The following is a 71,233-nucleotide window of genomic DNA, read 5'->3' as shown; positions in this document are numbered from 1 at the left end:
ACTTCATTATACTTATAATGGAAGGTTTCTGTCCTATCCTACCCGTTCAGCTAACGACCCTCCACTAGTCAAGAGTGCCATGGGTAAGAGTGGATATCCATTCAATCACCATTTTATAGGCAACTTCCTTAAACACCCCTTATAGACCAGCTTCGTGAATGAGGCCTACTAACGGTAAGACTGACTTTTACTTATACATATATATAATGTTAGACTTTTAATGTTATATATAGTATAGGGTGTATTTTACACTTTTAAAATACTAGGTGGTCTAATTTAATAATTATACTTTTAATTTAATTAAATTGTACACCAAAACTTTATGGATTTATTAAATCTCTTTTAATTATACACTTTAACTAATTAATAAAACCATAAGGGTGTGATTTGAACTTTTCAAAACAATACTAGGGTTTTAGAATTTAACATTCCTAAATTAAACTTTTAATCAACTTTTAAATTCCAAAACTTTAGGGCAAGTCTTGAAACATTTCAAAACATTAGGGTTTCAACTATTTAAATTTCAAAACAAAACTTTTGAGTTCTAATTTAAACTATAAAACCTAAAGGGATTAATTTGAAACTTTTCCAAACTTTGTCAAGAATATTATAGATCACATAATTCAAATAAGGTAATTAACTATAATTGGTGGTTATCTAATTAGATCTAGTTCAAATTCTTGCAAGATAATGATCAAATAATTTCCATAACTTAACATTTATCAAATAAAGTAACAATTATCTAATTAGATGACCAAAATCTTTTATTTTGACAAGGATAATCATAAGGAATCAATAAAATTCGAATTTTATTAATTTTAAACAATTATGGCAATTATCCTAAGTCAAAATAGGAAAAAATCCCGAAACAGCCTCCTTCTGACGCTCGAACTCGCCGAGTTCCTCTATGGACTCGCCGAGTTGGAGCTACTCGCCGAGTTCATCAGACAGGGGGGCAAAAAATTGATTTTACAGCTTGAACAAACAACAAGGCATAAATACAATAGAAACCAATAAAGGCTCTGATACCACTGATGGGTTTTAGCCATAAGAACATCCTGTGTGCTCATACAAACCCTAATGCTTGGATCTAGGTTTCTCTATTGTACATGCAATTCATCCAAGACTATAAACCCTAGATCTAGTATATGATAATCAATATAACATATAAATTAGGGTTTAGATCATACCTTGATTGTTATGTAGCAATAACAATCCCAAATCCTTCTTGTGATGACTTTAGAAAGCTTAGAGTCACAAATGTCACTCCTCTAATGGTTCACAAACACCAAGAGCAAGAGGATGAAGAGGAGAAGAGAAGGAGGCTGCCCAAAACGTGTGGAAACCCTAGAGAACAAGTTCACCACGTTTTTGGGGCTTAAGGGTTCCTTAAATAGTGAGGCTATTAGGGTTATCTAACAAGGAAACCCTAATTTGGATGCTTAGGCCCTAAGCAACCCATGAACCCCTTTCTTAAAGGCCTTTGGACGATTTCTAATGGGTTTCCCCATAGAATTCGTCCACCCCCTTAATAAGGAGTCCATTAGCTCAATATTTAACTATCACACAATTGACAGTTCTAGTCCCTTAAGTTTAATTAATGTCTTTTAGTCACAAACTTAATTCTTATTAATTCTTGACTAATATTAATTAAACAATATGATTTCTCCTTTAATATATTATTCTCATAATATATTAATAAATCATAATTAATCCTTTCTCTCCATAATTCATCCTATCAAGTTGCTTTGGTGAAGGCAACCCAAAAGGACCATGCACCATCGGGTCAAGTACATACCAAAGTAGTTATGGACTTAGACACTAATCCAACACTCCTCACAAATGATCTCCCTAACCCAGTCCTCTATCAAACCTGCCCCATCCTGGCCACCAGCTCCGGTGTGATATCCCCAATTTCACGTCCAGAAAAGACCAAGTGGTTTATGCTTTGTTTTTAAAATCAGAGTAATCTTTTACAGAAAAAAGTTGCGGAATTTGTTCCCAAAACAAAACATGGTAAGAATTTATCAAAGCATTTCTATAAAGAAATATTATATAACAAAATCTCGGGATGTCATGTTCAATACAAACCAAAAGCATAAATAGAACAATATAGACCTTACAACAGTCATTTATAACTACTAATCTATTAATCCAAAATCTCTCGTCAAGTCCACCGACTTATACTCTTGTGCCATTACCTGTAATGCAAAGAAAACTGAGTGGGTCAAGCTTGGGAGCCTGGTGAGCATATAGGGTTTTCGACCCACAATAATATAATTATTATATTGAACCATCAAGCAATCAACTCAATTACCCATCCCCATTATCTTCCTTTATTTCTTAGGATTTTACCCTAAGAATTCAACTACCTGTCATTCATTCATTCCTAAGGATTGACCTAAGAAATTGGCACGAAATCTATTGCTACATAAGGCGCATCTACCAACATCATCCTTTAAGCGCCTCTGCCAAGATTACGTCATACATTATGAGGTGCGACTGCCAGGTTTATGACATTCTCTTTTAGGCGCATCTGCCGACATTATCCTATAAGCACATCAGCCAGGATTATCCTATAAGCGCATCTGCTAGTATTATGACATTCTCTAATTGGTGCATCTACCAATATTATTCTTAAGCGCATCTGCTAGTATTATGACATCGCTATTTGGCGCATCTGCCGACATTATCCTATAAGCGCATCTGCCAGGATTACGACATTCACTACTTGGTGCATCTACCAATATTATTCTTAAGCATCTTTCATACCTCCTCATTTTATCACATACCAACTATCTCATCTACCCATGTTCTACCCAACATATTCGTAGATATAAAATACATATACAGTTTAATTCATTTAAAAACTATATAAAATGTCTATTCCACACTCATCTCAAATAAGCAAACAATGTATAAACACATAACACGTATTTCATAGCAAATACTTCATATTTATGTGTTAGAAGAAAGTAACCACACACTCACACATATAAACAACGATATACTTAATACATTCAAACAATACTTGTATTATAATCGTGTTTATGAAAGGGACTATACACTCACTTGATCAGAAGATGATCGGACAGAACTACGGCTTGTAGAAGTAGTATTCTTCAGTAGATCTGGAAGATCTTCACACACCGAGCTTCTCACAGGCATAGCTTCGGCACAGAAACTCTTTTCTTCTCAGGATCTTCGGGCTTCGGGACTCGCTTCGGGTCTCGGGATGATATCAGGGCTTCGGGGGTACTTCTTTGCACGTAAATCGAGGTAATATGGGTGAGAGATGAGAGAATGAGCAACCAAACTCGGCTGGCCCTTTAAATCTATTTATAGGGAAAAATCTGCCCTTGCCACGTCGTGGCACCTTTTTCCACGTCGTGGGCTTGGTCGTCACTGCATGCGTCATCGCAAGTTGCATCTGGGGGACTCCCGGAGGTGTCAAAAGACTTGCCACGTTGTGGCACTGCTTGCCACGTCGTGGTATCTGACAGTTTTGGGGTTTCGCGCCCCGAACTTCAGAAATTCATAACTTTCGCATACGAACTCCGTTTTCGACGTTCTTTATATCGACGCGTAGGTGAGATTATGCTCTACAACTCTCATTTAGACTCCATTGGCTAATTTTGACTTTATTTTTAATATATTATAAATATATTACTTATATATTATTTTTAGTAGGTCGGGACAAGAAAACTTCGTTCGAAATTCATAACTCTTTCATCTGAACTCCGTTTTCGTCTGTCATTTTGTAGTTGGACTACTATTGAAGACATATTCGACTCTCGTTTATATCACTAAGGATAGATATCTATCTACCTTAAATTCACTATTTACGTCGTGTTGGGTCGCGCTGGGTCGTGTCGGTTCTATCGCGAAACTTCGACAGGCCATAACTTCTTCGTTATAACTAGGATTCTGGCGTTCTTTATATGCACGGAAACCTTGTGACATATACTACAACTTAGTTAAGATTACTCATCCAAAATAATCTTCCATCAAAAAGTCATTTTTGATGCTTATCGTCTCTAAATTGACTAGCCCGGATCTACGGGCGTTACATCCGGCTCCTGATCCTGAACCTCCATAGGCCGCCATATTAAAATATACCAAGAAAAGATCAGACATCACAACACAGTGCTTAACACACCAGACCTTACTCCTATTAGTCACTTAGCAGCCTTGAAATTCCTCCTGAATCTCATATGGATCATGTGCTTCGAGTAGTATAGGCCCATACTACCTTCCACACTTATCCGTAATCGACTCAAAATTCATCCCAATGTCCCAAGTCACTGCACTAGACCACTCCTACATGTGATAACATCGCTTCTGCTACGAGCTACAACTAACTTCCTAGGCACTCTTCCTAGGATTATCCTCGCTATCGCATCACCAGTTGCTTTTATGCACAATACGAGATTGGATAGACTGTCGAATAATCAACTCTGCCCTAAGTCCACAACCAAAAAAGGAACAAGAAGTAAGTCCAAATCAATCATTCTAAGGCTATAAAATCCGACCATATACAACTAATCAACATACACACAGCAATCTTACAATCAAGTAATATAAATCAAGAAAGCAGCTTCCTATATCTTAAGGTATCATAGAATTAGGCATTTATATCTAACATTTTCTAAAGAATCTTGCTCACTAGCATTCTTTTTCTAACAATTCATATATCAACAAAATCAAAACTCAATAAAAAAAACAAGTATAGGTATTCGAGGAACCACTCTCACGTTTGGGCTCTGGCTGACTGTACATACCACATCTTCCTGAAAAAGTAAGAGTTTAGTCGAGGCCCACGTTCCCGATCCCAAGCCAATAATAAAACAAGAGCATGACAAGAGACTGAGCCCATGTCCCTAACCCAACCCTTTTTATTATAAATTCTTTTTTAAAAACATTCTGCAAAAACTCTCGGATCCTAGTTTGAGACTGAATTCACACAAGTTTTCCTCCAATTCACTCAAACCGGGCTCTGATACCAACTTGTAACATCCCAATTTCACAACCGAAATTTTTTCGTTTTTATTAAGGTAAAACTTCCCAGATTATAAATCCATTATTAAGAAAACAATTTATTTCAAATTACAATTATTGAAAATCAGAGTATCATAAAAAAACACGGAATCCTTAATGAGTGTGTACAATCCTGCCTTTGCCTTCCCGCAATCACCGATGATACCTGAAACCATAAACAACTGGGTAAGCATAAAGCTTAGTGTGGTTCCTCCAAAATACCACATATGATAAACATACAAGCATGCATAACGACCGCTCTTCGGGCCTTCGGTCTGAATCGACCGCCTCGCAGGCCTTCAGTCTATCTGAGCAGGAATATCAGGGTTTGTTGTCCTACCGCCTCAACCCAACCGCTCTTCCCGAGCCTCCGTGCCTTCGGCTTACAGCCGTCTCACACCGGGTTTCTTGGCCTACAACACAAAGCAGGACTGCCTCAACCCACTACTACCATACATCGACATATAAACAATCAAGATCAAGTAGGCACATAATACAGGCAAACAACAATCATACAACTCACTACCGTCTATTACTCCTCTCACAGCATACAGTCCTGCTACCAGCTAACCTCCATAGAATGTGTAACCATAAGTAAGAAGAAGTGAGATAGTTACCTGAACAGATGATCCTACTCTAGAGCCACAACCAAACAAGGAACTGGAAAGAAATCCTAGATCAAGAGTTCCCAGACTATCCTATATGACCACATACAATCCCTAGGGTACTCCATTAGATGATAACCAGCAAGTATAGATAACATACGGTTTTATAGATCACTATTGCATAGCAATATCCTATATACCAGGATACCGATCTAACAGATCACTACAGCATAGCAACATCATATATACCAAGATACAAATCTAACAGATCACTACAGCATAGAAACATCCTATATACCAAGATACAAATCTAACAGATCACTACAGCCAAGGTTCTAAAAGGCGTGAGGCGTGGCGTTGCGGAAAGGCCAAGCCTCAAGCTTAACGAGTTATGGCGAGCCATGGCGTTTTTCAAGGCGTGATGTAAGGCGATGATTTTGTATTAATTTATAATTATATTACCGCATAAATATAAATTTATATCAAATATACCTAGTTTTTAGAAGTGTTATATCAACAACTAATAACAGAAAGTTAATAAAAAACACAATACTTGTATGTCCGATTAGAAAAGGTATAAAAAGAGCAAAAAAACGTGTCTCATACGAAAAAACACGCGCCATAACACGCCATAACACGCCATAACGTGCCATGGCACGCCATATCAGGCCTTGCCACGCGCCACGCCTAACAGCAACGTTATGAAGCTTTTTGTAACGGCGACGCCGTGCCTCACGCCATGGCGCACCTTTTAGAACACTGACTACATCATAGCAACATCGTATATACCAAGATACCAATCTAACAGATCACTACAGCATAACAATATACTAGATATCAACAATCCAGGGAATGCATAACCGTGTCCCAGATAGGTGATCCTACTCTAGAACCACAACCAAACAAGGAACATGTTATAGATCCTAGATCAAGAATCCTCAGTCTATCCTATATGGCTATATACAGTCCCTAAGGTATCCCTTTCCTAATAGATAACCAAAACTAGTGGGTCGGCATTGGTGCCTTCGACCCACGGTATAATGAGGCGAAATGCACCTCGATATGCGTTTAAGTAGCCATCGTAGCATCGAAGAACTCTACCAGCTTCAACTCACTTCCAATCACCTCTACTGATGATAACTGAAACAACACTCAATCCACGGCAAACACTACTCCTCACGCTAAACCAAAACCAGAAGCAAACCCAATCAATAATTAGGATTTAACCCAAACCCATGGTCTAGTCTATTCCTCATCATGATGAGGGCAAAAGACCATTTTTCCCTTTATATACAAGCCCAACTATAGTAAGCCCAAAACCCCTAATGGCCCAAGGCCCAAAATCAATACATTGGGCTTCTGCTGAGACCACCTGGCGTTCCACCTTACGATGCCTGGCGTCCGGACGTCGGGCGTTCCCATGCAAATGCCTGGCTTTTGCTCGTTGATTACCAACTTCCAAACCAATGTCTTAATGGCTTAAGATTTGATGTCCAAACTTCAGATCTAGTCATAATGGAATGTCTAAATCCATAAAGTTACAAATTTTATGGCCATGCATGGTTACAATGAGCCTCAAAGCTAAAACTCCAACTCCTTAACTCATTAAGACACCTTAAAACTTGCATGGAGAGAAAGGAAGGTCCAAGATCACACTTTTATCACTTAATCTACCCTAAAACATTCAAAAGGACAACTCCTACCCAAAAAGACCAAGAAAATGGGGCTGATAAGCATAAACTTCTAACATAAGCAAGATCTAAAGTTATGATGATCAAGTTCATAACTTTATACCACAAAATGATGCGCTAAGATTCCAAGAGTCCAGATCCGCAAGCTTGAGAGCAACACCAACACTCCAATGATCTTCCTTCTCTATCAAGAACACTAAAATGATACCAAAAAGATGCACAAGGCTTCAACCTCTCATACACACTTAGGGTTTTCAAAATGAGGATGGAGGCTAGAGTGGTGAAGGGTTTTGAGGTCATAATGTTCTTTAAATAAGGTGCAAACCCTAAAAGTTAAGGTTTTGTCTCTACGTGTAAACCTCTGGCGTCCATCATAGAACGTCTGGCGTTTGAACGTCGAGCGTTCTATGCCAAACGCCTGGCATTTGGACCAAAAACTCATCATCGGGATGTTACACTAACCGCTAAAATCTTTAGTTGTTCGGTTTGGTTATGATTCATGTTTTCTGTCATAGACGGTTAACCGAAAATCCGAATTTTTATTGCCTTAATAATTTTTCCAAATAAGATTTGCAATTTGCAATAGAATAACATATTATTGTTCATTATAGCGGTGCGAATTGCAACAAAATTTAAATTCAAAATAAAAAAATGACATTATCAATCTATTAGACCAATAACATATCAAGTTTTATTAGTAACTAATGTTACGTGTCAATTTAAACAACCATGTTTATCTGATATTGTAATATCCATCTAAAATTATGGTAATTACCATAACAAATAAATAAACTAGATGGTTTTTTTATTAAATCTTAAACTTATATTCATCAATTTAATTTTTTCTTAAAGATTGTAGTCAGTGACGGACCTATGTGGAGAATTGGGGGTCCCAGACCACTATTCAATTTCTGGCTTGTAGTGTAAAAAAAAAATTAATTTTTTCTATTAGGTGCACCCGTTTGAAGTAAGAGAAACACCCCTACTAAAATAGTCTACGTCCGTCACTGATTGTAGTGAATTATCATCCTTGTTTTGAATATTAACAGTTAGGTTTTTTAGTTTCGAAAAACTTTTATTAATTCAAAAACGGTTGATAGGTTAATCAAAAAACAAGTTAACAAAGTTTTTCAATTTAGGTTTAGATTTAAGAAATTAATAAACCGATCGTTTCAGTTAACCATGCTAAATATAATTTTGATTTGGTTAACCGTCCTCCCTTGCAATACTAATTTTAAAACCTACTCTTAGTATATAAATTATTAAAAGAAAAATACCCGCCCCATCTGAGTCCGACCCATTGCTTTTAACCCGACCCAGCCCATTTATTCACAAACAATAACGTATATATTTTATGTAGCCGTTGCAGAAAAATATCAACCACCATATCCAAGTTCTCTGAAACGCGTTTTTTCTTGCTGCCAATCTGCTCGATTCCGTCATCTACTCATCTCTCTCTCTTCCAACTTCTTGCAATCGCTGCTCGAACTCTTCCTCACATACTTCAATTTTGTTTATCGTTATTTGTTTCTGCGTATACTTTTGTTTTCTCTATATAATTTTGTTGTTAGTTGATCTTGAAATTGGTTATGGATGCAGGAAATCTGTACGTCGAATCATCTTCTCTTTCCCATGGCAAGCATCGAAGGAGGAGTTCTCGTGATGAAAATGTAAGCGCGTGTGTATTTGTCTTCTTCTTGTACAGGTTTCGGTTTCGTTGTTTTATTCTGGTTTTGATTGCTAGGTTTTGTGGGAAAAAAATAGGGTTTATCTCGATTTTATGAGACTCCTTGTGTTGTATGAGGTTTTGTATACCGATTGTGGAATCTTGTTATAATTTATCTTCTTCTTGACGTGTGATTTATAATCACACTGTCGATCAGAATTTTCTGATGGGGTGTTAGACATTTGTTTTTGAATTGAAATCTTCATTTTCGTACGACAGTTGGACCGGTTCATACCAAATCGTGCTGCAATGGATTTTGACTATGCAAACTACATGCTTTCGGGAAGGAAGGTTGAAAACAAAAGTACATCTCCATGTTCACCTGCTAAAGAATCTTACAGGAAGCAGCTTGCAGAAATCTTCAACATGAACAGGACACGGATCCTTTCATTCAAAAACAAACCACCCTCTACACTCAATAGTCTCAAAGAGACTTCCCCAGTTTCCCCTAAGTTGAGATCCCCAAAGCGTTGTGCCAGACATATTTCACAAGTAAGTCTTCTTCTTTCTTCAACCATCATCTTTTCATTTGTGGTCAGTTGATAAGATTCTTCATTCTTATGTGTTGTTCAACAGTCTAGTGAAAGAACTTTGGATGCACCTGACATTGTAGATGACTACTATTTGAATCTACTTGATTGGGGTGTCACAAATACGCTTGCTATTGCTCTTGGAAATACTGTTTATCTATGGGATGCTTCACATGGGTCAACCTCTGAACTTTTATCAACCGATGATGATAGTGGCCCTGTTACAAGTGTCAAGTGGGCCCCAGATGGAAGACACATTGCAGTCGGCTTCAACAATTCCAAGGTTCAGCTCTGGGATGCCTCCATTTCCACAAATCAACCGGTAACAAACATGTTATGAATTCATTTTTTTTCAATACTCTTTAAGATCTTCAAACTTATATTATTATTTAATCAGCTGAGAATATTACAAGAAGGACATGGAGGAAGGGTGGGGTCACTCGATTGGAACAATCACATACTGACAACAGGAAGCATGGACAGTTTAATCATCAACAATGATGTGAGAATAAGATCACCTATCATTGAAACATACAGAGGCCATCATCAAGAAGTTTGTGGACTAAAATGGTCAACATCCGGTCAACAGCTAGCGAGTGGTGGCAATGACAACCTTATCAATATATGGAGCCTCCAGTCAAATCGAAGGGTCCACTGCTTTTCTGACCATACTTCTGCTGTAAAAGCCTTATCTTGGTGTCCATTTCAGAGCAATTTACTGGCTTCTGGTGGTGGAGTAGGAGACCAGTGTATAAAGTTTTGGAATTCAAACACGGGTTTGTGCTTGAATTCTGTCAACACGGGATCACAGGTGTCATCTTTGTTGTGGAGTAGACATGAAAGGGAGCTTTTGAGTTCTCATGGGTTTAATGACAATCAACTTATTCTTTGGAAGTACCCTTCTATGGTTAAGTTGACTGAACTCCATGGCCATACTTCAAGGGTGCTAAACATGACACAGGTATGTCTAAATCTTCTACTCATAATCGCAACATTCTTATATTAATCTACCCATATAATAACAACGGATGTTGTTATTTCTTGTAATTTGTGGTAATTGTGTTTTGTTGTGTGTGTTTCAGAGTCCTGATGGGTATAAAGTTGCATCTGTGGGTGCTGATGAGACGCTAAGATTGTGGAATGTTTTTGGTACACCAGAAATGAGTAAGAGTAAGCAAGATGCAGCAAAGGCAGAAGAACCATTTGCTTCTTTTGCACGTATTAGATGAACAAGGTCGCTTGATAAACTAGTTTTTTGTATAAATTGTGAATTTCGTATGGAACAGATTCTTGCTTTTATATAACTAGTTAGGTCTTGAAATGTGGTTCTTTGAATATACGATTGACATCCTCATTTTCATTATTGGCAAAATTGACCCCTTTGTACATTGACAAGCTTGGTATTTTGTTGGTTTTTGTAACATTAAGAAATGTGACCCCTTTGTACATTGACAAGCTTGGTATTTTGTTGGTTTTTGTAACATTAAGAAATGTGAAAAAAATAATAATAATGAAAAGGTACAAACGAAAATCAGTTTGGAGCACAACTGCAGAAAATGTATGTTTGACAGTTTGAGTGATAACGAATATTAAGTGTGATAATTCCCAAATGAATTAACTGAATGGAAAGGTTAAAATTGGAAAAGTATGTGTGCAGAAGTGATTGATTAAGTATATTAATAATGTGGAAATAATATAATAGCCTAAAATTAGGAGGTTTTGTGGATTGATTTTAAAGTATATTAAAAACTGGTTTGATTTGTGAAAGGCTTGTGTTTTACCTTACGTTTAAGAAATTTTTTAATGGATTGAAAATCCGGAAAAGTGCGCTCAGCTCCACAAGTGGTAGGGCGAGTGTGTTTGGTTTGGTTCGAACCACAATAAATCATAGTACCGATATTTCTAACGCTAACTCGGTATTTTATTTGATGTTAAAATAATATATCCAAGTTGATTTAAGAGAATATTGTTGATAATGATATTGCAACTACATGTTTGCGTTGTACACTTGCAATGTCTCATTTTGATGTTAGTCCAACAACAATTCAATATGAGTTGTTTAGATGATAATTTATGTTTTGCTTACATTCCAAGATATACTGTGTTTTGATCAAAATGTAAGTAAGACATAATTATGGTATTGTTATATCTTACATATTTGTAAAATCTACATAACTCTTGTACACAAATAAGCTGTGTATTATGTACATTAAATATTCAAACAAGCTTACTTCAAATAGGTTACTAAATCAGGAAAAATTAAAAGATATGTTATATTGTTAACCACTGTGCTGGCACTTATATGTATGATAAAGTGAATATATACATGATTATAAAGAGTTAAGCCAATCCTATATCTGGACTAGTTTGAGGAATTACCGAATTATGTGTTTGACATGAAATTAATTATCACCAACTGAATAAGACTAATAAAATATTATCTAGATAAATAAATGATATTTAAGACCATATTTGTACAACTAAGAAAGAGGTTCCAAACATCCCCAAAGAAAGAGAGATAAAAACACAAATGAAGCTTAAAAATAAAATATCAGTTTTTTACTCTATTCATTCTCACCTGGAAATATCTTTTTAAGCGTCAAAAAAATAAATAAACATGACCAAAGAAAAGAAAGAGGTTCCAAACATCATCATCAGTCATCTCAAAAATCATCACCTCCGGCTAAAAAAAACATGTGCTCAAAGTAAAGTAAAGCAATCATGGAGGAAGCCGGAAATTACAAACTATAAAACAAGTATATTAGCATTTGCATATGCTATATGATCTAAAACTCTCTTTTCAAACAAAACAAACATCAAACATCAAACATCAAACACGTTCAACAACTGAAGGAAGATGAGCTCAAGCCTCTCTCTGGTTATACAAGTGCTATGCTATGTATGTGACAGAGCTAGGAGTCATGTAGGGTAGGGTTTGCCCTGCAATGACAAGAGAAGAAATTTATTCATCCAGATAGTAATAAGATCCAGCAAATTTCTGCTCCCTGTCCTTTGTTGAATTAAGCTTGTTGATTCTTGGCCTGTAATTAGTTGGGTCCCGCCTAAACGTGATGTTCAGATGCTGCACCACAACAACAAATATATGATGAATTCCCATTCTATTAAATACTATTATATTTATTATTAACAACACAGAAAACTTACAGATAAGAAGAGATTCATTCCGGTTAATAATGACTGAGGTGAATTTGCAACACAATCAATAGATGGCTTCCCTTCATAAACAATCACCCTATCTGCTAAGTAGGTTGCCATTATGAAATCATGTTCAACCACAAATGCAGTCTTTTTAGCATGTAGGATGAATCTCTTTATCACTTTAGAGGCCACAATACGCTGCTCAGAATCCAGGTATGCACTCGGCTCATCTATCAGGTATATATCAGCAGGCTGAAACATAAACAAAGCCCACAAAACACAAATCAAAACAGTATAAGATGAAATGAAAGTAGAATGATGCAAAAAAATTGAAGAGAAAATTCTTACCTTGCCAAGGCACAGGCACAAAGCAACACGTTGCAATTCACCACCAGAAAGATTAACAACCTCTTGATCCATTAACTGCTCAATCTGAAGAGGCTTCATGACATCAGAAACAAACTGAGGATGCATGTAAGAGTCCCGAATTTTTTGATGCAACAAATGCCTGACTGAATGAGGGAATTTGGGACTGATCTTTTGAGGCTTGTAAGAAACATTAAATTCAGGTATCTCCACATCAGAATCTTCCACAGTGTCAGGCTTCAGCAAACCAGCCTACACATTTATAATTTATTTCATCATCATCTATATAATATAAAGCCACCTACCTACCCAGCCAGTAATCAAAATCTAGTAAACACATAGTAATAACACGCACCAGCATACGGATAAACGTTGTCTTCCCTGTTCCATTTTCACCAAGCATTACTATGATCTGAGAGTCTGTGAATTCACCCTCAACCACCTTAAGTGTGAAACCACCCTGAGTTTTAGCCATTGATGGGTACTTATATCGTGCATATGTTTCAATCTCTTCAGCGGTCTCTTGTGGAGTCTCAGCCACCTATTATTCCATAAAAATAAAAAGCGGATTCAGAAGAAAATGGTGAAACTGTAACAACACGCTATGAAAAGTTTACCTTAAAAGTAAGGGATTCGTCACGAAAACGAAGATTTTCAGTAGGCACATATCCTTCTAGAAATATATTAATTCCTTCTCGGACAGAGAAGGGTAGTGTGACAACACCATAAGCACCAGGTTTCCCATAAAGGCAGCAAATGAAGTCTGATAGGTAATCCAGCACACTTAAATCATGCTCAACCACAATCACATAGCTGAAATTGAAACTCTCTCAGTATTTAATATCTTAAAATAGTAAAACCAAATGTCAGTATTTTTTTACTTTAAAGCTTTTTTGTATGAAAGCAGTGACAATTGTTTTGATATAATTGGGTACATTTTCTAAACAACAATGCTGCAATAGGAAGAAATAAGTAGAGAATAACCTGTTGGGTCTAAGCAAGGATCTGATAACTTGTGCAGCTTTAAGCCTTTGTTTGACATCAAGATAACTGGAAGGCTCATCAAACATATAAATCTCTGCATTTTGTATGGCAACAACAGCAATTGCAAATCTTTGAAGCTCTCCACCAGATAAATCTCCAACATTACGATCTATAACTTGATTAAGCTCAAGATCAGCACAAAGTTCTGCCTTCACATCTCTCTCATCTTTCTGATCAAGCACTTGCCCAACATTCCCTTGAACTGCTTTTGGGATATGGTCAACATACTGAGGTTTTATGATAGCCTATTTCAATACAACAAATACAATTAGAAAATGGTAAAACATAATCATATCAACATAAATCGAATGAAGTAGAAAGCACCTTTAGATTATCTTCAAGAATACGTGTAAAGTAGTTTTGCAACTCTGATCCCCGGAAGTAGGTCAAAATTTCTTGCCAATCTGGAGGGTTCTGGAAGAATAAATGAAGCCTTAATTAATATTAAAAGAATGTAAACAGATATACCATAAAGGATCAAGAGGTTTACATTGAAACGACCCAAATTAGGTTTCAATTTTCCTGCTAGAACTTTGAGAGCTGTAGACTTCCCAATTCCATTTGTGCCAACCAAACCAAGAACTTGTCCAGGCCTTGGGACAGGCAACCTGCCATTAGAGGTTTATCAAGTCAGTGGCCAATGTAAACAGCAACACAAGTGTAAAGAAGCAGAGTGGCTTGTTGACCTGTGTAATTTAAAGGTGTTGACCCCATAACGATGAGTTGTATCTTTATCCAGATCTTTTGGTAGATTGATGATCTCAATTGCATCAAATGGACATTTCTACATTAACAAAGCAAAGGATATCATGTTCTAGCTGTATGGAAACAAAAAGCCAAGCAAAGGGTATCAAAATGTACACATACCTTAACACATATACCACACCCTATGCAAAGCTCCTCAGAGATATATGCCACCTTGGATGCAGAAGTGACTTCAATACACAACTTACCTGCCAAAAGGAAATGCATATAAGTGTTTCAAACATCTCAAGTTCAGAAATGTTACAACACCATCACCATTTACCCTCAAAACTGTTAGTTGACCTAAAATACATCCCATTTCTCGTTTTCTCAAACTCACCATTTACTTCCAAACAAAGCTTTAGCTACCATCAATTAGAAAAGAAACCATACAACCAAAAGAAGTTATACCCCCCCCCCCCCCAAACCCAATTCCACTATACTATTTAATAAATCGATCGGCATCCACAAAGTTGTGCAGCGGTATCTACCCAGAGGTAAATCATACAAATGAATCTCAATTACAACAAAGACTAAACCCTACACAGATCAGTACATCAAAGACTAAATCATCAGAGCAAAAAGACAACATCAGAAAACACAAAATAGGTTTCTAATCCAAATTCGATAACGAAAGAATTAGGCGATTGTACCAGTTTTGACGACAGGACAGCTCTTTTTACATTCTTGACGACACTTCTTTGGCTTGCAACGGTCCTCTTTGAGGATGGCAATACGCGTTAGTCGATCAGCCATTGCTAGGGATCGAACAGTTGCAGTTGTGAGAAGAAAGAATTCGGCGTGTGTTTGGAACACACGATGATGAGTGAAGGTAGAACCCCAGCAGACACGCACGCACAATTTGCTTAGGCTAGGGTTCTGGAGGTGGAGGGGATTGCTTTAGTTTTACTTGGGAAAGATTGCATCAACAGTCCCTGAATCATACTATACGTAACAATATATACCCGCTAACTGGTAATTGTCCATGAATAATCCTCTTCATCACGGCACGTTAGGCTGTTGTTAATGGTCGGGTCATATTTGTATTCTGATTCATTTATACGATCCAATGATAGACCTCTCAACCGAACGGGTTTTGACCCTGATCCGTTTCAAACCCGTGTAAAGTTAATGATTTTGGATCATGATTCATTTACCCATTAACCATTTTATTAAAAAGGTACGGTATGGATCATTATCGATCCGATCCGATTATGATCCGTCATATCTAAAACTTTAAAATATAAATTCTTATTTATAAATTATATATTTATCACTTGTACATGTTTTGTAGAGGACTCAAGGAGTAAGATCATTCCACTTCCACTTTAGTTTCTAATGATCGAATTACAGTTAACTCTTTATATAAATAAATATGTGAAACTGTAGAAACATTGGTGACTACACAAGATTGACTAACCTCAAAGAAACAAAAGAAAGTATTTCTTTAACTTTAGAAATCACTTAAAGTTTTCCATTAATTAGTTTAATATATACTTATATGTGATTATTTTTTTTTTCAGGTGATCTATGAATGAGTGGGTCGGTGGGATGCTGAGTTTTTTGAAGATCCATTTTGATGTCTATATTTTTCTAATGCATGTTTGTAATATTAGACATTTTTTTGTTTTGTAAACGTTATTAAACTATAATTGAAGTTTGTTTCGGAACGAATGTTGTCTTGTTTTAGTCATTCATGTTATATGCGTTGTAATGCATAATTATAGTCTAATCTTAATATTGTAAATGGATCAGATAAAATGGTTGAAATGCATTTGATCCAGTGGATAAGGGCATGAGTTTAATTATTCAAAACCTTGAGGGTTACAGGTCGGATTTGGATCAACATTTGAAAATTGTTTAATGGGTTTGAATCAAGGGTGATCCGATCCAAACTCGCTCCATTGTCAGGTGTATCAATGATAGTCGATCTAGTGGATCGAGTCGTCTAATCGGATCAATATGTGGGTCAATTCATCTAAATGCTAACTAAATTTATTTTTTGTTTAACAAATTTCAAAATGTAAGAAATGTTAAATATGACTCGAGCATTTGGACCATGCTCAGCATGGACCATTTAGATCATGTTCATGGAGCATTTTGAGCACTTGGAACTTAATGGTGCATTTGGAGTTCATGGAGCATGTGACAAAGGAACGGATCATCTGAGAAATGAATAGATCAAGTGTCAAAGGAACGGATCATACAGAATGGGGTTTGGAGCATCTGGAAAAGGTTTGGAGCACTTTGGAGTGATATGGAGCAACAAGGGAACCTTGTTGCACCGTATGTTGAATGGATGAGCCAAGAAAAATATTGTTGCGCCAAGGGCATTACACATCGGAGGTGTTAAAAGTGAGATATAACACAAACATATCGATTTATGAGTTGAAATTACAACCTATACTCCTCAATGTAAAATGTTGGATATTACAAATAATAATGAAATCTTGACCAAAATGTAAAGGGTTATGTACAAATTTGTACAATCACGTTTCACTTCTTTTATCAACGTATGCTTTAGAAAAAATAATAATAAATAAATAAATAAATAAATAAACTTTTTACACACTTGTACCATAATGTTTTTATTTTATTTTTCTAATTTATGTAACAAAGTTGCTCCTTTACCAATATCCATATAAACCATTCTATTCTAGTTTGGAAATAATAATAAGTTTAACTACCAGAGGAAAAAAAAATAACCACTAAGACTTCGATTTTTTTCCAAAAAATAAATAATAAATAAATAAAAAACATTACACAAATTTTGAATTCTATGAAAATCGTTATATTTTAATATTTGTTCAGTATAATTACACAAATAATAATAATAAGTTTAACAATTAAATAGGCTGAGAGAATTTGATCCAAACCCTACCCAATTAATTATGACATGTAAACAGATTTATTTAATCTCAAGCTTGTATGGAGTTAACAAGTTAGGGTTTAGACATTATAGATGCATTGTGTCATGTTTAGACATTATAGATGCATTGTGTCATGTTGAGTTGAAACACTAAAAATGTTGAAAGAGTTGGATTCAGGAAGGCAAATATATCAGTTAGGTTTAGAGGACATAGTGGAAATAATAGGAGTTAATAAATCAAGACGCGAGGTCATGAGGAAGGAGTGGTTAAGTTGGTGCATGGAGTATGTGAGAAAAAAAAATTAAAAACAAAAAAATAAAGTATTGCCGTTGTGGTTTTGGGTCTCTCCAATTTATCTAAAGATTAAAATGAAAATAAAATAAAATCACCCTGTATAATAATAAACGGGTCATTTTTTAGTTGAGTTTCTCAACCTAAACTTACCCGTTTAAGTTTCGTTTTGTGAAATGTCAATCCGTTTAATTAAACGGGTTGAAATCTCTCACTCAAACCCGTTTATTTTGTGATGGATGTGGGATTCAGTATAAACTGTGAAATCCAACATGGCAAGCTCACAGTGACAGGCAATTCCTTTATTGTTTTTACTAAGTTATAAGCTACTAACTAATTTAAAATAGCGTATAGAAAATATTAATCATTTAACAACACTTAAATATCAAATTCCAGAAAATATAGTAATATCAAAATCGACTTTAGCAGAACCTCAAGCAAGCTTCCAGCTCTTTTTCATCTTCACAGTTATAACCCAATTGGTATGCCCGCGCTACAACATATATAAACAAACATATATTCATAAGTCATGAAACTTATAAGAGTAAACTGCATTTTTGGTCCTTAAGTATAGTAACCTTTTTGCAATTTTGGCCCTCAAAAAATTTTCTCTTGCAGGTTTGGTCCTTATCTGAGGTTTTCGTAACATTTTGGGTCCATGTTCCAAGCAAATGACCAAAAACCTCAAAGGAAGACCAAAATTGCAAGGGAAAGTTTTTGGAATCAAAATTGCAAAAAATCAGTTATACTACTAAGGGACTGAAACCGTAATTTACTCAATTTATAATCCAGTTGATGTAAAATTAAATTAGTACCAAAACGGCCCGATCCCATGAATGGTTCTGCTTCATCAGTGACACCAACTTGTTGCTGTTCTTCCTAATAATTTTCAACAAAAATAAAATCATGTCTCTTTTTTTTAAGGAAAGTATTTTAAGGTCAACTTACCATATCTCCAGTTTCAGATGGAGAAAGCAATCGGTCAAAACAATGGCCAGAAATTGTACAAACCAAGAGCTCATTTTCTGGATCAAGGACAACATCCTTGCAAGTATCATCACACACTGCATAACCAAAGTAATAATCATTAAAATGTTTGCAACAACATATGAAGATGAGAAACAGAGCGTACCATGAACATATCCAGTAGTCTCGCAAACAAAAACATCTCCAATTTGATAGTAAGAACAGGTTTCTCCTGAACAATTGTGATCAGAGAACACCTTGTCTGTTAGTCCTTTGCTCTTCTTCCATATGGAGACTTGATCAGCAACAGATTTGTCTAGAATCATCCAGTCATCTTTCAACTACACATGTGTAAGTGTAATCAATAATAGTTGGTTGTACTGTGTTTGGTATGCATTACAATGGGACCAGGATTGTTGACATCAATCACAGTCTAAGTCCAATGCACGACAAACACAGTACAACCTGTTCTAGTCTGTTCTGTCATGTCATGTCATTGTCTGTCTTGTAATTTCCTGCTTAAATGGAATAACAATGAGCTTTATTCACCTGACAAGGGAGAGGTGCTTGACTTCTCTTTGCTACTTGCATTTGGATGTAGTACTCTTTGAACTCATTCGGGCAGTTTCTAACAAACTCAACCATGTCTTCTTCATCACGCTACACAAGGGAAAGTTTGTTTCTTTTAAAAGGTAAGCAACTTAGGGATGGAGGAATAGTAAATTGTAGTATAATTTAAATATCAAAATGATGAATTTTGTGTTTTAGTTAGTAAAGCTACCTGAATATAAAGCTTCTTCCAAGCACGATCACGCAAGGTTTTTGTTGGTGGCAAGATTCCCCACCGCATACAGTACCTACATACAATAATCAAGATAATTTGTAAACAACAGGCTTATAATTGTAGTTGGAGTTATGAGACAGAAATTACTCACAGGCGACGCCATAAAGATTCATCTGAAGATGCGAAGTTTAGGAATCTACAGACCAATGAGCATGAAGCAAGATCCTGCAATTTCTCAAGATCATCATCAAACCCATCAGAGGAATGAACACAAAACAAAGCTGTTACATAATAATCTGTTGATATCGCTTTCCTGTTTTCAATTTCTGTTACTTCCGAATTAGTTTATTGCAGTTGAAAGTTTGTAGCAAAAATCAAATAGATCTATTTCAACATGTATTTAGAAAAGAGTAATCAAAGGGAGCAGTTAGTAGTAGCACCACCTCAGAGGAGAGAAACTTGAGGATATGAGGGAAGAGCTCTGGAGGAATCCTGCTGAAGAAACCATCATCTATCCTCCTTGGATTTATTACTCTGTTATTCACGCCACCATTTTGCTCCATCCGAAGCCGCTTCGGCTGTCGCACTTCCTCTTTCTCTGATCTTGCATCTTCCTGAATATCACACCAAAATCCAATTTTAAGCTCGGAATATTAGATCAACGAACTAAATTAACCATATAATATAATTTTTCACACACAGACACATAAAAAGCTAGAATCTAGATAACAAGATCGAAAACCCAAGTTGATCATTTTCAAACAAGGAATTACGTGTTACCTGATCGGAGATCTCTGAAAGAACTTCGGATTCTAAAAAATGAGCTAGATGTTCGTCTTCATCTTCTGAAACGGTCATGATTACACCACAAATTCTCAGATCTAGATAAATAATCTGTTGTAGCAAAAATAATTTTAGACGGCCGGAACAGGCCGCCGGAAAAGCACGCCGGCAGATCTGGTTTTCCGCTGATGAGTTCTAAATGGAAAAATCCCCTACGAGAAAATTGGGGGCTCCTTTGCGTCGCACATATTCGGGTCGGGTCGCGTCGACCGAGTAACTACACATCCACCACCATTATCCTTTTCTTTTTCTTTGGAACCGTCAATTTCATTTTACAAAAAATAAATTACATGTCAAATTAATGATAGTAATTTGAATAAATGACTATATGTATTTTTAAGAGAAAATGACAAAAATAGCCATTTACACTAATTGTATTATAATAATAGCCAAGAAAAATCGAAATTACAAAATTGGCCATCCATTTCGCAGATGAGAAGCTCCCATCTGCGAAATGGGCTTCTCATCTGCGAAAGTATAAGTACCTAAAGCACAGTTGTGCTTTAGGTACTTGTACTTTCGCAGATGAGAAGCCCCATCTGCGAAATTGCTTCCTCATCTGCGAAATGCCCTCGTTTTGACTATAAAAACGTTTTTTTTTTTTCATTTTTCACCATTCTCTACACAAAAACTCTCTCTAACTTTGGGCTTCTCTCGGAATTTTTGCTAGTTTTTGAAGAAAATAGAGGATTATGTCAACAATCTCGCAAATATGGTTAGATTTTAACTCTTTTAATGTCAACAATCTCTTTATTTTATCATTTGTTGTATTATTTGTTGTGTTATTTTTGTTGTTTTTTTAGTTGTTGTATAACCTGAAATATTGTATATTCTTATCGTATAATTGTTTATATAAAGTGCAAAATAGTCGTTTGTATATATATATTTGTCGTATAAGTATAACATTTGTATTAGTTGAAAATTTGTCGTATATATATTGTTAGAAATTATTTGTGTTTGTCGTATAAGTATAACATTTATATAAGTTGAAAATTTGTCGTATATATATTGTTAGAAATTGTTTGTATTTTTCGTGTAAGTTGAAAATTTGTATAAAGTTGTCGTATAACTTGCAAAATTGTTAGTTTGGTTGTCGTTGTATTTTTAAATTTTTTTGTTTATATGGTTATAAAATGTTAGTTTTAATTAGAAAGATAAAAATTGTTTATATATTTGTCGTTTAAGTTGAAAATTTGTCGTTGATATATTTGTCGTTTAAGTTGAAAATATGTTTAATAAAATATTTATATAATTATGTATGATATTGTTTTCTATCGTAAATATATTTGTTGTATAACTTGGAAAATTGTTTATATATTTGTCGTTTAAGTTGAAAATTTGTCGTTGATATATTTGTCGTTTAAGTTGAAAATATGTTTAATAAAATATTTATATAATTATGTATGATATTGTTTTCTATCGTAAATATATTTGTTGTATAACTTGGAAAATTGTTTATATATGTGTATGTTATTGTTTTTTATCGGAAATATATATATTAGTAATTAAGAAATTATATTTGCAGTTCGTAATCATATATTTAAAAAAAAATATTTTTTAGTTATCTAATTTGTTTTTGTGTTTTTTTTGCAGCATCATTTTAGTTTAATGAATACGAAAGCCTTTGCGAACCTAAAAGGCTTTGGCGGTAACATATGGGAAGTATTTAAAGTTTTAGATGATGTCTGACGTGCTATTTTCAGAGATACCGTCTTTGGCTATTTTATTGATGTCCCTCGTTTACAAGAGGACGCTTTATTGTTTCATAAAATATTCCTTCATCAGATCCGGCCGGACCCTGTTTTATCTCCAGATGGAATAAAACGTTTATATTTTCGAGTAGGCAATACCAAAATGGTTTATGGGCCGGAAGAGTTTTGTTTGATTACCGGCTTCAATTTTGGGGAGTATCCAAAAAACATTGGGAGAAAATGGTCGGAAAAATTAATAAGCAGTAAAAAAAGATGTTTACTGCGTGAACGGCTATTTCCGGACCATACTAATAGTTCGGTGAAAATCGGCGACCTGAAAAGTTTAATTTTAAATCAAACATTCCTAGCACTTGACGACTTTGATGCAGTTAGAGTATGTTTGATATACATTTTGTGTGAATGTTTTTTGGGCAAAGAAGTTAACGATCGGGTGCCACAAGATTGGTTTTATTTGGCTGAGAATTTGGATCTCTGGAATAGGTATATTTTCTTTACGTTAAAATTTCTATTTTATTAAAGTTATAATTTATATAATAATCAATTTTGTTTTTTTGTTTTGTTAGCTTCGCTTGGGGTAGCTATCTCTGGGATTTTACTTGTGTTGACCTTGAGGATACATGGAATAAGATACATAATTATTTATCACTTCCTGAGCGTGGTCAAACTTTAAAGTATTCCGTCTCAGGATTTACGGCTCCAATAAGGGTATAAAAATTTTCTTATATTTAAATTGTTTTATTGATATGTTTTTTATTTTAATTTTAACTGGTTTGACTATGAATTCAAAATGTTCAACTATGAATTTAAAAGGTTAAACTATGAATTTTGATCAGTAGAGATACAATATTTTCTATTTATAATTGCATTTGTGTGATCATTGTAGAGCACAATCATCGGTATTGAAAATGAGTAGTTACAGCGAAAGAACCTTTTCTCAACTACCAATTTTCTTGCATAACCTTCAAAGAACAAATCCTAATACCTTCACAGCCATTAAGAAAACTGATACCAACCGCTTTCAATTCTGTTTTGTGGCTTTAGGTTGCGTGGTATAACATACTTCTTTTATTGAGTTATACAATATTTCATGGTAATGTATCTCGATTAGTTGTTACTTATCACTAATATGTGTTCGTTTTTATGTAGATTCGTACCTTCCTTAGGTGCATGATACCGCTGATATATGTGGGTTATTTACCCCTTCTTGGGAGCTTTCTGACAACAATGTACTTCGCAGTGGCTTTAGATGGAAATCATGAACCACTACTCTTAGCAATTGGTTTGGGAACCTTACAGTGTGAAGAATCATGGAGATGGTTCATGATGAGGTTAAGAGATTGTTTAGGTGAGGACATAGAGGTTGGTTTCATAAGCAACCTGTGTGGTAACATAGACTTTGGTGTTGAGAGTGCCTACCCGGATTCCTATCATGGATATTGTCCTAAAGATATAGCTCGAAAGATACGTGAGTCTGTCGGACATAACAATACGGAAGTCGAATCGTTGTTTTGGAAATCATGCAATGCATATAGCGTTGATGATTTTTACTTGTGTTTGGAAAGGTTGCAAAGTACATGTAGGCAACCACATTTCTGCACCTTGCTTATGAGTCCAATTTACTGGCCTGACGATATACCAATTTCAAAATGGACAAGAGCATTTTTCCCAAAAATACGTTACAATGTTAAATCGATTGACGTCCCTGAAATTTTGCAAATTATATCCTCACGTGAGTTTCCTATAACAACGATAATTGAGTTAACCACCACGTCGATAAAATCAAAGTATGCTAAACGGGCCGAACTGGCTGGTAAGGGAGATTGTTATATTTTGTTTTTTTTATTATGCTGCTATTTTTATTAAAATATCAAATTTTACAGGGAGGTTGTCTGGTGGGTTGACCCCTTACGTTGAGAGTAAGGTTCAAAAAAGTCTCAACAAGTCTTATAATTGTAATGCAAGACGTTTGTATGGGGATACATTTGAAGTCGATGACACTTTTGCCACCAGCAACGTACTACTTGAACGAAGGGTATGTAGTTGTGGTAAATGGCAAAAAAGCGGTATACCATGTGGCCACGCTATAGCATGTCTAAGAACCCGTACATCTGAGTCCATTCAGAGAATGGTTGATTACAAGTTTACTAATTATGTGTATCGAGTTGCATATGGATCTGAGTTGGTGAATGGTATACCATCATATGAGCATTGGGAAATACCAAATGAAACGGTGGTCCTGTTACCTCCCTCAATGCAGTAGTTATTCATGTAGCACCTTTATGTTTTATGTAGTATTATGTATTAGTTTTTTATGTACCCCGTTTTTATTTTAATGTTGTGTTACGTATTAGTTATCCATGTACCCAGTTTATTTTTTATGTCGTATTATGTGTTAGTTATTTATGTACCCCATTTATATTTTATTGTGTTCTAAATATTGGCTATTGAGGAAACAACATACATTAAAAGAAATGGACGTTTATTAAATAGTAACGACTAGACACATACAACAACAAGCAACTTAAATAACGAAAAACAATTAACTTAACCAACATGCATATTAAAAATAAGGGACATTCTTTAAAAGATTCCATGCATCTAAGTGGGTAAACTCGCTACCATCATATTGAAAACGGTATAGTTCCAAAGCCACCTGCCGTAGAATGTCTTCATCCGTATTTGCATGTTCGTTATCCAACTCGTTATAAATACGTTGAAATTGTTTCACCTTCATTTTCATATCCAGAAACTTCGCTTTGACATCTCTTCTTCTTCAATATTGAGTGCGGTTCATTAAATGGTGAAACAAATGACAGACACGAGACCAAAATGATCCAGCACGAACTTGTGGGGGACCCGGTGGAAAATCCACCTCTACATTTGTAATCCAAGCTTGAACCAAAGCGACCTCCTCTGCGTTCCTCCATATACGTGGTGAGTCCATAATTGCAAGGAGGGAAGTAATAGAATACAATTACAACGGATATTGAAATCTATTTATAACGACTCGTTACTTTCCTGGTGCAATGACTTGTCAACTCAAACAACAATGTATTGTGTTGTCATTCAACCGGGGATGAATTGTCAACTCGAACAGTGATCTGTTGTGTTATAAGTATAGTACACTGCATTCGTCAGTTAATTTTGACTATGAATTGCAGACATATTAGAAGATTGGACTGCGATTTTGTGTAGAAACTATTATAAATTGACCTTAAATTACATGCAATACTTTATTAAATTAACCAATATAGTTGTTCAAATATTGTTTTTTAGATTCTACTCTCTTTGTTTCAATCCAAATGACTTCTATATCATGGAGCAATGAAGAGTTCTTGGTTCTTACACATGCTTATATTCATGTGTACGAGACAAGCAAGTTGAACGATCCAATGTTTTGGAGCCGTTTAACAAATATTTTCAATGCTGAAAACCGAATGACTACAAGAAACGATCGTGACGAACTAGACATCTTAGCAAGATGGTATGAAATGAAAACCGAAGTTCTATTATTCAACGATCTTTATACCAAAATTGACGTCACACGTTTAAATGCTACTGAGGATATCATCTTGGAAGCTGCTAAGGAGGAATACAAGTCATTAAGTAACGGGTTGGAATTCCAGTTTGAAGCCCCTTGGAATATCTTGAAATATATCCCGTTTGTTTAAAATCTATTTTAGTTTATTATTTGAGTACTAGGTTATTTTCATGTTTTTCTGATGTATTTCGTATGTATTTCGTTTGTTTAAAATCTATTTTAGTTTATTATATGAGCAACTCGTATCATTAACTTGAGTTAATAAATGACCATTGCATTAGTTATCACAATATATTAGAATACATTAGTAACAAGGATTCCATGAACCATTAAAAACATCACAACAATTACATGAAAAACAACGACATAATACGAACAAAGCATTAACGTAAAACACAAGTCCATGGGTTATTCTTAACACAAATTAGAGCGGTCTACTTGAAATATTGTTTATCTCTAACAACCTTCCAAACTTCCTCGTATTCGAAGTCTCTGTCGTCATACTCACAGATGTAAAACTCTGTAACAACTTCCAAGAACTCTTCTTCGTCACGATAACGAACATTGTTACGTTTCGCATAACTACATGCTCGATTGAACCATGTCACTTCTTCCTTTACATCCGTCCACTTAGTAACAACATCTGATTTTTCTCTTTTTTGTCCTTCTCCCATCTCATGGTTAAACAAAGATGTGAGGCGACTCCATTCATCACCAATTAGGCAATGCGGGGGAGCAAGTAACGATTCACCATCCTTAACACTTAGCCAGCATCGTGTTAGAAGTAACACCTCGTTTGTCGTCCATGGCCTTTCAGAATTGGAACCAGGTACTTCATTCGAAGAACTTGCTGCATTTGACGACATTTCTAATAATGGGAATTTGTTTCGTTTAGGTGATTTGGGTGTTTGGTTTATAGATCTTAAACATCTATTTATATAAATAAATAGACTATGAATTAATACTTTGACTACGAAATGGTAATATTTGGACTACCATTTTCAGCTTTATGCAGTGTTTTGTCATGTCAAACTGTCATTTATCTCTTGTCACTTAAGGGTCCCACTGGGATGTGCAGGTTACTACAGTGACTTGTCATTACCGTCTAGTCATTTCAAAGTTGGACATCTCATTACTGTCTAGTATGTATAAATACCACTTATTACTCCAGTTTAATACAATGTCGACTTTATTATGAGTTCCTCACACAAATTCGAAATTTGCTCATGCAACGAAGTAGATTGTTACTACTGTGATTCGGTAGACCCTTTTTTTACACCCTCTTCAGCCGGGCCATATATGTCACATGAAAATTTTGAAGAATTGAAGAAGGCTGAAGCACAACAAGAAGAGGACAAAGAGTCATCCCGACTTCTCACTCAACTTGCTAATGATATAGATTCGGAATGCAAACAAGCTCAAGAATGGATTGACCTCAATAAAAACAAAATCAAAGAGCATAAAGATTGGATAAAAAAGAGTAAGAAGGCAATCAAAACGACTGAAAAACGGCTTGCTGAGAAGGATGAGCAGTTGATACACATTATGGTAAAAAAGGATCGTTTCGAAGACAAAATGAGAATTAGGGATGACTATATAACAATGGAGAAAGAGAAGTACCCGTTGCAGTTCCCTGAGTTTAAAAATTAGTTATAAAGTTGTTGTAATATTATCATGAAACAGATTAGGTTGCCAAAGGACCGTTTGTTGTTTTTTTTAAATAACATGTTGTAACTGTTAAAATAAATCTGCAAACTATATTTTATAATATAAAGGCTTCATTCATTGTTATAATCAACAAAATTAACTAAAATATGAGAGCATAGCAATGTCTTGTAAGAGTTAATAAAAATATTACAATACATAATAAGCTAACAACTTGTCATTACTCTTAATTTCAAGGTTGTTTTATATCAAAATCAGCGTTATGGGTTTGTGAGCAACCCGCTGAACCACCAATATTATATGCCATTTCTGGAGTAGAAATTATGTGACCTTCTCTGCTACCAGACGCCCTTCCAGTACAATTATTTCTCGTGTGTCCTAGTTGACCACATGTAGAACACTCTTTTATAATTGGACCCTCGCCTTGGGATGGAATGCGGTCTGTGTTTCTTGGCCTGCCTGGCTGACGTTTATCCATTATAGGTGGCTTAACAATCATCAAATCATCGGGGATCTCCCATTCGGATGGCTTCGGCAGAGGGTTTATTGATTCCTCATATGTTTTCCTCAGTGTTTCGGTAAGGTAAGCATTTAATGCAAACCTCGAGCAGTCTTGGTAATTGTTCACTGTTAAACATCTTATGACATGACCACAAGGTATCCCATCAAGTTGCCAATGCCTACATGTACATGTCATATGTTGAAAATCAACAATCACATTTTGTGCCCCCTTTTTGACCTCGCATTTCGTATTTGAGATCATGCGAACATCCCATTTCGTAAAAGTTTTCTTGTTTTCTTTTACAACTTCATCCGCCCAAGGGGTAAGTGTTGTTGTTGCTTCCGCTAAAAAAACAGCCAAAATGAAGAAGTTAAGATCAATAACATCAAAACTAATAAAACATTAATATTACAAATTCACGTAATACCTGCAAAGTTACGTCTTTGAAACCACCATTGTTGCATTGTAGCACGAAAAAAATCAATCAACATAACTATTGGCACCTTACGTGCGTGTCTAGATAATGCATTTATAGACTCCGCACTGTTGGACGACATAAGATTGTATCGGTTCCCTTTAAAATGTGCCCTTGACCAGGTTTCTGGATTTATACTTTTTAAGTACTCCCATACTAGTTCTTTTGTCTTTTTCATAACATCCATGGCAGCATCAAAAGCATCAACTGTGTACGCCCTACACGCCTCCCAAAAAATTCCTTTAACCGTCTTACTCTTGCCGAATTTAGATACTATGTTGAAATACAAATGGACACCACATATTCCATGATGAGCGTGAGGAAAAATGTTGGCTACGGATGTTGCTATAGATGGAGACCTATCAGATATAATTGTAAGCTCCTGCATATTTCCTATGCAATCATGTAGTTTTTGAAAAAACCATGTCCAAGAATCAATACACTCATTTTTGCATATACCATATGCAACCGGTAATATTTGATTTTTTCCGTCCTTAGTAACTGCAAGTAGCATGGTACCTTTGAACTCGCCCTTTAGGTGAGCTCCATCTACTACTAGGGTCGGCTTACAAAAATTGACAAAAGCTCGTACCTACAATACATTGTATATCTATTCAAATACACCAAAATAAATATTAAAAAAAAATTAGGACATGATAATACTAACCGAGCAACCGAGTGCGACGTACAAAAACTCAAAGCGATCATCAGCATCTGTTTTAATATGTGTGACAGTACCCGGATTATGTTTGGCCAAGTTGTGACAATACACCGGAAGTTTGGTAAAAGAATCCTCTTTCGTACCCCTTAACGACAACAATGCATATTGCTTCGCACGCCATGCCTGATGGTATGAGATATTGATATTCAATTGAGCATTCATATCATTAACAATTTCTTTTCCCCGATAAACTCTACTATAGTCTTCAGCCAAAACATCAGCAACATATTCACCCAAAACATATTTGTTTGCTTGTCGATGATTAGGTTGCAACAATGTTGAAGAACATGTGTGTACATCAACAAATTTATTCACTTGGAAAAGTCCATCAGAATTTTTAATTGCTTTTGCTCTTAGTAACCAAGAACAATTTTTCGAAACACACACAGCTTCATACCTTGATTTGGTGGATCTACTTGTCCTCGTCTGGAAACCTTCTCGAAGACATTTTTTACCAATACACCGCTTTAAAAGTTCTTTGTTTTTAAATATACTCTCACATTGAATCTTTTGAAGATTAATGTCTACCATCTGTGTTGGGATATCTTCATTAAGATCAACTGGCCATGCTGGTACAGGGGGCATACCGTGAAAAAGGTTATCGGGATACTTAGCTTTAACTTCATCACCCAACTCATCTCTATCAGAATTACTTTGTAGCTCGGTTATATCTAAACATACATCACCAACATCAACATAATGCCCGTAAACATGATTTTTTTCATTTTTTTGAGTTGAATTTTTTTTTCTTTTTAGTTTTATCTACCACACGCATATTCATAAGTTTAACTTCTTGTTCAGCAACATCATCACAACGACCACCCACATGATTAAGATATGTACCAACATCATCATCACCAACAGACTTGTAATTCTCAGGATCCACATAGTGAATAGGTGAATAACTAACATTAACATTTTCAGCAACACTGTGAAACTGAGGTACACTAGGAGTATTGAAAGTACCTATCGGATCGTTGCTCCCTTTATAACTGCATAAATTACCAACAAGTTGGTTTCCAATTTCACCACCCCCATTAACCTCCTCAACTTCATCAACCACCACAAACACTTTCACAGCCCTTCCTCCACTACATTTGATTACGTTTATCAACATTCTAACATCCACGTCTTCAACTACAGCTATATAATAATTTAATTCAGGATGGTGGAAACGAAGACTAATTCTATATTTGTCTAACAAACCAATTTTGCTTCTTACCAAAGATACAAAATCACTATAACTAATATACTCAGAAAATATCAAAGCGAGTTCAAAAATACCTCCCTGTGGACATATGTATTCCAGATTAGTTCCATTAACTTGCCATCTCCCACCGGTTACAAGACAAACCAAATATTCAATCATTTTTTGAGCAAATTGTAGAGAGTATTTCCTAAACAAATAACAACCAAAATGATATTTTTTCTACAAAAGTTTTTATACAGCAACGTGATTTCGTAGTCAAACCAATTCATTTCATAGTCAAACTTAAAATAAAAAAAAATAGAAAAAATACACCATTTCGCAGATAGGCTCAGAGGATTTCGCAGATGGCCCTATTCCATCTGCGAAATTAACCCTATTTATACAGAAAAAAAATTAAAAAAAAAATTCTCATCTGCGAAAGTACAAGTACCTAAAGCACAACTGTGCTTTAGGTACTTGTACTTTCGCAGATGAGAAGCCCATTTCGCAGATGGGACCTTCTCATCTGCGAAATGGGTGGCCATTTTTGTAATTTCGATTTTTTTTGGCTATTTTTGTAATGCAATTAGTGTAAATGGCTATTTTTGTCATTTTCTCTATTTTTAATAATCAATATTTAACATTATTCTTCATCTTAACAAATTGATTCTATAAAATATAACATTTTTACTGTTATCATATAAGTTAATTATCTACAAATAAGTTAACATGTCTATATTTTATAATTTATATAGATGAGTTGTTTTTTTAAATAGAAGAATCATCTCTTTTTATTTTAGTGAAAAAGATAAACCTAATTAAATTTTTTTAACTATTTTGCAAGAAATATATATATATATATATATATATATATATATATATATATATATATATATAAATATATATAGAGAGAGAGAGAGAGATAAGTAAGTTCATGCGAAAATATAAATATCTTGCGAAAACGCGAAAACAAATTTTATCTTATAAAAATCAAACATATGTACTATAAAAAAATAAATTTATTATCAATAAATTAAAGATAGTAAGTTTACATTGGATGGTGTTATGATAATATATACTTCAAGACGATTTTAATAATTATTTTTTTCACGTCCTTAATCATTTTTAAATTCACGTTTTTATAATAAAAATGTTAAAAATCATACTTTGCTAATATAAAACAATTTCTCATCTATCATCGATTATCATCATGTATTTCAAAGTTTGGATGAATTATTTTCCAAAATATAATGTTGAGGTGACACAATACCATATGTTTTTCTTGTTTCCGCGTATTCGTAAATTATTTGTATTTTCGCATTAACCCTCCCATATATATATATATATATATATATATATATATATATATATATATATATATATATATAGAGAGAGAGAGAGAGTTAGGTTCAAATGTTTTTGACAACTATTGTGTGACTGAATGCACCAATAGGAATTGAGGAATAATTAAATAATTAAAAAAATTGAATAAGGGTAATTATGTAACTTTAGAATGATAATTAAAATAAAATCCCTTAATTAATGGGAATTACCATAAAAATCTCTTTGACCAACTACTTAACCCTAGCCCTAAATCTAACTTATCATCGTTTCTAATCCACGTCTTCTGCTTCTTCTTCTACAATCAATCATCAAGATTCAAAACTCATTACCAGGTAATTATCCTTCTCCAATCAATTATTAAGATTTTCTTTCTTTTCATAAACTCATTTTTTTCTTTAATCGATCAATCATCATCGGTGATGATAGTGGTGGAGGGAACTTGTCACAAGAATTGATGGAAAACGCGTGTAGCCTCTTCCTCGTCTCCTCCGCTACTTATAAAATGGTTCGATTATGTTTCAGGCAGTCATGACCAACACAACTTCCCCTTATGTCCTCCAAGTCCTCAATCTCTCCCTCTTATAAGTTATCTTGTCTCACGGTTGGCTTCTTCTACTGCTCCGCTTCTTCACACGATTAAACCCTTGTAACTAAAGATGAAAAGGGCGTCGCCACCAAATAATTTCAATCCCAGGTACTTTTAATTTTTTTTAGGCTAGTAATTCAAATTGACATCTGATACTGGTGCACATAATCTCAAAAGTACTTAACTTTTGATTGTGAATTATGTTTTCCAGATTTCAAAACCCAATTTTGATTGCCAAAATTGGTAAGACTATCACTAATTTTTTTGAAGAAACTGAAGAAGCACACTACGTGTTTGATAAAATGCCTCAATGAAAAAATAGTTAAAAATCATTAATGTTTTTACTTCACTTTGTTCCTTATTCTTTTCAGAACTATATAACTCAATTTAGATTGGGTTGGATGGCATTTTCATAACAATAGGTTGATGCTAGTTCCTTATTCTGTCAGAATTTGTAGTTTAATACATTGAACATATCGAGAAGAAACACATGGAACCCGAAGAATGTTAGTTCCTTATTCTGTCAGAATAGGTTGATGCTAGTTCCTTATTTTGTTTGTTGGATATATTCTTGATAATACAAATTCTTAAATAATATTCTTGCAGAATAGTTTATTTTGTAAGAATATTATTTGTTGTATTCTGATAGAATTGTAGTTAATTATTTGTATGTTTAATGTGCAGGTTTTACAAGTGTATCACTACAAATTACTTAGCAATGAATTTCTGGTAGAAAAGGCTTCAAGAATGGCTTGAAGACCTGATGGGAAAGGGTTGAAGAATGAATTAAAGAATGATCACACTCATTTTTTAAGAATGTTGTTATTTTTTAAGAATTATACTTGTTTATTCTTTCAGAATGTTTGTTATTATTCAATGAATCACAATCATACAATGTAATTTTTTGATATATTATTAGTTCAAGAATCGATTTTGTGTATTCTTTCAGAATGTATTTACTAGTTTATGTTTAGCATTCTGCCATTTTGACAGAATAAAATCGAAAAATACATTCACTAGTTTATGGTTGACATTCTATCATTCTGACAGAATAAAATCGGATTTTTAAATTTGAATTAATTTAAAATATTCAGATTTTTAAAAAATAAATGAATTAATCATCCCTAAAAATCCGAAAATTTACTTTTTTAATATAGGTTCATTGACTAAAATGCCCTTATGCTGAAATTTGTGTGATTATATGGTACATGTTATCCTTTTCTACTACCATAGACCCTCAAATCATGACATTTGATTATATTCCATCCGATGGTCCAGATCTATGCATTCTGGCACACAATAGTTAGTAAAAACAAAATAACCTAACAATATATATATATATATATATATATATATATATATATATATAAACAAAATATTAAAAAAAAACAAAACATTACCCAATTACCCATATAGGTTGTGTCATCTTTCTCAAAATGTTATTTATGATTTCCTCCTAATGGCAAAAAACAACTTTCTTTATATTTTTAATGAAATTGTATGTATAACCCAAAATTGTACTCTAAGTGAAGAAACCACATATACCATGAAGGTCTATTTGTTATTTCAATGGTTATTAATTTCTTAAACTTCTTTTTTAAGTTTATAAAATTAAGTTAAATTTTGTAATTTTCTCTTTATTTTATAGTTTATAACTAAATAAAATAAAGTTACCAAACCAAAAAAATATGAAAAATCGAAAAGACCATTAAACTTTGACCCAATGTTCCAAATTAGTCTGGAAATAGTTTTTATCCATCCGAGTACTTAAATAACTTTTTGTTTCGATTAATTCTTTATGGCTAGGTATAGAAAGTTTATCAGTTAAGTTAGTCATTTGTGTTTCATTTTGGTGGCTAAACATTTTCTTTTGTAGACATAGGTCCTAAACAAAAATACGTTTTTATAGTATCGTTTTAATTCATAATAATCCATTTACTCTATTACAATATAGTATCTTGTTTTTTCAAATGTCGTTCTTTCTATCTCCAAATATACAAAATTTACTTTATTTTATCGAACTGGATGTTACCAATAAAAAATTCACTAGCCTATCACTCTTCGAAGAGCGAGTATCACTGTCAACGATGGATTAAAGGATGAATATCAGCCGTAGAAAAATTGTGTGTAATGAGCACATTTTATCAAAACACTAATGACAAGTTTAGGGTTTATCAAGACGCTACAATTTATTAAGACACTAGTGACAAATTTCTTTTATACAAATTTAATGAGTGTAGCGACAACTAACAATATTTTTGTATACAGTTCATCATCAGTAGGTCATAATTAATATTATTTTTAAACGGAAAATGTTGAAATAATCTAAGTATAGAAATCTTTCTAAACTATAGAAATCTTTTCTAAATATGCTTTTTTATACCTTAGATGAAATTGACTAGACCATAATTATAGAACATGTTAATTGGGAGAATGTTGAGAATAACCTTTTTATTATATAGCTTCATATTCTTCTTGCAATGTTTATTATCACATGTAAACATATTGGATACTATTATAATTTCTACTAGGGATGGAAATTCCATCCGATCCGGTGGGGAACCCGGTTGATCTGCCCCGATCGGGATTGGGTATTCCCCGCCAAAACGGGTACCGGGTACGGGGATCCCTATTTAAGCTAAAACTAAGGATGGGGTCGGGGCCGGGTATAATAATCTCCAACCCGCATCGCCTCCGCTTTGATGACTATATATATATATATATATATATATATATATATATATATATATATATATATAAAATTTGAATTAAGTCCATTAAAATGAATTGATCTATATAGACCATTAGAGATAGAGTCCATATACCAAATTATGTTTCCAATTTCAAGAGTTCATCAATCGTCACTTTATTCGTCGATCTGTATACCAAATCGACACTTTTTTGTTTTGATGCTTGTAAAACTTTATGATTGATGTAAACAGAATCTGTTTATAGCATATGATTCTGATCACTAATTAAATTTGTTTTTTTTTTTTTGTATAAATTGAGTTTATTATGTTGATAGATTGGGGATGGGTTGGGATGGGCCGGGGAAAAACTCAAAATATAAAAGAGAGGAGATTTGATTCCCCACATCCATCGGGGATAGGGCTAGGAATGGGGACGAGATTAGACACTCAGGGATGAGGACAGGGATGATCAACCCCGCACCATTTCCATCTCTAATTTATACCGTAGTTGTAATGACATTATATCTATTCTAAAGACAAATGTGGGTGGCCATTTCTTTTAGTTTTCGTCCCTTTTACTTTTCCTATTTTACCATTTTAAACCTTTTTCTTTTATGTTTTATTGCTATTAACTCTTATATAAATTGTCATTTTACACCCCCTCCTTTTTACTTTTTTATTTTTCCATTTTAAACCTTTTTTTCTATGTTTTATTGCTATTAACCCTTATTCTATAAAATGACATTTTACACCCCTCTACTTTTTACAATATCGTTTTTACCCTTCAATTTTGCACTTTGTATATTGTTACCTTCGACCCTTCATTTTCTAAATTTTGTGTTTATTTCTGATAATATATATTCTTTTTGGAACTGCAATGCAAATTTAAAAAAAAAAAAAAAAAAAAAAAAAAAAAAAAACTAGCTGGCAGTTTGCCAAAACAAAACGAGAACAATTAGTTCATGAGAGGATTTTGAAGCCACCCGATTATAGTTTTCCTAACTTTACGATTCCTACTACAAAACCAATTAAAATAAAACGAGACAATAGAATCAAACATCAAATCTCTCTTGTACTTCACGATCCCAAAAACTAACGCATTCCGGTAGCTTGACTATAAGTTTTACAATAGCTTGACTATAAGTTTTGCGACATAAGTTTTTTTACGTTTGCGTGCTTGTTTTCAGGGGCGGACGCAGAAATAAATAGTAGGTGTTGCCGAGGTTGAAATAGGTGTTGCCAACGTAGAAAAAATAGATAAAAAATCAAAAAAATTCCCACTGTGGACAGAAAAGTAGGTGTTGTCGGTGCCACACTGGACACCTACTACGTCCGCCCTTGCTTGTTTTATATATGATTCTTATGTATGAGTCGATCACATATAATACATTTTTTATTATTTGAACTTTCATATGTTATCTTTATAAAATAATCTTACTTGCTTATTTATATACGTGTCAATAGAAATTCAAGTTTGGCTTACATTTTGATGTAAATTTTGTGTATGTTTCTGGTATGAACCGTATTCGAGGTGGTCAACCTCCAAGAAATTAGAAACTGAAACAATAACTGGAGCAATTTTCTGAATATCATTAAAACCAAGGTTACATTACTTAAATACTACTGGAAAGAAAAGGAATAGCAACTACTCTAGACGTGGGTTACTCCTGGAAGTGGAACCCAATTATTAGGAACACATGCTAAACAGAATAAAGAAAGAGCATCCTAGCTAACTGCCTTGACTTGGTAAACAAAGCTGATTCACTCCCGAAATCGGATAGGCTTCTTGATGGGTCTTTTGGGTTGATTGAGTATTCCTGCTTGGGGAAGTTGGGCTGTCGCTTGGACTGGTAATTGCTGGGCTGTATCAATTCCCTCCCCGTTGAAATTGGACTCGTCCTCGAGTCTTATATTGAATTCAGGAAAACGTAGTGTGAGCTCCTGTTCGTCTTCCCAGGTTGCTTCTGATATGGATTGGTTGGCCCATTTGACCAGAAGTTGTGTGCAACCATTCATCTGTCGACGTTGGAGAATGCTTTCCGGACTTGGTGTTTTGATGGTTGCGTCGGAGAGCCATTCACTTGGGAATTCTTCGGACACTGTTTGCTCGTGGCTAGCTTTTAGTAATGAGACATGGAAGACCGGGTGGACACGAGAAGATGGTGGAAGTTGCAAGCGGTAAGCGACGGGACCAATTCGTTCCAAGATCTTGTAAGGTCCAAAAAAACGTTTAGATAGCTTTTGGTTATCCCGTGCCGTGACAGAATGTTGTCTGTAGTTACGTAAGCGTAGGTATACCAAGTCACCAACTTCAAATTGCTTGTCTATCCGTTTTTTGTTAGCTTGCTTCATCATCCTGTTTTGTGCTTGTTGTAAAGATTCTTTCAACAAATCGAGCACTTGTTGATGTTCCAATAGGGAAGAATCAATGGAGGCTATGAGGTTTGATCCCGGTGTATAATCATGGATTTGCGTAGCATCTCTTCCATACATTGCTTTGAAAGGGGTCATTTGAATTGCCGAATGGAAACTGGTATTGTACCAAAACTCTGCTAGATACAAGTATCGTTGCCATGTACGCGGTTCATCATGGACGAATGCGTAGAGATAGGATTCGAGGCACCTGTTAACTACTTCCGTTTGACCGTCGGTTTGCGGGTGGTATGCACTCGAGTGTTGGAGTTTTGTACCAAGCTGTTTGAATAGTTGTGTCCAAAATTGACTAAAAAACAATGGATCTCTGTCTGATGTGATGGATTTGGGTAGGCCATGAAGGCGGTATATATCCTTTAGGAAGATAGCTGCAAGAGTGGTGGCTATGAAGTTATTCGATAACGGTATGAAGTGGGCAAATTTGGATAACCGGTCGACAATGACCCAAATTGCTGTTTTCCCATTGGATGGTGGCAGGTGTGTGATGAAATCCATTGTGATTTCGGACCATGTTTGAGCGGGTATGGGTAATGGTTGTAGGAGACCGTAGGGCTTGCGTGTCGGGTACTTTGTTGTTTGACAAGTAGGGCACTTGCGGATGAAATCAGCGACATCTTTTTTGAGCTTTGGCCACGTAAAGGAAGCTGCAAGGCGTCGAGTTGTTGCATTAACACCGCCGTGTCCTCCGAGTGTTGATGTATGGAATTCCTGCAAAAGAAGAAAACGAACATGTGGTATGTTAGGTATAAATAATCGGCCTTGGATGTACACCAAGCCGTTTTGGATTGTATGGTTTGGAAGTGATGATGGTTGTTGCTCCAGTTGTGTTATCAATTTCTGTCCTTCGGGGTTGTTGGTAAAATAGGATCTTAATTCATGTAACCAGGTAGCCATAGGACTCGAGAGGGCTAAGATTTTTGGGCTTTCGATTCGACTCAATGCATCTGCGACGTTGTTTTCTTTGCCCGGTTTGTAGTGCACTTCGAAATCATATCCCAAGAGCTTGGTTAACCATTTGTGTTGTTCAGGTGTCTGGATGGTTTGAGTGAGGAGATGCTTTAGGCTGTGGTGATCGGTGTATACCCGGAATTTCTGTCCCAATAGGTATTGGCGCCATTTTTTTATGGACTCTGTGATTGCATATAACTCACGGACGTAAGCAGAGTTGTTTTGCATGCGATCACAAAGTTTCTTGCTGAAGAAGGCTATTGGTTTGCCGTGTTGGGAGAGTACTGCTCCAATGGCGACACCAGATGCGTCGGTGGTGATGTCAAAGGTTTCAGTGAAGTTTGGGAGGGCTAGGGTTAAGAGGTGTGTCATGGATTGTTTCAGAGATGTGAAGGCTTTTGTGGCTTTGTCGGTCCAGGTGAAGGTAGGTTTTTTTAAGAGGTCTGTTAACGGAGAGGCTATGTGGGCGTATGATTGCACAAATCGACGGTAATAGCCTGTGAGGCCCAAGAAAGCTCGTAATGTGGTAAAGGAATTGGGAGTGGGCCATTCCTGTATGACGGCAATTTTTTCTGGGTCGGCTTGAACTCCTTTGGCTGAAATAATATGACCCAAGAAGGGTATTTCGTGTACTGCAAACATGCATTTGGAGGCTTTAGCGTAGAATTGGTTGCTTATTAGTGTATGGAATACGAACCGGAGGTGTTCATAGTGAGCGTCGATTGAAGGGCTGTAGACAAGGATGTCATCGAAGAAAACCAACACGAACTTCCGTAATACCGATCTGAAAAGGTCATTCATGGCTGCTTGGAACGTTGACGGGGCGTTAGCGAGGCCGAAAGGCATGACTCTGAATTCATAATGGTCGTCGATTGTTCTGAATGCATTCTTGTGTATGTCGTTTGGTGAAACGCGAATTTGGTGGTAACCGGCTCTTAAATCAATCTTGGAAAATATGGTGGCACCATGCAGCTCGTCCAAAAGTTCATCTATTGTTGGTATTAGAAAACGATCTCGAATGGTGATGGCATTGAGACCCCGATAGTCAACGCAAAATCGCCATGTTCCATCTTTTTTTCGAACAAGGAGGATTGGAGATGAGTACGGGCTTTGACTTGGTTGTATGACCCCTTCTTTGAGCATGTCGGTGATGAGTGATGTCATGATTTCTTTTTGGTAATGTGGATATCTGTATGGTTTGATGTTGATGGGTTTTGTGTTTGGTAATTAGGGTATGTGGTGGTCATGGTCCCTTGGTGGAGGTAAGTTGTGGGGTGCATCAAAAAGTTGTTTGAACTTGGTTAGTAGGTTTTCGATTGTGGGGTTGGTGTGTGGTTGTCGGTTACTGGTGGTGAGATGTGGGGGTTGGTGACGAAAAATCATGGTGTGGAGGGAGGCGATGGATTTTTTTCGTATCAGGGTCTGAAGTGAACTGGGCGATACCGGTGTGGACAGGGGTTCTCCTTATAGAGTGCATGTCTTGCCATTGACTGTGAAAGATATTCTTGGGATGGAGAAATCTGCAACTAATGGTCCCAAGGAACTGAGCCACGCAACGCCTAGAATGATGTCTGCTCCTGCTACAGGAAGTACAAATAGTGGTACTGTGAATGTGGTCTTGTTGAGTTCCAGGGGTATTTTTGGAAAGAACCCATTGCATTCCAAATTTTCGCCATTTCCAACCATGACCGGAAATGGGTTGACTGGGCTTGGTTCTGTTTTGATAAGGGCAGCAATACGAGGTTGAATGATGTTGTGTGTGCTTCCACAATCCACAAGGGTGGTTACAGGGTGACCATTGATATACCCGGTGACACGGAGTGTTCGTGGAGATTGTAAACCGAAGAAAGCTGCATCAGAAAGTGACAGGAAGTGAGGAGGTGTAGGGCTGTCGGGGTGAGAATTTTGTTCTGCCTGGTTGGTAACCTCGGTGGTGTCGCTAATGGCTGTTATGGTGTCGTCGGTTTCTTCATTTTCAGCGATAAGAAGAAATTGAGGTGGGTCACATACGTGACCTGGATGGAACTTGGCTGGGCATTTGAAACAAAGACCTTCAGCGCGTCTTTTTTGGATTGCCTCTGGTGACAGCCTTGTAAATGGGAGTGGTGTAGAGTTTTTGGAAGGTGGTGGCATAATGGTTGTGGGTGATGATGGTGGTGGTGGAGATGTGGTGTGTTTTTGGTATTGGTTGTGGGATGAGGGTGAGTTGCGTGAAAGGGAGTTGTAGCGATTTCGGTTGTTGTTCAATTTGTCTTCTATGAGTTTGGCTAATCCATATGTTTGCTGGAGGGTTTGTGGGTGTTGTATTGCAATTTCGGATTGGATATCAAGACGCAATCCTGAGATGAAACAGTTTTGGAGGGCAGTGGCGGAAAGGCCATCGACACGGTTGCAGATTTTTTCGAATTCTGCTTGGTAAGCAGCAACAGTGGAGGTTTGGCGCAACTTGAAGAGGGTAGCTTGATGGTTTTCGTATGTGGATGGTCCGAAGCGGGTTTCGATATCTCTTGTAAATTCTGTCCATGTGCCCAAAAGGTTGTTGCTATGAAGATGCTTGTACCAGCTCAAAGCTTCTCCTGTGAAGTAAAAGACGGCGAGGGTGATCCGTTGGTTGTGTGGTATGTTGTAATAAGTGACGTAGGTCTCTGCTTGAAAAATCCAATCAAGTGGATTGGATCCATCGAAGTTATGTAGTTGTATTTTTGGTGGTCGTGGTTGATGATTGGGTGGTGGTGGTGGTGGTGGGTTGGGTGGTTGATTTAGGTGCTGGGTGGTTAGGAGATTGACTAGGTTAGCGATGTTGGTGGAGAGGGTATCGAGTCGGGTGTTAGTAGCAGTGGCTAGGTGAAGTAGTGCTTGGGTATGATCAGGTTGGTGTTCATTCGTTTCTGGTTTGGGTGGGATATCGGTTGTAGTATCTTTCCGGGGAGGCATAATGACGAGATCAGGAATGAAAGCACCAATGGTATGAACCGTATTCGAGGTGGTCAACCTCTAAGAAATTAGAAACTGAAACAATAACTGGAGCAATTTTCTGAATGTCATTAAAACCAAGGTTACATTACTTAAATACTACTGGAAAGAAAAGGAATAGCAACTACTCTAGACGTGGGTTACTCCTGGAAGTGGAACCCAATTATTAGGAACACATGCTAAACAGAATAAAGAAAGAGCATCCTAGCTAACTGCCTTGACTTGGTAAACAAAGTTGATTCACTCCCGAAATCGGATAGGCTTCTTGATGGGTCTTTTGGGTCGATTGAGTATTCCTGCTTGGGGAAGTTGGGCTGTCGCTTGGACCGGTAATTGCTGGGTTGTATCAGTTTTCGTGCTCATTTTTATATAAGTTTCCTACATATGAGTTCTATCACATATAATATATTTTCATTCGACGGTATAAACCGAAGTTATTCAGTGGCACCGACCTCCTAATATTAATCTACCAACAGATCCAACAGTGTCTAACGTTTATCAATACAATCGTCAAAATTCAACTTAAACATGTTACTGTCGCCACAACATGCAGCGAGTAAAATCTTAGTTTAAGGTAAACATAAGTATATGTAATATCATGAATATAACATTTGTTATAACTCAATGGATTAAATCCACTTTACTCTATAACTTACACATAAGCTATAAGTTTATAAATTAAACATGCAATCATAAGAGAAACGTATGAGTAAAATCTCTAATTATTCATCTCCTTGGAAAATTAATTATCTATATAGGCATCATAATCCATCAGATTTGATCAACAAAACACTGTTACGAAAAAAATCACAAAATAATATATAATCATTAACAGCCACATATCATTTCCAAATGGGTGTTCCATGTTTCTTTTAATATTCAATGCTAAATTTTTTGACGTTGCAAAAAATGACAGACATTTGCTCTTGAACAGGACAAACTTTCTAAGGACATTTTTAAATGATAACAATGGTAAAATCTCATTTTTCACAATATGAGAACTAGTCAAGCGACTTTATCTTTTGGCCAAAAAGTTGGTTTCAACAAGTACAAGTAACAACAAAATTAAAAAAAAAAAATTAAAATTTATGACTTCTCTTGTAGCAATTTATCAGCAACTGGGAAGTCCGGTATTATATCCACTGGAACCTGCAAAATACAAATCAAAATAAAATAAGGAGTAAATATAAGGGATAATTAAAGTTATATATTACTAAATAGTAGTAAATACATGTTAAGTAATTCACCTGAACCATTTCTAGTTTTTTCAAAGCAAGTTTTAAAGGCTGTGTCATGACACAGTATTTTGTAAGAAGTTGTCGAGCAGCATCTTTATCCCCTTTTCCTTGTGTTGTTAGTATAACCCTACTTAACCCCTCAACTGCATCTTCAATCTATCATTTATCAAACCAGTAAAAAAAAAGTCAAAAGTAATTTTTCATTATCACCCCATAGAAACTTGATCTATATTTTATAAATGATAAGAAAACCCACGCTACCTTATCGAAGTCTACAGAAAATGTTTCATCAGGATGTAAAACAAATGCCCCTTTCTCAAATAACCAGTTGAATTGTAAAGCTTGACCTTTTCTGATAACAAAAATTTTCAACATAATTAATTAAGAAGTAAAAAAAAATAATCAGATTAATATATAAAGAAATCGAGTGGAGTACCCATGAGCTTCCTCTAACCCAAAACGTACAGACCGGAAGCAACCTGCAAGGTAAGAAACATACATTGACTTCACCAGGCTCTTTGGAAGCACACCCTGGTCAACCCAATGGTCAACTTTTCATCATTTTCAAATTTACTTTACACAAATTAATATATTAATTAAAAAATATATATATCAACAAACTGCTGACCTTATCAATAAGAAATTTTAGGGCCCACAAACCAACAATGTCGGCTTTGGCTTCTTCCAAAGCTGAATGGAGTTCTTGTAGCTCCTGTTTGTTGATTCATATAAATCGATTATAATTTTATAAAGATTATTAAATTTGGTAAAAATAAAAAGAAAAAGAAACCCACCAATCTCACAGTTGACTTTTCACCATCTGGAAGTGTTATTGTATGTGGTCCTATCCCATGACAACACTCATGGCAAATTGTGTGAGTGAAAAAAGAGTCAAAGTCAACAAGTTCCCGTTGTTCTTTAATAATGCATACATCAGCTATAGGCTGCAGAATAAGCTTGAACCTGTTTTCAAAATAAATAGATAAATTTTAAGAATATATGTAATGTAGGTAGTAGAAAAAAAAAAAGAAAAAGTAAAAGAATGTATTTAATTACTTAGCCTCAGAAACATTCTTCAGCATCACCATTGATGTGCCACGATCTTTTACTATTCGCTCATCATTTGGAAGATTAAATGCAACTGTTTGAGGACCCTTCACATCCTGCAATTACATTATTAATCTTTTAAATCATTTTGTTTAATGACTAATATCAAAATTTAAAAAAAAAAAACAAATTGTAATTTAAAAAGACTCACCCCTGAATTATAAACAAGATGCACGACACGTATAGGTGCGGATATTACTTCTGATGATTTATAAATGGTGTCCAATGGAAGATTTTGCTCCAAAATCTACATAATTTTAATTAATTGGATATACAGGAAAAATAAATTAAGGTTTAATCTAAAATTGCACCTGTAAATGGTCTCCAAACAGTTTAACTTGAGCAGTTGCTTTATCATCCCGAATTCCAATAAACGCCTCAAATGTGGCCTAAGAAAGATTTTTAAAAACATTATTTCTTAGTAAATATAACAAAAAATCAACACAAAGAACATGTACTAAAACCAAAAAGATTGTAAATATAACAAAAACTATATATAATACCTTGTATCCGAATAGTACATCTTCATAAGTCTCATATGGGCCAATAGTAACATCCACCTTAGAATCCTTTAAAACAAGAAAGATGTACACTATTAAAAAAAACATTTAAATACTGAACAAACTAATTTTTTTATTAGTGAATGAAGATTTAAACTTGATTATGCTAAACTTTTGATTCATTATTATATATGTGACAAGGTCCTGGAGGTGGCAATTTCGACCCATTTTATAATCGGGTTTAAAAAAAAAGTAATCTAATTTTTGGTCTTCAGGTATAGCTGATTTTTGCAATTTTGGTCCTATAAAGTTTTATCTTGCAATTTTGGCCCTTATTTGAGGTTCTTGTAACAATTTTGGTCCCTGTTCGAAGTGAAATGACTATTTTTGGCTCCCTGAGCATAGCTGATTTTTGCAATTTTGGTCACAAAAGTATAGTCATTTTACTTGGAACAGGGACCAAAATATTATAAAAACCTCAAATAAGGATCAAAATTGCAAGAGAAAACTTTTTGGGACCAAAACTGAAAAAATGAACTATACTCAGGGACTAAAAATGTAATTTACTCTAAAAAATTAGCAACTAACCAACTCCATCCAGGCTATATCCGAGTCATAATAGTCATTTGAAAGGAAAGCATCAGCCTTGCTATGTAGAAGTTTCTTCAAACTATAAAACCATAAATGACATTAAAACACTTTTACTTTCTTATAACATGGAGTCTAAAAAATTTAGCAAACACTGTTCTTTTCTTACCTAGGTGAACTTGTCAAATCACCTGCTTTATGCAATAATTCAGCAGCTTTTGCAAGAATTGCAGAATACTCTTGAGAATAAGGAATGCTATAGAGATCACTGGAAGGAGTAACTTTATTATTGGAATGCAAATCACTATGCCTTTTAATAACACTGAAAAATCCAGCTGCATCTTGTTTTTCATCACCTGAAAGCCCTTTTGTCCACAACTCAAATTCCTAATTCAAAAAGAAAGCTCTGAGTCAACAAGCAATAATTTACAACTTTGCCACTTTTGTAAAAGTAAAAAAACTTTACCATTTTATCCATGTCTGAAGGGTAGAAATTCGCACCAGGTGGTTTCTTCAAGGGAAAGGCAGCCTTGTATTCAATTCCATTCCACCCTGGAATCGGCTTTGTTGATTCCGGAAGTAATCTAATGGCAGAGTCTGCAGTCGTCAAAAATGCTTCATTTTCATCAAGGCAAGACCTACAAAACCAAATAACCTTAATTTACACAAATACCAAAGATATGATGAGTGGTCTTATAAGGTACTTGTAGAACAGGGTCTTACCATGGGCTTTTGTTTACTGAATAATAACTCCATTTCAACTTGTCAAAATGAGACTTATGAGCATTCCCCTTTAACCATTCTCTTAGAGATGGATTGCTGAACAAAACCTGCTGATGGAAAATATCATCCATCATTCTTGCAGCATGAATGAGTAACACTAATGCTTCCTTGTCCTCCTTGGTCAAACCGGTCAACTGTGGAAAAAGAATAAAGATATTCATATTAAAAAAAATAATTCATATTGTAGTAAAATTGATGCTAAAGTGAGAATACAATTATACAACCTCTGCAGTAAGCGAGATAGGAGCATAACGATTGAGCTTCTTTTGAAGATCCAAACTTGGTGATTCCACATTGCAATGGTACCTTTTCATAATTATGTCAAAAAGTTGACCATATTGCCCCTCTAGACTGTAGGGAACATACTCAGGATCTTCTTTAGCAAGGGCTTGCTTATACTCCTCAATGGAGATATACTTAACAGCAGAAACTTCAGATTCCTGAAAGAAATGGAACAAAAACATGTTTAGATTTTAAATTTTCAATAACAACTTTATAAAATTTTGGTATATATTCCCAAAATAAACAATGATTGAATTATACATCACCTGAAGAGTAAAAGCCTCCAAGGGAATTGGGGATACTGTTGTAACGAGATAAACATCATCGAATTCATTGTTAATGAAATTACCATTATTTGTGACACTGCAATTACAAATTTATAACGATAGCAAATCATGGAATGATAATCAGAACATTTAATCTCTGTAGCTTAATGAAAAACATGTTAATAAGAGAGTAAAGTCTACCTCTGTTGCAGGAAAACAAAAAGTAATTCAAAGGCATCATTTGGGAGTGTCAGACCAAGCTCTTCTTGAAGCTCTCTCCTGCAAACAATAAACATATAACAGTGAATTAGTTACTTATATCAATGATTAGATCCAAAATTTGCTTCCATGAGAGTTCAATAATTTACCTGGCAGTGATAAGAGATGAATCCCCAGCAGATATATGACCAGCACTAGAGATATCCCATAATCCAGGCCATGAATCCTTGCAGTCAGCCCGTTTCTGTAGAAGAAGTTCTTGTGTACTTTCAGCAAAAATCCACACATGAACAGCTCGGTGATAATCCCCATCTCTGTGAACAGCTCCTCTGTACAAGGTAGATTAAACAGTAATTGTGACTTAGAGGGATGGCTGGGTGATTTCAAATTAATCTCAACATCTGATTATTTTGACCTTAACTAATCAACAATCGGAATCATAATCAGTTTCCCGAACACTCTAACATTGATATTGAACTTCAAATCACAATAATAAGTTTAGAGTTTTGACACACATCCAAACACCCCTGGGAGTTCTAGCATGATCAGGAAGCCCTAGAAACATATATTATAGAACCCTTTCAAATGTAGTCCACCTCGAAGATGAAAACAGTTATGAAATCAAAAACTGTAGAAAAGAATTATGAAATCTGACCTGGGTTTGGAGATACCGGTTTTTTGACCAGTTTTAGTGAGGATGTCGAAGCGTTCTTCTTCATTTGAGTGATCAGTAGCGCTCATTTTTCTGCTATCTTTTTGAAGGATTGTGTGATTTTGCTTTGAGCTCAAGTGAGAGTATATAAAATGTCAGCTGGAAGCCTGAAATGGAATTGCTTCGCAAGCAAAGGAAAAGATAACCGATACGATTAATATGAAAATGCAAAGAAATCAAATGGATTTTTGTTATGGCAGTCAAAGTTGTAAGTCTAGTAATTTTTTTTTTTTTCACAGCTAATGGTCTTGGTCTTTAAGTTTGATTTTTGTTATGGTATTTGTCCCATCTGATATAAAAAATGACTTCTCTACTTTTATGTTTCTTTTATTTTTTTTAAGTTATTTTTTGTGTTAAATATAGTAAGCCCTATATGGCTCCACGGCTCTACCCCACCTAAGACTAAGGCTAGGTGCATGCCTCCGCAATTGTACATGTACCTACACGGCGTTGCCCGAAAGGAACACCCCAACGACTAGCAAAGTGGTCGCGCTCATTGACTCTGACTAGGATGGAGCCACGCCATAATCATTCCTTGATGCCTTGTCTCTTTTCCATGTTGAGAATATGCATAAAAGGAGTGTACATTGAGCATTTATATGAAATAGAGTAAATTACACGAATGGTCCCTATGGTTTAGGGTAATTTGCGCGCTTGGTCTCTAACTTATTTTTTTAACTTGGAAGGTTCCTACTGTTTGTTTTTGTTACGCGCTTGGTCCCTAGTATTTGTTTTTGTTACACGCTTGGTCTCTATTTTACCTAAAAAGACTATTATTTAAATAGCTAAAAATTATGGTGTATGTAAGGTAAGGTGAGGGGAGTGGGGTTGGGGGTGTGTTTATTTAAATAAATTAAAAAATCAAGGGCAAAAAAGTCATTTTAGGTAAGACAGGGACCAAACGTGTAACAAAAATAAACATTAGGGACCTTCCGAGTTAAAAAAATAAGTTAGGGACCAAACATGCAAATTACCCTAAACCATAGGGACCATTCGTGTAATTTACTCTATGAAATATTGATAGGAAATAAGGTGGTCTTGACATGACACAAATGTCAAAATAGAGAATGAGAGAGGCATAACACGTTAGGGCTTAGAAGGGTTGTGGTAGAGATCCGAATTTCTGATAGATCGCATAGGTTCACATTTCTGATATTCTATATGTTTTGGTTACAAAAAATTCATAGACACTTACAGATCTGGGCAGAAAAACATAAGTTAAATTGCTAGAAAAATTACGAGGTCGTCAGAGAAAAATAAGAGCTGAGAAGGGTGTGTCTTGGCTCAAAGAGAAGAGTCTTATTTATACTTGACAATCAAGGTTTCCGCCTTCCAAATTAGTTAAGTAGTCCAAAAATTAATGACATAATCAATGGTTTCCAAGACCGACAAGTTTTGCCAAATTTACCATAATTACCTATTAAAATCTGAATTTTCCACTATGATTCCAATTTAAAATTTTGAAGACCTTTTGGGGCGGTACTCATCGACCACTATTAGGGGCTCTGTCCCTTAGACCCGTTAGTGGTGCTGCCCCTATGATTCTGCAAGGGGGTCTAAGTGCATTATGAAAGTTTTATCATGAAAACTTTAAAGTGAAAAAAAAGACTTAATTTGTCTTAACAATAATAGAAGACCTTTTTTATGTTGTTTATTTATAGGACTATTATGTCATTATGAATTTCTAATCTGTAGAAAAACTATTAGTTCCACCAAATTGTTGAAGAGTCTCAAGGAAATAGCTTGGTAATTAACAAGATATTTGAAAAAGCTCAAAACAATAGTTTTTTCAAATTTCATGAACTTTTAGAAATGGGAAAACGCTCAAATAGGTCTATTGTGAAAGAAACTAAAGGTATAGTTTCACCAAATATTTTATTTGTTCTGTTAAATCACCATCACATTATTTTTCCACATTCTCCCCTCACCTTTAGAAATGAACTCTCCTCTCACCTTAGAAATGATAACAACTCTTACCCTTTTTTAGTAAAACATATAAAGAAATTTAAAAAATAAATAAATAAAGAACACGATATTTTCCATAAATTCAAAACTAAAATACTAAAAATACATAAAATAATTAAAACAAGCCTATTTTTTTTTTTTTTTTTTGTGTCTTTGTGGTTGTTTTTCGTAGCGTGTTTGTCGTTTTTCTTCATGCACTTTTGCTTTTTAGCCGATTTTCTTTATCAAACTCCAAATACACGTCAAAATCAAATTATATTGTTGGAATGTAACTCTCAATTTCTCTAAATGTTCGTTTTGTTGATATCTCGCTACACTAGATAAACACCCTTTCGTTTTCGCTTTATTCGGGCATGTTATTTCTTGAATTTCAAGGTTGAATATGACTCGAGTATCCGATGAAGTTGTGTAAGCTAAGTTAGATGCTTTCGTTCTTTTCGAGCCACCGGTTTCTTGTGTAATGCCTCCACTTCGAGCCATTTCAGAGAACACGGTAGAACCTGGATCATGATGATTTTGAGTGTCGCGACGAAAATGTTTTCGTTTGATTGATCACTTTATCGTTGTAATTTTTAGATTATTGTACAAATCGCTGAACTTCGTCCCTGCTTTGTTCATCTCTCGATACTTGGTGATAAGTTGGATTTTTTGTGCTATTCGCCACACCCCGTTCCCGATGAAAACTTTTCTAACTGTTTCCATAAATATTGACCCGCTTGTGAATTATCGGTCGATGTGTCCTTTGATAGGTTAAATTTGGCCAATGTTATTTCTTCCTTGGTTGTCCACAATTGAAACGGTTTCCTACCTTTTCTTCTTTGTTAGGATTGTTTGGCTACATGCTTAGGTTTTGAGTGGGTTGAGAGATGAGTTTCCAAAACATATTCGAGTTTCGGCTTGTTGTGGGTTGGGTTTCAGGAAAAGCATTGAAGTTAGGAAATAAGGTGGGATTAGGTTTTGCGATGGTAATACGTTTGGAAGCCTTGAAATTGAAATTGGTTAGGTGAGAAGATAGGGGCGCCAAACTTGTAGTTGGTTAAACAATGTGGGAGAATCAAAACCAAATATGTTTATGGTATTGAGTTTTATTGGCATCAATACACTTAATCATGGCAACAAACAAAAATTACCTAAGTGTGCATGCATCCTAAAATCTAGGTTTTACTAGTTATAACAATGTACTTTCAAACACATATTAAAAGAAGAATACTAACCTCTTGCTTCTTCGATTGAGACCTTATGAATGACGGAATTTGCAATGAATGAAGGACCCAAAGTAGAATCCTTCTAATGTAGTCAGATACAAACACCAAAAGCCAATAAGGAAAACCCCTTAGGAAGGTATAATCGAAAATCACTGACCCTAAGAGAGAGATTATGATTTTTTGACTTCTAAGAGAGAGGGAGAGATGTGGACGATTTTTAAAAAGGGAATCAACAGCGAGACATTGGAAACTAACAGTCTATTTATATGCAATAGATAAATCCTTAAGACAATCAAACTCTTCAGGATAATCCTTATCTAATTCAAAATCTGCCTTATCCCTATCACGGACTCTCTAAAACTATCCCCATCATATCTCCATAAGCTTCTAGATTATTGCATTTGGATTTTGATGACAATCCAAAATACTTTGCTATTAATAGAAATATTATTAAAAATATTTAATGACATTGGACACTATTTCTAACATATGTAACATATGGTGGATGTATTTGAAGTTATTAGCCACAATTGATTACTTGTGCATGTTAGGGATGGTGTTGTTGGCTAAATTGTTTAAATCCATTTTGGAAAATATTTGAAGAGAATATTGTTTTGTAGATGTAGTTCAATTATATATATATATATATATATATATATATATGAGAGAGAGAGAGAGAGAGAGAGAGAAAGGTGATTCTTGGTTAATTTCCACAATGAGTGGCTTGCCTGCATAATTTTTACAGGGTGAGGCGGTGTTATCGTGGCTATCACACAACCATGTGGGGTGTACCCACCAGCCTAACACCCAGCCTCGCTTCCTTAGTTGCTCCTTTATACATAAATCATGAACTCACAAACCACACAATATTCGTCAAATTTTTGCAGGGGGTGTGGATATTGTCGAAGTATATTTTTTTACTACAAGAGATGGAAATGTGGCTAAAGATTTATATGTTACTTATGTTTTGATGGTTGATTAGAAAACTGTAAACATATTGCTATTTAAAATGTTTTAAGTTTGTTGGAGTTTTTGCTACATGCTTTATAGAAGTTTAGTCTTTTACAAAGTATAATGTTATTTTTAAATCGAAGCTAATTGCAGGATATTGTGGTCAAATGGTTATACCCAAAGGAAGGAAGTGGATTATATTGGTTTTATTTTCAAGACTTGTAAAGGTTAAAAAATCAAGTTTATGACCTGATTTGTAAATTTCACATAACCACAAGGATGATTTATGTAGTTTATCACTTTATCCTCAAAACAAATGAACATTGTACACAAATAGTGAAATAGCTAGCAAGTATAAAGCGTTCCAAGTGGTTAAAAATAATTGAAGAGTACAAATGTGCATTAAAAGTATACAAATGTCGCTAAAAGTTGAGCGCAAACTAGGTTGCTATTGTGGGTCGAGAAGGGTAAAAATGGCCAAATCGACGGTTTACATGGCTTGGAAGCTATCAAGAAGTCGCATTAGAGTTACATAACCAATGTGTTTTAAGATGAGAACATGGTTCCTTCTTGAGTTTTTAGAGGCAAATTTATCGATTTGGAAGCATAAGGGACGAAATCTTCAAAGTATACTCCAAATTAGAGGATTATTATGGAATCGAAGGTATAACCCTAACACCAAAATTAGAGGATTATTATGGAATTGATGCATAAGGGACGAAATCTTCATGTGTTTGAGCCTTTGAACTTCAAAATGAATCTAGGATTCATTAAGTTCTAAGGAAGTGATAAATACTTGTGAGTTAGTTGTAAACAGATAAAGGTTTATAAGTAGCAAAATTGATAAGTACACTACATATGCCTTTGGTTTTAGATTCTTTTTTTTAAAGCCACATTGGTAACTTCAAATGTAGCACATTAACATACAAAACACAAGGTTGTGACTTGAGTGTCACACCCTAGAATCCACCAACACCCAAAAACCACCTAGAAACCATGTAACATTTTGAAATAAAGGGTATTATTGTCATTCATTACCATAACAGCATCAGCTAGCTAGACTTGACAAAATGCTGGGATAATAACTTAGCAATCTCCAAGAATCCAACTTGGTCCTTCCCATTGAATATTGTCTTCAATTTGGCATCACACAAAATCTCCTTCTTGTTCGATGGGTTCTGCACAATGATATGACAACAGAATTCAGCAAACCCTTCAAGTTGCAATATTTGATTGGGAATAAACGTTTAAAAATCTATTTGACTAATAATAAAATGTCTTAATTTCATGGAAAGATACGGACATACATTATATAATCCATATTGAATTGATGAACTAATCACTTTTAAGCTGTAAGGAAGCAATTACTAGACAATTTCAAGCCAACAAATCCCCAATAAATTCGATTCATTCCTTCCCCTAACCAAAAAGGAAAGAAACATGCAAGCCTGTGGTTGTAACAAGCCTTGAGCACAAGGTGTAAACTTTCTACAAACCTTAAGTTACTGATCCTCTTTCATGTAATATATATACGAAAATTACACGAAGATCACAGAGTGTAAAGAAATGATAAAGTTGGAATCACGAACCTGTAGGTTATTACTCTTGATGTAGCCCCAAACTTTCTTCACAGCGTCGGTTCGAGAAACTTCAGAGACGCCGAGAAACTCTCCAAGAGGTTGAGATACTGGAACGACTTTGAGAATACCGGCGGGGCGGCCACGCTTGGGTGCAGCGGCGGTGGCGGTGGCGGTAGTGGAGCTGTTGGCGGCTGCCATCAAAACTCTGCAACCTTGATGGAAAGCCCGAATCGACCACGCCATTTTTCAACTTTAGCTGCTTGCAAAATTTCTTGAGTTTCGCAACACTCCAGTAAAACCCTAGACCCTGACGAAAATGGAGGGAAGACTAGTACTAAACTTAATGAGTTTGAGCTTTTGACCCAGCATCTCTTTTTCCCTTCCTCCCCGAGTCCCTGGTTTATGTTTAAATTGCAAATACACCCTCATCGTTACAGTAATGTTAAAAAGACCCCAACACTTCTTGTGGAATGCAACGGTATAAAATCATGACAAATTGACTTAATGGATTGAATCAGAAAACCATTCAATCAAAAAACCTAACTTAACGAATTCAGAGACCAACTCTTTACCTTTTTTCCAATAAAAAAAATCATTAAATCAAAAATTTTAGCATGATGAATTCAAACACCAACTCTTTATCTTTTTTTCCCAAGAAAAAAACAGTTAAATCAAAAAAACTTAACATAATGATTTCAGACACCAACTCTTTACCTTTTTGTCCCCGCTTGTTTGTGGAATGAATGCAACCATAAAATGATTATTTAGTCTCATTCAACCAGTTTATTCGATCCAGACTATAGACTATATATCTTAGACCTTGTTATCCAATTTTATCCAAATATTCATTCATCCAATTTACTCCTACAGGACTTCACTTAACGGGGAAAAGGGATAACTTAACAGGAAAAAAAGGAAAGAACCCCTAAATCTTGTCTACATTAAACTCTTTTATAAAAATAAACAATACCTTAGTAATGTCATAAAAATACAAAAAAGAAAAAAAAATGTCAAACAAGTGTACAATCTCAATGTGATGAATCAGCACGTCTACGGTGGCGGTGATGATGGCTACAGTGTCGACTTCCATATCTTTGTTGCTGATCAGAGTCTGAACTTTCACGCCGCCTATGTCCACTCCCTTTTCTCCTCCTACTCCTATCATCATCTTCTGATGAACTTGATTCAGGCTGTATTTGTTTCTTCTTCTTCTTCTGTTCACTTTTACTCTTCTTTAACCTCCTTCCACCACCATCATCATCAGACAAATTGTGTTTATGATGATTAATCGTTGGTGGTGAGCGTGCTTTGTCTCTGTGTTTGTGTTTGTGTTTTCTCTTGCCACTAGACTTCTTATGCTTGCTTGTAGAGAAGTTAGCTAGCAGATCAGGGATAACCGACTCACCAAGAAACCCTACACATAGTAGTACACAGGATATCAATATTCTATACAATATAACTCTAATATAAGCTACATGTGTGTGTGTGTGTGGAATTTACTATTTAGTTTACAGTTAAGCTTACCTCCATATTCATCAAATATATCCTCTGCAACAATCTGCTGATTTGGATCATCTGGTCTGAACCCACCACGAGGTGGACTCATTCCAGGCTTTTGTTTTAACTCCCACTTAAGAGGCTGCAAAGCAAAATGAATTTACATATCAGAATCCTTTACAGTGATTATAAAAGATAGGACCTATTATGCTAAAAATTTAAAATATAATCACCTCAGATGCTTCTGTTTGAGCTATAATAGCAGTTAACGGATCATCTCTTTTCAATCGGCTTTCTTCATTAGGCATTATAGCATCCTTCAATGGACATTCTCTATCACCGCTTTGGTGCCCATAAGCTCCACATCTCACACATTTTACATTCCTTATTTCAATTCCAAATGGCCTTGCCCTTCCAGCTACACCCGTCTCTAGCCTGAAAAAAAATGTTGTCATTTCATTTCTATTACACAATCTGCAATACTCAGGATACGAACTTTGGGGCATTTTTAAGGGCTTCAAATTGTTCTTCTGTTGGTAGGACACGACCAAAAACATCTTTAGGTCTTGGCTTCTTCTTTTGATCATCGGGTGGAATTGGATTTTGCAACCTGCAACAGAAGCATAGCTATAAGTTATTTTATATTGGAAAATCATTGAAATGCAATCAGTAATATGATAAGCATAGACATAATCAATTACATATGGGCTGCCTCTGTGTCCTCTGAACGTGGATCTTGTGAGGGTTCCTGAATTTTCTTCTCCTCAGCAATCTCTGCAGCTTTGGCGCTTTCAGCATTATAACCAGGTGGTCGGATATACATGAAGCTAACAGCTTTCATCATCTCCATCTTCAAATTTGCAGGTCAATTAAAATTAAGTCAGATAAACAAATGTAACATGAAATCAAACCTAAGACTCTATCAAACTTCAAGCTCACAAATATTCTAAACAATGGAAAACAGATGCGAAACCTCACTTTTTCCTTCTCTTTTTTTGAAACAAGGGCAGCCTGGCGGAAAAACTCCTGTTCTTGAGCATACTGCGTGACGAAACCATTACAAAACAGGAGGTTATGCGCATTAGGGATAAATCTGGAGCAATCCGACAGATGAGTAATTGGGGAAATTGAACAAATGTTTCAATAAATAGTGAATTGACCTAGAATTACCTCACGGGCAACTTCTTCGGCACGACGTTCTTGTTGGGCGTTAGTCTGTTCCGCAATCCATTTGCGGCGTTGGTTAGGGTAGGAGAGAGGATGCCATGGCTTTTGATTAAGGTAAGAATGAGACCAAGCAGTTCCCGACTTAGTTTTGTAATCAACTTCTCCATCGGCAGTTTTGTCTGAGAATCTCTTGCTTAACCTTGGCCCTCTTTCTTCATCATCCATGGTGATCTTCTCGTTCTTTGAAACTCTGATCGAACGAAGATTTATTTTCTAGTTGCTGGGAGCAAATTTCACGAATGGTTTTTAATTGGCCGCCATCCAAAGGCCAAAGGGTATGGCCAATGGCCCAATCCCCGCCTTGACCCGACCCAGTTACTTTCCAAAGGTGGATTGTTATTTCAAAATATCTTATTACAACTTGAAAAAACACAAAAATTATATAAATGTTCTTTATGGGAAATTGTCACAAAAGCCCTTAAGTTTTTCAAAAAATATCGTTTTTACCCTTGGATGAGTTTTTGGGGTATTAAAGTTGGATACTTTCACTAAATGTATCAAATATCTCATTTAACAGGTTGGACCCTTAGTAGCCGGTTACCCATGTGTTGATTTGGCACTTAATTGAGGAGTTGGCACGGACATTACGTCTGTGTACCCATCACCTTATCTCAACCTTTTGCACGTAAATGTATACTTTCTCAGAATCCTTCAGAAAATCGACATCATTTATCGCAAAATTAGGGATTTTTGAAGAAGATTAGGTTATTGGAGAGTCGATTTCACAGGGTATGTGTAATTTCTTTGAAGATTGTGTTATTACAGTTCTTTGTTCTTCAGAGGTTAAACGATAATGTGTGTTTTTTCAGGTTGTTATGATGGATTGGGATTCAAAAGACGAAGGCAACACAGACCCATTTTTTGGTTTACGCGAGCCTTTCTCTGGTCTTAATGAGATGGATTTTGAGCTTCATGGCATCTACATGGATCATGAACCAGACGAAGAGTTCGTTACTCCATTGGACAAGTGTAAGGATGCATTTCTTAATGTGTTACAAACTGATGAAAATATTAGAAACTCTAGTTTGACTAATGATGTAAGAGCACAAGTGTATCATGGTGGTGACTTGCAAAGTGATGAAGATGAAAAAGAGCAAGAACAGGTGATAAACAAGTACATAATACATGATCCAAAAACAAGATGGGACAAAATGGAACCAAAACTTGGTGATATTTTTTAGAATGTTACACAGCTGAAGTTTTGTATCCAAAACTACGTAGTCCACAATGGGTATCAACTCTACTTTGAGAAGTGTGACAATACAAGAATACTTGTAAGATGTGGGAAAAGAAATGAGGATAATGGTTGCCCTTTCAGACTATATGCCTCATAGATGTTCAATGAAAGATCTATTCAAATCAAGACTTTAGAAGCTACTCATGTTTGTGGTAGGAAGTTCAAACTTGGCTCTATGGTTACTCCTGAATGGATAGGTAGACACTACATAACTGAAATTGCAAATAAACCTAAGGTGAAGCTTAAGGAGATGATTACTGACATCAGACAAAGGTTTAGGTGTGTTGTGTCTATAGGCCAATGTCGTAGGGCAAAGAAGTGGGCCAAGGAGCTAATTGAAGGTAAATTGACTGAACATTATGCCAGGATATGGGATTATGCACAATAGTTGTTAAGATCCAATCCAGGCTCTACATGTAAGGTGTGTGTAACTGTCAATCCATATGGGATAAACTATTTTCATAGGTTTTATATTGGTTTCAAAGCTATATGTGAAGGCTGTAAAAGAGGGTGTAGAAGAGTTATTGGTTTGGATGGGTGCTTTCTAAAGGGAGCAGTAAATGGTGATTTGTTGACAGGCATTGGTAAAGATGCCAATAATCAGGTCTACCCAATTGCTTGGGCTGTTGTAGATGTTGAGAATAAGGCTAACTGGACATGGTTCCTTGAGCTTTTAAGGGATGATTTAGATATTGATAGTGGAAGAGGTTTAGTAGTGATATCAGATCAACACAAGGTAAAAATTTACATACTTGTCCTCCACTTAATTGCATAATTATCTTATTACATATTTTTCCTCTATTAAACTAATTAAATGATTGCCGTGTAGGGTCTACTTGAATCTGTGAAAGGTATATTGCCTCATGTTGAACACAGGAATTATGCTAGGCACATTTATGCCAACTTTAGAAAGGCTTTCACATGTTTGGAATATAAGAAGCTGTTTTGGGCTGCCTCTATGAGTTGCACACAAGGTGACTTCAAAAGGCATATGGAACGCATTAAGAAATTGAACCCTTCTGCATATGAATACTTGATGTCAAAGCAACCAGAAACATGGTATAGAGCCTATTTTGGATCAAGCTATGCATGTGAAGCAGATGAGAATGGGATCTCAGAGTGCTTCAACTCAATAATATTGGATGCTAGGAAAAAACCTTTGATCATCATGCTTGAAGAGATACGGATTTATATCATGGACAGGTTTGCTTACATGAATGAGGAAAGTGAAAAGTGGAATTCAAATTTTTGTCCAAAAATTTTGAAAAAAAATGAATAGGTTTCGGAAAAATATGAGGTACTATTTTATGCTTTCTAAAACTTGTCTTAATCATTAAGTATTGTTACTAACTAGATACTTGATTGTAGGTTATGGGGAATAATTCATAGTCAAGGGCATGTGTTTGAGGCCAGAAGAGGTTGTTACATTTATAGGGTGGACTTAGATGATATGACTTGTTCATGTAGGGTGTGGGATTTGGCTGCCATCCCTTGTGTGCATGCAAATGCAGCAATTAATTGTATCCATCAAACACCAAATGCATACATCAATGCATACTTCTCTAAAGAGAAATTTAGGCAATGTTACTCAACAAACATTGAACTTGTTAATGGAAGCAATCTTTGGGCCCAAACAGAGTACATTAAGACATTGCCTCCAATGTCTAGGAGGATGCCTGGTAGGCCTGCTACCAAAAGAAAGAGGCATGCCAGTGAGAAGGAGAGCATGTTTTTAACAACAAAAGTGAAGGTTGCAAGAACTACTAGATGTGGTAATTGTTTGGAATATGGTCATAACAAGAGGGCATGTAGGAATGAGAGAAAACAATATGTGCCTCCCCCACCAAAACAGACAGGAAGGCCAAGAAATCATCTCATCCCACATGTATCTGTTCCTAACCAGTCACTAAATGCGAGAATGAGAGAAAACAATACTACAAGCCCTGGTCAACCAAATGTCCCAAGTCAAGCTTCATGATCTAACATAATGAGGAGGAGTCCAAGAAAACATAACACATTGAGGATGAGTCCAAGAAAACATCAGCAACATGCAGGTTCTAAAAGATTTAAGAGAAATAGTATTGATGTACCTAGGAAGAAGTTGTGCACAAGGAGAGGTGGTGGGAGGATTGGTTCTGCAAAAACTAGGAATAATACTCCAACTATAGGTACTCAAGAGAGTGTGGTTCAACAAGTTCCAGTTGTTGATGAGGGTGAAAATGTGATGGGTGAAAATGCCATGCAAGAAGGTTATAATGTGGGTCAAAGTGTGGTTCAACAAGTTCTAGTTGTAGAAGTTCCTACTGTTGTATAAGAAGGTGTGGTGCAGGAAAAAGGTGTTGTGCAGGAAGTTCCAGTAATTCATATTCATGATGGTCATATGATGCAAGAAAGAGGAACTAGTCAAACAGGTGTGATGGAAGGTAGTGACACTTTTGGGCAAGTAGGATCCAGTATTGGTTGGAAGCTTAAATCAATAAATGATGAAATTGAACAAGGTATTGATGCAATTTTACAAGAGGTTAACTTCACAAACAAAACAAAGTTTAGTCCACTAAATGGTGATAATAAAGTGGAAGATAATGATGTTATTGAGTTTACTGAGGGCAAAGAGGATGATATTCTCCCAGAGAAGATACAAATAGGACCTGAAGACATTGCTAATATGCTAGAAGCTGGTTATAGCATGGCAAAAATAGAAGCTACGCCATGGGTACAAGTGGAATTGGATGATTCCCCACCAGTTGAACTGTTAAGACTTATTATCTTTTATTAATTAACAAATTTTATGGTGATTTTTGTGAACTAATTATATATTTTTACACTAGGATGTAAATGATTTCATTGATGGTCATCATTCTGATGATGATGTTGGCCTGGATGGTGGAGCTGAAGGTGTTGGAGATGAAGCTATTGGTGATGGTGATGGAGAAGTTCAGGGTGTTGGACCTGATCATGGTGATGGATATGAAGCTGTTGGTGATGGTGATGAAGAAGGTGATGGTTGTGGAGATGTTGATGATGGTGATGGACTTGAAGGTGATGGTGATGGACATGAAGGTGGCGTTGAAGAATTGGGTGATGATGAGGAAAATCAGGATGATGATGGACATGAGGTTGTCCTAATGGTTAGGATAACAATGAAAACATCTGAGAGGATTACCAATATAAAGCTAAGGAAGGGTGTCTATGACAAAGATGGTGGTGGTTCTTCTTCTGTAAAGCCAATCAACTTGGAGTAGTTTGTTAGCAAGAAGGGGGATGGGGGTGTGGTGGGAATGGTATAGGTTGCCACTTTTGTAAACTTTGTTTTTTGGCATTTTGATTGCAGCATGCATCCAATTGTTACCATTTAGGTTGCCTTTTTTGTGCATTGTTTAGGCATTTTGGTACAAATGGATGTCTGCTACATATTGGTACTATATGTAATGGATACACCCCCTTCTATATTATGTTTAATCTTTTAGAATTGTTACCATTCACTAATTGTTTCTGCAAATTCATACCAATTACCATTTTAATTAAGCTTGTACTACAAATTCATACCAATTACACTTGTAATAGATACATATTCGTAGTATGTAATTAAACTTGTACTACAAATTCATACAAATTACCATTTTAATTCAATCTACTCCAAAATCATACCACTTGTTACATTTACTGAAATTACAATTATTACCATTCACCAATTGTTACCATTCAACATCTTCTACTCCAAATTCATACCACTTACCATTTTTTGTACTCCAAATTCCATTTATTGAAATTAATCATACAACATTGCAATTAACATCCATTTACTGCAATACCAACTTGTACTCCAAATTCCATTTACTAAAATTCCGTTTACTAAAATTAATCATACAACATTGCAATTAACCAACTTGTACTCTAGTTAACATCCATACATTACAAATTAACATCCATAAATTGCAAATTAACATCCATACATTACAAATTACAATCCTAACATTACATATACCTACCAAAGTATCAAATACCATCAAAAGCTACATATTTCATACCATCAAAAGCTACATATTTCAAGATCACAATACTAGTGACATAACAACCAACTGCCATTAAATCTTGTATACTACTAGAACAAGCATGAATAATATAGCCCCTAACAAAACAACAACTATTTGCATTAATGTCATCATTTGTCGCTGCTCTTTAATCCGATTTGACTCTGGCATCATATCTTATTTGTGAACTCCTTCATCGTCAACCCATCTGGAAAACCCATAACCTCCTTCTCCCTACATAATCAGGTCAGTGCATAATACCCTTACTGCAATCCTACTAAAGAAAAGGGAAAATGATTTTTACCTTATAATTAGGGCACCCCCAAAATTTCTTGCCTGGATTTTCTGGTGTGCATGAAACAAACACATAGCATAAATCTTCACACCAACACTTCACTTCGATCTTCTTCTTGAATCGTGAATTCACACTCAAGCTTGATTTTGCAAAAGATGTTGGCATTTTGCGTGGGAGAATGTTGCGGTGCAAGAGGATGCAAGAAAAAGGGGGGGGAGGGTTATGTGGGAGAGGGTTATAAAGTGGGGCCCATATTGTTTGACATTTCACCTAAAGTGCCAAATCAACATATAGGTAACCGGTTACTAAGGGTCCAACCTGTTAAATGAGATATTTGATACATTTCAAGAATGGTTTTTAATTGGGCCGCCATCTAAAGGCCAAAGGGTATGGCCAATGGCCCAATCCCCGCCTTGACCCGACCCAATTACTTTCCAAAGGTGGATTGGTATTTCAAAATATCTTATTACAACTTGAAAAAACACAAAAATTATATAAATGTTCTTCATTTATTGCAGAAAATACCATAGTGGCCTTGCACCGACCATCCAATGGACCATGGACTAAACGACCACTACCTAAGGGACTACTTCCGTAGGATCCTTTCGTCCAACAAGATACTATCTCGTGTAATTGGATCACTATAACTATCTAACAATACATTTGAAATAGGAAGAATAAACAAACCTACCCGGTGGACTGTTGAGCCACAAGTCCAATTTTATCCATTTTTCTCGGTTAGGGAAACTTGAAGGAGCATGAGAGACCTCTTTCAATTCCTTTTCCCTATTTCGGAAGCGAAGGAAGGGTAGTCAGTTGGTTAATTTCTGACTTGGTATTACCAGAGTATCATAGCTTATTTGATAGAGACTCCCTAAATATGGTTCTTTTCACATTTTACTCACGGTAGTTATACGATATTGCTTATTAAGGAATACTTACGCAAAGGTAAATATCATAGAAATTTCGTTAACTTCACCTTAAGGTTGTTTTTATCCTGAGAACCCTCAGGGATATTTAGAGACTCGACTAATGTTTCTAGGCCTAGGACTTGAACATGTAACCATTAGGTTAAAAACCCAAATTTAGGTAACAACAATAAGGAACTTTTTAATGAAATAAAAGTAAGTGGAAGGAACATAAATGGGCTCCATCGGTTATCATAGATTATTTAGAGAAATTTTGAACGTGGGTCATCATTAAAAGATTAAAACATTGCACTAATGGTCCTTACGACTAACTCTCTTAAACAAAAAGTGTTAATTCCATATGAAATTTCATTTTGTTTTGTCTTTTTAAATGATTAAAACCTAAAAAAAATAAAACAAAAAATCTCACTTCGCCCTTACTTTTTGTCTCTATATTTCTTTCACTAGGTTAAAACCCGTGGAAACCACGGTATGGAAGAAAAAAACTATTGATAATTTAAAATGGTAATGAAAAATCAAAGATTTATAAAAACTATTAAATTTAGAAGTTTGTGTATGTGTTTGTAAGGATTAGTATTTTATTTTTGAATTACACAAACAAAAAAACCAACATAAATTATGAAAATTATTCATATATGTATTAATTTTAATAGATACTTACATGAATGTTACCACTAATACATTGACCATAGATGATTGCAGATGTCATTTAAAGATTTCGTTAGTAGAATTAGTTAGAGAAAAGTTCATATATTGAATATGTGATTAGAGTTCATATATTAAAAGTCCATTTTGATTACATCAAAGGGAGAATGAACGGAGAAAGTACCGACGACTAGAGTTTGAACTATAATTGGTGGTGAAAACATTCAAAAAATGGGATTCAACATGTTAAAGGTATAAATCTTTCTTACATTAGTCACTCATGCATTTAATTTGGTTGGTGAGGGTGAGAAAAAAATCCAACAAATGTTTAATTTTTCTGTGTTATTATCAAAGAAATTATAAATTATCATTGATAATTACCTATTTGAAGACCAAAACTTGTTCAACTAAAAGAAGAGATGTTTGTTGAAATGGGAAGACAAAAAAATTGAGAAGAATCTTAAGGATGAAGTCAAGTTTATACAAGAGAATGAAATACTCTAGTGAGAAAAATATATCGTGAACTTCAATGGGTTTAGAATTATGATAATTTTTTTGAATAAAAGTTTGATTATGTTTTTGTCAAAGACAATTCATTCAGAAGTTTATGTTTTTTTACAGATGTTGTCCAATTAAACATCCATCAAACCAAAAGAGGTAACATAGTTCAATAAATATGATATTTTGACATTATAATAAACATATAAACGAATAAACGAATGTGCATTGCTATTTTTTGCATTAACACAAAGATACTTAAATTTCATTAAATTGAAAATATGACACTATAATAAAAAGGGAATGGGTTTACTTAATGGCAATAGGTACTCCTCCTTCAACATGATGAACCAATGAATAAATGATGAACCAATGAACAAATGAATGTCAAAACATTGATTTGAATGATAAACCTTACAACAACCTAAACAACTTTAATGAATGATTCCCCAAAGTATCTTTATCCCTAATAATGATAATTAACCAAAAATCTTCAAACGTTAATAAAGAAAAATAGGATTTAATCAATGTGAATAAACCAGATAATCAAGATTATGAAACCAATCAATTAACTTCGTATTGATCAAGTGAGATTTAATAAACATGAACGACCTGATAATCAAGATTATCTAACCAATCAAAATATCTTTGTTTTCCTATGTTCCTATAATCAAATGGTAAAAACACATAAGAAAAAACTTTGCTTTTTTTATTATCTGTTGATACCATCACATGTACGCACACCAATATCAGAACATAAATCACAGTGGCAATTACATTTTTCCGTCTTTTGGTTAAACAATATAAAAATAGCAGCAAGCGTTGAATAATTAAATAAATAAATTGATTAAGTCGTTTTTTATGTGTTAACCCATGAGCTACATGATAAGTTTTCACGGGCACTCAACCATATCAGAGTACTAATTTATAACACACACAAAAAAAATCTCATCTTAAAATCTGAAATAAACTATTTTCTCACTCTTAGCTGCAATTATACACATAATATAATTTATTATCACTGATTTTTTTCTATAAATTTCATTTAAGATTGAGACACATGATAATAGAGTAAGGATAATACCTCAACAATGGACTCACTTCCCAAATCGTTAAGATCCACAAATTCATTTCCTACAAAATATCAAAAATAAATTCTCATACTCAAAATCAATCCTTGAAAGATTCAGAAACACAACTACATTATGAGATTGAAGACATTTTGATTAAGGAGGACAAGTAATAACCTCTGCATCTTTGAAAACATGTATGAATTGATCCAACAGCTTGAAGTGACTTATTTAGCCTTCGAATTGTCAAACATTTCACCTGCATGAAACATCATCTTTAGATTAGATTACACAAGAATATAGGAAGTAAAGAGCATTTTACTTCTGATATGTGAGCACTTTCCACAAAAATTGGACTTATTAATGAAATAGCATAAGTTTATGTTAGCCTTCTTAATAAGAGTAAAGGTTGAAAAGAAATTAATTCACCATTCTCAACAGACCTTTGTATCTTGTTCTCATCATAGTATTTTGCTGCTTTCATCATATGGAAGATCAAAACGAATTTCTTCCAAAGCATAGTTGAAAGGAATAATTGTCTCACCCCTATACACTTGAACCATAGTACAAAAAGAATTAAAAGTTAAATCACCAACAAACATGTTAACTATTGGCCAAAGAAGAGAATCATTTCAAACTTGAATTAGGAAGCCCAAGAGAATACATGCATCTTTGAACAAAGAATTCTATAAAAAACAAATTAACATACATAAGGGCTTGGAATTGTTTTTTTTTTCTTCAAAAAGAATACGAAAGGATGATATAGATTATCTTTTTCATCAATGTGCTAAGAAGGGGAACCAGTCTTAGCCTCTTAGGTGTTAGAGAAATAAGTTCATCAGCAATCAGTGGAGAGTAAAGGAGAATACAACATATTCTATTATGATTCCATACAAAAATTCTCAATTATTTTGAGAAAATCATGAAGATGTCTCTTGGAAAGAAATTAGGTTAAATCAGAGTTTGTCCCTAACTTTTACCCAAAAATTCAAACAACGAAGGAGCAAATTTTCAGTAGAAAGACCTTGTAATAATCAAAAAGATATAACAGAAAAAGCAAAATTGAATAACATGAATTAAGAACCTCAATAAGAAGAATTCGTGAACCAAAAATTCTCAAAGTGAATCCACCATCGTTATCATTCATACTTGGTTAAACCAATTGATGAGACCAGAATCCCAAGACGACAATATAACTGAACCATAGCCTGTCTCCTGCAATAGGGGAACGTGGAAAAGAAATCAGAATTTTAGAAAGAGGGAGATGGGGTTATGATACATGAAATTGATTCAATGTTGCATTTTGTCAAACATTTGGCATGCATTGATGAAAACGATGATACTACCAAGTTACAATTCGATCTTATACATTAAAAATTAAAACCAAAAAGGATGGAAGACATGATACCGATTTAATGATTTCTCACTAAACCATGAACTATTACCAACCACACAACTGCAGACAAAATAAAGGAAGAAATCAAAACTATTGCATGAAAGCTAGCCTTGACGATTGATTGAACATTGATCGAAGGAGAATTGTGGCATAGTAATCGACTGAAAGAAACTAAAACATTCGATTGATGAATACCAATTGCATACATGCTTTATATGAGACTCTTTTATTTTGTCTTCTCCACATGCTTTGACTGAACATTCTCCCACCATTATACAATCAAAAGTTCCTCTTTACTCTGGTTCATTTTCATCTAGATCAAAACCCTCATTTACACCCTAAAGACCACATACCCATGGATTGTGAAACCGGATTTGTTAAACCAAAACTACCACATTCAGAGAAAAAGATGAATAAATTGACCTATGAAACCAAAACAAAAAATCTTCACAAAGGTGGTGGCTGATGGGTCTAGGTTACGTAGAAGAAAAAATATAAGTTAAATGAGTAATGAATCACTACAGATTGTATAGGAATACATCCCTGATTTATGGAATTTGGGGGCTGATTTATCGCTTGGAAACTCTTAATTGTTTCTAACACTAGGGCGAGAATGAAGTGGATAGGGTATTAAGATGAAGAAAGGGCATTTTTGGAAATTCACGTATAAAGTTTGAGCGGGAAAATTTGATGGGGAGGGGCTAAGAAATTTCCACATAGAAAAATGGTTTTTATTTATTAGATTAGGGGATTTGGTTGTTTTCATCATCATTCTTATGTCACCCGTCAAAAAACTAGAAAGAGCATAGAAAACAAGTTTCTATCTTTAATTATTCATGTGGGTATGATAGAAAAGTGTCATATTCTTCAGCCCAATCCGACATATAAACCTCTTTAACCCCTTAATTGGTTTGTACGCACCGTCTCAAACCCATTTTCGATTTCAAATCAACCTTGTTAGAGCTACCTTCATTAATGATCGTGTTTACAAGTTTTCCCTTCAAAACCTCAATATTGGGGTAACTATATCGTTGATTTATGGTTCTCATCGCAATATTTAGTTTGGTGCCTGGTTTCAACAACGTCATTCCATTCTCGTAGACCCACTCGGCTCAAAACCCATCTCTTTTCTTCTATTTTCTTTTCGAAAAACATGATGAGATAAAAAAAAATGATTTTGTTATTTCAAACCTATAAGGATAGTTTGGTGAAGAACATTTAAATAACAAAAGGAAAAAAGAAATTGAAGGTAGCGACTGCTCACACTTTTGCCTTGATACATAGAAGGCAACAAGGATGACCAGTTTGTTTCAATTATGTAGGTCTTGGGAATTTTGTTTTGATTTCTTAGAATTTTATGAGATTTTTTTGATTTCTTATAATTTTATGAGATTTGTTTTGATTTCGTAAGACTTTTCTTGGTTTTCTTTTTAATCTTGCTCTTGGTATGCATATCTTATAGATCTGTGCTTTATTTCAATATGTTATTTGTTAAATCCAATGTAACGACCCAATTTTCACGTCCAAAATTTTCGTTTTTGAAACATTACTTTAGAAAACATTAATAATTAAAAACATTGTTTGATCAAACCACATCACAACGTAAACCATGTCTAAAAGCCAAATCATACAACCAATCGAAATATCAGAGTATAAATCCCAGAGAAATCTCGTAAATGCGGAAACCAGTGTGTGTGCATGATGTGCCGCTACCGCGCCAGCTCCTTCCCCTTTGATGAAGAGGTACCTGAAACCAAAACTGTAAACTGTAAGCACAAAGCTTAGTGAGTTCCCCTATCGTACCACATACCATACAAACACATAACATACATACTGCCAAGCTATTATGGGGTGCCTGACTACCCGGTACGGCCATTCTGGGGTGCCGACTACCCGTGCGGCCATTCTGGGGTGCCGTCCTACCCGTGTCAAGCCATTCTGGGGTGCCGACTACCCGTGTCAAGCTATTCTGGGGTGCTGACTACCCGTCAGTCCTGACAACCGATCCTCGGGGACTGTCTCACCCCCTACTGCTACTTCCACATATATCATACATAACATATTATCAGACATATCTGGGGTGTCTGGGCTACCCTTCGGTCCTAACAACCGAAATCGGGGACTGGTCCCCTCCTACTACCTCTATCGCATATAACATAACAAGCCAGCATGCAAACATATCATCACATACTGTCAGACATTTCTGGGGTGTCTGAACTACCCTTCGGTCCTAACAACCGATCTTTACTTCTATCACATATAACATATCATGCTAGCATATAACATATCAGGTAGTAGCAAACCTAGATGATATCACAAAGACAATCATCTAACATACGACTCCTACTGGTGGGCCGGCTTGTGGCCGTAGACCCACCGCTACTGGAAGGTAACTTACCTCGAAGTAGCTGCTGATCTGATCGGGAACTGACTGTCTACTGCTGCTGCTGCTCCGGAAATCCTCCGGCTGTAATTCCCACAACATACTCAATCAAACACTGCTAACTGTCCTTTGGGTAAAATGACCATTTTACCCCTGATCATGCCCTAAGTCAAAGTCAGAGTCAACTTTCAGTTGACCCGACTCATCGAGTTGGCTCGCCAACTCGCCGAGTCCCTGTCCAATCGACTGACCTGAATCCCGTCTCTACTCGTCGAGTTAGGCGTTGACTCGATGAGTTCTCCTTCCAAACTGATGTTCAAGTCCTTCATCCTACTCGCCGAGTTGTATGAACAACTCGCCGAGTTCATCTTTATCCGATGAACACTTATGATGCGACTCGCCGAGTTATATGAACAACTCGCCGAGTCTGATCTTGATCTAAGGAGATTGCCTTGAATTCGCCGAGTCAGGGCAATGACTCGCCGAGTTCCTTCATGGATGAGTTCGGCTTCCAACTCACTGAGTCACACCCCGTGACTCACTACTCTACTCGACACAACGAAAAGGGGACAAACTCGGAGACTCGCGAGCAGACTCGCTGAGTCAGATGAACGACTCGCCGAGTCGTTACCATGCAGTCTCTATATGGTCGATTTTGCTTGAATCCAACTTATGCTATCCACAGATCTAGGTTCCTAGAGCATGAATAACACGTAAAGTTTCCAGCTTTACGTGTAGATACTTACTAATGAGGGTTTTAGGGCTCAAAATGCACCAAAAAGGGTAGATCTAGGGTGTACATGCAACATGGGTCCATAAAGGCAGTAGATCCAAGCTCCTGGAGCTCGATCTCACCTAGATCTAGAAGTTACCCAACTTATTACGAGTCCACAAGCATACATAAGCTTGGAAACGGATCACAAAGGGCTCTAATGGAGCCATAAGTATGAAAACATGGGGGAAACGAGCCATACCTTAGTGAACACTCTGAGATTGCTCAAAGGTGCTTGACATCCTCTTCTTTTTCTTGATCTCCTCTCCTTCTCCCTCCAAAGCTTCAAAAGAACACACCAAAGGCTTCAAACTCACAAGAACAAGGGCTAGAATGTATGGAGAGCTTCTGAGGGTGAAGGGGGCGGAGTTGGGGCGCAAATGGTCGTTTAAATAGGGTGCAAACCCTTGGAAATTAGGGTTTCATTAGACAGCGCGGACTCGCCGAGTCGCCAACTTAACCGCGTCCCAAGTCTCGTCTCTACTCGGCGAGTTGGGCCTCCAACTCGCCGAGTCCAAGGCCAAAATACAAAGTACTCAGATAAATCTTACATACCAGGAACCAGGTGCTACATCCAAGGCTAATAAACACCATCTGAAACTACTTGACATAAATGTGTTCATGCTTGTTTCGTATCTAAAACTACCATGAATTCGTCTAAGTCAATGAATTCATATATATATATATATATATATATATATATATATATATATATATATATATATATATATATAAGTAGGAACTCAAAAAACGGTAGGAACCGCGATTACTATTTTTGGACTTAAGATTGAAAAAATAAATTGTCAGTATTTGATTTTATTTATCATTAAATATGACATTTTTGTAATTAATTGTAAGATTTTGATAATTTTCCGGAGGCTAATTGTTTGGAGGGTACAAGTGACAAAAGCAAAAAAATTAAAAGAAAAAAGAAAAAAGAAAAGGAAAATTCATCCATGTGGCCTCTCTAGGAGCTGACACGTGCCCCCACCCCAGCAAGACAAGTGTCCAATCCTTAATGGCTGGTGGATTTTTTTTCCATCCGCTTAGTTTTTCGGTCATAACTTTTTTTTTTCTTTGAAAAAAATATAAAAAAAACCAAAATTCTTAAAATTTAATTCTCTACAAAATGAGCAAGAAAATTTGAAATTTTTTTACTTTTTTTTTATATTTATTAAGAAACCTAGAAAAAAATCTCCAAAAATTATAAAAATTTAAGGAATACTTCTACTCACTATATTAATGACTTTGTAAAAAAAAATTAAAATAAGGTGTTTTAGTTACTAAACTTGATTTTAAAAGTTTTTAAAAAAAATGTTGAACATAATATGATACAAATAGAAATGATTAAAAATATTTATGATTCAAAAATATTATGATTCAATATGTTTATGATCATTAACCTGTTACGATCTAAAAATATTTTGATTTAAAATATTTAATGATCCTTAATTATTATATTTTTATGATTCATAATTAAATGATTCAAAAATTATAACGATCCAAATGTTGTATTGAACAAAAACTTTATTTAATTCAATATATCATGATCCAAATTAAAATGATCTAAAAATATATGATGCATAATATTGTTATGAATCAAAATACTATGATTCAAAATTTTATGATCAAAAAATAATATGATTCAAAAAAAATATGAATGGAAAATATTATGATCCTTAATATACTTCTTATTTAAATTTTTATAATTGTTAAACATTAAAACTCAAACCGATATTTAGTTTAAAAAATCAAAAAAATCAAAAAGATAAAAAAAATCAAAAAATATAAACAAAAAATGAAAAAACTCTAATATCTTCAAGTATGTGATAAAGATATTAAAAAAAACTATATATATATATATATATATATATATATATATATATATATATATATATATATATATAACAAAAAAAATGTAAAAAACAAAAAAAAATATAAAAACATTAAAACCGAGCATTTATGTATTTAAGAAAAAAAAATTAGAATTTTTTTAATGAAAAAAAAAGTATAATGGTTCTAAATTGACAAATGGTTTATGTAACTTTCCTAAAGTAATAATACATTATTTTAACCTTTTACAAAAGGGGACAGTTGAAAAGAGCTTATAACCTGATGACAGACACGATTGGTTGACCAATATCCAATAAAGTTGCATAATATCCCTTTTAAAGCCCACCTTGGGGTGGCATGATCTCAAAATCTCTACCTTTGATTCCTTGTGATCCCACTCCATTTCACTATAATCAACCTTCTTAGATCAAGGTACAATATTGAGTAATTTAATCAAACCTTTTACAAACAGCCAAACAACGCTTTCTTAACTGAAAGTAAATTTGATCACCTTATTTTAAATTCTCAACACAGTCAAATAAAATATTGTTTATGAAATTGAAAACCATGTTAAAATCACAACTTCAAC

The 71,233-nt window shown here is 35.2% G+C and overlaps 7 protein-coding genes across 8 annotated transcripts; 2 read left to right on the top strand and 5 right to left on the bottom strand.

Annotated features, from left to right (window-relative positions):
• Positions 1–8,703: 8,703 nt before the first annotated feature.
• LOC145058328 (cell division cycle 20.2, cofactor of APC complex-like) lies at positions 8,704–10,977 on the top strand. The gene is made up of 5 exons (XM_079006249.1): positions 8,704–9,003; positions 9,279–9,551; positions 9,636–9,911; positions 9,987–10,550; positions 10,672–10,977. Exons 1-5 carry the CDS (start codon positions 8,923–8,925, stop codon positions 10,816–10,818), a joined length of 1,341 nt encoding a protein of 446 aa, XP_078862375.1. The 5' UTR covers positions 8,704–8,922; the 3' UTR covers positions 10,819–10,977.
• Positions 10,978–12,226: 1,249 nt separating this feature from the next.
• On the bottom strand, positions 12,227–15,802 carry ABCE2 (RNAse l inhibitor protein 2). The gene is made up of 11 exons (XM_079004622.1): positions 15,556–15,802; positions 15,026–15,111; positions 14,845–14,942; positions 14,649–14,766; positions 14,483–14,572; positions 14,099–14,403; positions 13,732–13,927; positions 13,470–13,655; positions 13,097–13,366; positions 12,755–13,000; positions 12,227–12,671 (listed from the first exon to the last, which is right to left on the bottom strand). The coding sequence occupies exons 1-11, from the start codon at positions 15,656–15,658 to the stop codon at positions 12,552–12,554; spliced, it is 1,818 nt and encodes a 605-aa protein (XP_078860748.1). The 5' UTR covers positions 15,659–15,802; the 3' UTR covers positions 12,227–12,551.
• Positions 15,803–18,350: 2,548 nt separating this feature from the next.
• Positions 18,351–20,845, bottom strand: LOC145058463 (F-box family protein). Its single transcript, XM_079006365.1, has 9 exons — positions 20,594–20,845; positions 20,257–20,427; positions 19,965–20,038; positions 19,811–19,886; positions 19,579–19,689; positions 19,196–19,370; positions 19,012–19,127; positions 18,879–18,942; positions 18,351–18,556 (listed from the first exon to the last, which is right to left on the bottom strand). Exons 1-9 carry the CDS (start codon positions 20,669–20,671, stop codon positions 18,486–18,488), a joined length of 936 nt encoding a protein of 311 aa, XP_078862491.1. The 5' UTR covers positions 20,672–20,845; the 3' UTR covers positions 18,351–18,485.
• A 21,385-nt stretch (positions 20,846–42,230) lies between these two features.
• LOC145057988 (nudix hydrolase 3-like) lies at positions 42,231–47,312 on the bottom strand. Its single transcript, XM_079005906.1, has 19 exons — positions 47,074–47,312; positions 46,568–46,747; positions 46,401–46,478; positions 46,200–46,296; positions 45,876–46,091; positions 45,592–45,785; positions 45,335–45,506; positions 45,038–45,255; positions 44,869–44,950; positions 44,284–44,349; positions 44,092–44,169; positions 43,932–44,027; positions 43,730–43,836; positions 43,468–43,636; positions 43,302–43,385; positions 43,110–43,204; positions 42,935–43,025; positions 42,683–42,829; positions 42,231–42,584 (listed from the first exon to the last, which is right to left on the bottom strand). The coding sequence occupies exons 1-19, from the start codon at positions 47,157–47,159 to the stop codon at positions 42,522–42,524; spliced, it is 2,319 nt and encodes a 772-aa protein (XP_078862032.1). The 5' UTR covers positions 47,160–47,312; the 3' UTR covers positions 42,231–42,521.
• A 4,802-nt stretch (positions 47,313–52,114) lies between these two features.
• On the bottom strand, positions 52,115–53,166 carry LOC145059453 (SWIB/MDM2 domain superfamily protein). The gene is made up of 2 exons (XM_079007305.1): positions 52,841–53,166; positions 52,115–52,429 (listed from the first exon to the last, which is right to left on the bottom strand). The coding sequence occupies exons 1-2, from the start codon at positions 53,072–53,074 to the stop codon at positions 52,304–52,306; spliced, it is 360 nt and encodes a 119-aa protein (XP_078863431.1). The 5' UTR covers positions 53,075–53,166; the 3' UTR covers positions 52,115–52,303.
• A 584-nt stretch (positions 53,167–53,750) lies between these two features.
• Positions 53,751–55,788, bottom strand: LOC145058904 (zinc knuckle (CCHC-type) family protein). Of its 2 annotated transcripts, none has more exons than XM_079006786.1 (7): positions 55,499–55,788; positions 55,307–55,369; positions 55,030–55,178; positions 54,825–54,938; positions 54,562–54,763; positions 54,356–54,470; positions 53,751–54,245 (listed from the first exon to the last, which is right to left on the bottom strand). In XM_079006786.1, exons 1-7 carry the CDS (start codon positions 55,718–55,720, stop codon positions 53,860–53,862), a joined length of 1,251 nt encoding a protein of 416 aa, XP_078862912.1. In that variant the 5' UTR covers positions 55,721–55,788; the 3' UTR covers positions 53,751–53,859. The 2 variants fall into 2 exon arrangements, with proteins under 2 accessions (XP_078862912.1, XP_078862913.1); XM_079006787.1 differs by having other exon boundaries at positions 55,307–55,421; positions 55,499–55,787.
• Positions 55,789–56,889: 1,101 nt separating this feature from the next.
• LOC145059571 (uncharacterized) lies at positions 56,890–58,770 on the top strand. Its single transcript, XM_079007404.1, has 5 exons — positions 56,890–57,133; positions 57,290–57,528; positions 57,622–57,995; positions 58,072–58,089; positions 58,161–58,770. Exons 1-5 carry the CDS (start codon positions 56,890–56,892, stop codon positions 58,768–58,770), a joined length of 1,485 nt encoding a protein of 494 aa, XP_078863530.1.
• Positions 58,771–71,233: the final 12,463 nt, after the last annotated feature.

Source organism: Lactuca serriola, chromosome 6, assembly GCF_051521515.1.
Source record: "Lactuca serriola cultivar US96UC23 chromosome 6, Lser_US96UC23_V15, whole genome shotgun sequence".
In the NCBI taxonomy this organism is placed as follows: Eukaryota; Viridiplantae; Streptophyta; class Magnoliopsida; order Asterales; family Asteraceae; genus Lactuca; species Lactuca serriola.
This window is presented reverse-complemented; position numbering and strand designations above follow the sequence as displayed.

Bases quoted from the DNA above. Each gene is read 5' to 3' on its own strand.
- LOC145058328 (XM_079006249.1), top strand. From the start codon at position 8,923: ATGGATGCAGGAAATCTGTACGTCGAATCATCTTCTCTTTCCCATGGC. The intron at 9,552-9,635 runs GTAAGTCTTCTT...GTTGTTCAACAG, and splicing joins GTGCCAGACATATTTCACAA to TCTAGTGAAAGAACTTTGGA. The intron at 9,912-9,986 runs GTAACAAACATG...TTATTTAATCAG, and splicing joins CCATTTCCACAAATCAACCG to CTGAGAATATTACAAGAAGG.
- LOC145057988 (XM_079005906.1), bottom strand. From the start codon at position 47,159: ATGAGCGCTACTGATCACTCAAATGAAGAAGAACGCTTCGACATCCTC. The intron at 44,170-44,283 runs GTATTATATATA...AATCTTTCTTAG, and splicing joins ATGTACTATTCGGATACAAG to GCCACATTTGAGGCGTTTAT. The intron at 43,205-43,301 runs GTCAGCAGTTTG...TGGGTTGACCAG, and splicing joins TAAAATTTCTTATTGATAAG to GGTGTGCTTCCAAAGAGCCT.
- LOC145058463 (XM_079006365.1), bottom strand. From the start codon at position 20,671: ATGACCGTTTCAGAAGATGAAGACGAACATCTAGCTCATTTTTTAGAA. The intron at 18,943-19,011 runs GTAAGTTGACCT...GAAAATTATTAG, and splicing joins CATCTGAAACTGGAGATATG to GAAGAACAGCAACAAGTTGG. The intron at 18,557-18,878 runs GTACTAATTTAA...TATATGTTGTAG, and splicing joins CATGGGATCGGGCCGTTTTG to CGCGGGCATACCAATTGGGT.
- LOC145059453 (XM_079007305.1), bottom strand. From the start codon at position 53,074: ATGGCGTGGTCGATTCGGGCTTTCCATCAAGGTTGCAGAGTTTTGATG. The intron at 52,430-52,840 runs GTTCGTGATTCC...ATCATTGTGCAG, and splicing joins TCAAGAGTAATAACCTACAG to AACCCATCGAACAAGAAGGA.
- LOC145059571 (XM_079007404.1), top strand. From the start codon at position 56,890: ATGTTCAATGAAAGATCTATTCAAATCAAGACTTTAGAAGCTACTCAT. The intron at 57,134-57,289 runs GTAAATTGACTG...CTATATGTGAAG, and splicing joins GGCCAAGGAGCTAATTGAAG to GCTGTAAAAGAGGGTGTAGA. The intron at 57,529-57,621 runs GTAAAAATTTAC...ATTGCCGTGTAG, and splicing joins TGATATCAGATCAACACAAG to GGTCTACTTGAATCTGTGAA.
- ABCE2 (XM_079004622.1), bottom strand. From the start codon at position 15,658: ATGGCTGATCGACTAACGCGTATTGCCATCCTCAAAGAGGACCGTTGC. The intron at 13,928-14,098 runs GTTATTCTCTAC...TTTCAATTTCAG, and splicing joins TCCTTGCTTAGACCCAACAG to CTATGTGATTGTGGTTGAGC. The intron at 13,656-13,731 runs GTAAACTTTTCA...ATGGAATAATAG, and splicing joins ACGAATCCCTTACTTTTAAG to GTGGCTGAGACTCCACAAGA.
- LOC145058904 (XM_079006786.1), bottom strand. From the start codon at position 55,720: ATGGATGATGAAGAAAGAGGGCCAAGGTTAAGCAAGAGATTCTCAGAC. The intron at 54,939-55,029 runs GTAATTGATTAT...CTTCTGTTGCAG, and splicing joins GACACAGAGGCAGCCCATAT to GTTGCAAAATCCAATTCCAC. The intron at 54,764-54,824 runs GTTCGTATCCTG...ATTTTTTTTCAG, and splicing joins GCCCTTAAAAATGCCCCAAA to GCTAGAGACGGGTGTAGCTG.